The sequence below is a fragment of the Pecten maximus genome, chromosome 14 (assembly GCF_902652985.1).
Source record: "Pecten maximus chromosome 14, xPecMax1.1, whole genome shotgun sequence".
Lineage (NCBI taxonomy): Eukaryota > Metazoa > Mollusca > Bivalvia > Pectinida > Pectinidae > Pecten > Pecten maximus.
The window spans coordinates 3,679,355-3,730,022 of NC_047028.1; the positions used below are offsets into that span (position 1 = coordinate 3,679,355).

Sequence of the window (50,668 nt, forward strand, 5' to 3'; positions counted from 1 at the left end):
GGGAACTCGTGCCTACATACAATGTACCATGATCCAAACAAGTCACATTGGTTGCGTTATTCATGCAGAAACCTATACTACCAACCTTTTTTTTCAAAATATCTGTTGTACAGGTGATAGTGACAGACCTAACTTGTCTAAAGCTGAGGATTTTATTTGTGTGTAGAAAAAAGATCAATTAAAACAATATGTAATTATAGAAGGATAATTCTGACATCGATCCTGTTCATTCTTTATCAATGTAACAAGAATGACTGTTAATAATTAATCATGGCAGATAGGGATCTACAGAGAAACATTGATCCTACTTGGCTACAATGGACTCCCCCGTCTCTATACTCTAAAATAGATATTAACAATGGTCTAATGTTCTTTACTACAGCTCCCATTGGGTGTCATTTTATTGATCAGACTTGGTTGTTTAATTAGCAATTTCATTTATACTTATCATTGATGTTATTTAACCTGTTTGAAGTGCCTACTCTAGTATCCAGATCCCCAATACTCTGTTGAGTAGATATTGTACTTTATATTCTCTATAATATTTAACTATGAACATGTACTGTATATTTGAAAATAAAATCAAAATAAACCAATGAGCTGGAATAAATTACAAAACAACAAAACTCCATTAAAAGCCCGTCTCATAAGTTACTATACTCTGTACAATTATCCAACGCCCCTAAAATTGAAACGTCGATGGGGATATACAATTTCGCCGAATGAACGATGCCACTTTAGTATTTCATTAAGGATTTTAAAAATTGTAACATAATGTGTCTAACATCCGATCGAAACTTCGCAACAAATAGAATCGCACCCTTTCAGAGTATGTAAACATCATATTATTAGTAAATTTATACAATAGGATGATACAGATGTCTTCATTCTAAGTCACATTCAGCATCTCCTACAGACACACATACCCACGTACTCTATACCATAACATCCGCGTCTTACCGGTCAAAAGGACAGAAACATCATTTGCATAATCCGAGAGTTTAACAAATGTTGATGTTTGACAAATAATTGGACAATGGAACAAGAACTTGGTACTGTGTAGGAGATATATTAAGAGACGGTAATATTTGTACAGTATAATGAGTATTCGTCAGAATTACAGTCTCGTCTCTGGTGTCTCTAAATGTTTTATATTACAAAGACAACAAAAACTACTGGAAAGGGCTCACTTTACATTTAAAATGCAACATCTAAAAATCTGAGGTGTTACGTGTATTGTGACACTATGTTTTGTATATTATGTAGTGTATATTGATGAGTATGAATGAAGAACTGTAGACAAATTGTAGTTCCTTTAAATATGAATTTTGCAACAAATTCAGGAGATGCCTATTAAGAAATATAAATGTAAAATGGCATCATACAGCTGTTTTGTCCCTCCAGGACTCACCAGGGATGTTAGGGACATCACACAGCTGTTGCGTCCATCTTGGAGTTGTCAGCGATGTTAGGGACATCACACAGGTGTCGTGTCCTAGGACTCGCTAGTGATGTTAAGGATCAAATATGCTTGGAAGTTCTTCGGCAAAACTATAGTTTTAAAAATATCAAACGTTCTTTATTTTCTTTACGCTTTACTGGTCAATAGAAGATAAATCTATCAATAGTAGAAGTATGTACTGACGATTTCCTGTATGTTAGGATGTGTATTTATCAACAGAATTGAGACAGTAGAAACATGTAAGGAATTATAACCTTTTCACTGAAAATGAAAAATGTTAAGACTTTATGATAATGTTCAAGTAAATAATGAGAAACATTTTTTGGAACTGGGAATCCTGATACACAAACGAAGTCGTATTTCTTACTCATAAATCGGGAAGAATAAGACCAGGCGTTTCATAAGAGTAAGCGTCTTCATCGACGACGACCGCCATGTAAATCTACGTCAAATCCAGGTTTGGTCACATTCTCAAAATGAGACCCACTGTGGTGACAACGCAATCACTAGGTATATCAACTGACATAGCACATTTGATATAACGGAAATACTGCCCCATTTTCTTTATCATCCTCCTTAAATCTCTCGAGACCCTGTGTTGTTAGTTTTCCGTCAGGAGTTGACATCTAACGAGGAAATCTTATGATGAAAACAAGTTCTTCAACATAACTGTCTTAAATGAGAGAAAAAACAAGTGGGGAATTGAAATTATCACGCTTGATCTTAAACAGCTGGGTCCATTGTAAGTACACTATACATACCGGGGAAAGCTGCCGCTGTTAAAGAGTGGGAAGTGTGCTGTATCATTGATTTCCATGTCTTTAGTTTTTATCCAATGACCAATTAAGTTATTTTTTTCTTATTTATAGACAACACGTCGTCAATGTTGAAGGACTTTGCAAGGCAGAGTTAGATATTCCGATAATCTCTTCATAATAATCAACCTCGTTTGAAAACAAAAGTAAATTAGCCAAGAGATCGGTAAAGCTGGTTTCAGTGGGTATGGCAATAGTCTGGTAGACTGGCGGTGTCGAGCAGAAATTCACTTATTTTCTCTGGAGCTTGGTTGTATGTTTCATGGATTAGTACGCTTCAGCATATCGCACAACCATGTAGTTGAAGGACTGCTCCCCTCTCGGAAAAGATAACGAACTCATTCGTTGTTTGGAATGGGAAGGGTAGTGTAAGGACTTGTTTTCAAGCACCGGATGTTTAAATTGGTTAAAATGTTATTTCGAGTTATTCGTAAACGACATTCCACTTATTCTACTACTGAAGTATACAGAATAATATGATTGTCACTCCGACTTAATTGTCTAACAATAGTATCATGACGTTTGGATAAAGACTTAGTTGAGCCAGCAGAGATGTTTATAAGGATACTTTCGTCACAAGTGTAGGCATCCAATATAAAATAAGCTGCCTTCATTCTGATCAACCGGTATTTTTATGCATTCCAATACTGAAAAGTGATTTTATTTTTTAGCTATAAGTTACAGTATTATAGCCGATCTGTCCAGTGGTTCCGTGGTCATTGACCCGGCCCTCTCCTTAGAGATATTACCAAGATTTCACATCGATTTGCTAATTACGCGATAAAATTGATTATATTCGTTTATCATTGAAAAACTACTTTAATAGTAGATTTTGAATTGGTGTAACTAGATATTTAATCTCTAAGGATTATTGTCAATGGTCATATTGAAGCATCGGGAAGGTTTATTCGTGTACACTGTACTTGGGTGTCTGGATAATGATGTTCGGGAGTACTCGAGGTGTGTCAGTAGTCAGTCTTTATGTTCCCGTATTGATTTACAGGCATGAAATACAACAGAGAATATCGTCATAATCAATAACCTACCTGTAATACTCGAGACCGGAAACTGTAGACCTGCATTGATACCTTGAAAAAGTTTAAGGAGATGACCATGGGTAAGCGTCTTCCACTTTTTTCATTTCATTTTTTTTCTCAAAATACTGACTATCTTTTTACTTCAGCTAGCTAAAGGTCTCTGGCTAATTTGTGGTTCCGACGCCAACCGACGGCGCCTGTCATAGGTTTCTCGACGTGTTATCCTCTAAAATTGTATCTTATAAGCCTTCAAAACCGTTTACTGGCGTAAAGTCCCCGGTTATCAACTATTTGTCCCATGTTTATGACATGATATTCATCCATGGAGTGGTTTATAGTTCATCACTAACAATTTCGGGCTGAGTGGTTAAGGTGTCCCGACACTTTATCACTAGCCCTCCACCTCTGGGTTGCGAGTTCGAAACCTACGTGGGACAGTTGCCAGGTACTGACCGTAGGCCGGGTACTCCGACTTTCCTCCACCTCCAAAACATGGCACGTCCTTAAATGACGACGTTAAACAAAATAAACCAAACCAAACCAAACCCATCTTTCTATTTCTAAACAAACGTCCTTGTTTAGTATTCAACCTGTATATACTAATGTATTCAAGTATTGTTTCATTTGCCTGTGTATTGTGTCACCCACAGGGGCTTGGCACGATTTTCCAAATGATAGTCTATATATATATGTATACATATATATATAGACTATCATTTGGAAAATCGTGCCAAGCCCCTGTGGTGTCACCCATTAACTGTCATGCTGTTTTACTCAACAGACACAATATCACACTGCAAACAGGACGAACATAAATAAACAATATCATTGTCATTGTCTTTATTACAAAATAAAATCATGTTTTATATGCATATAAAAATCTGATCACACGCTTTAGGTCATCATTTCAACTACAGGTACTTCTAATGAAATTGCATTAGTCAAAGAAAATAATAATGAAAAAAAAATTAATCATACCTGATCCACAGAAATAAGCATACATCTGTTCATTGTTCTTGTTACAGGTAAATTACCGTTTGATGCAATTATAAAAGATTTGTAACTGTAGTCCCCATCAACGCTTTTCTTTACAAGATCAAGTCTTTTTGGGAATGGTATCAATAACCGTATCATAAACATCGGCATCAATTTTACACAGAAAGAATTGTAATGAACAGAGGAATTGTAGCAATACAGTGTGGAATACATGTACTACGACCAAGGAGGGACGGGAAAGACTGAGGAGCGTATTCATACAGCTACAATGTATTAAACTGTGGTGCATATTAGAAAGGGAAATAACTCTCATATCAGGATGTTACATGCATACAGGTCACACAACTAATTCAGTCATTCAGCTGGTGTTTCTCCTGAACCAAGTCCATGAAGAAAATGTGTTTCTTTGTTTGAAGCTATTTGATGAGCAACTAACACATGAAACGAGTATTTTCTATATACCAGAATAAAGAGTAGGGTCTTGAGATTTTGAAAATCACAAATATTAACTCCTGGTATAGTAAAAAGGCGGGAATTCCCCCGTTCACTGTAAATATCGGGGTTACTGTCTTCCAACACAGGCGTCTACTTTTGGTTAGTATTAATAGATCCTTATCATATTATATCTGTATAGTATGAGTAGGGCCTATTTTTTTCTTTTTTCTTTTTTCTATTAATACTAACCAGAAGTAGATGCCTGTGCTCCAAGTAATGGTGTGATCTCTGGTATGATTTAGTAATATACTTATTTTAATACGGGACCAACAAATACATAAAGATGTCGATTAGTTTAACAGTAGGAGATGTGCAAAACACATGTCACTTGAATTAATGGCTGTCCAAATGTGATATACAACTTTCATGATTATTGAATTTGCTCTATGTTATAAGTAAACTTTTACAGAATTATCTCCCCTCATTCACAAGTGTAGTGAACTAAAGGAGTTATACACAGCAGGCTACATACAAACTAATAGTAATGTTATGGTATGGGAATAAATAACCCTTCAAATGATATGTTAGAAATGGATTTTAACAAAAAAATCATATACCGGGGGAAATCCTGAAAAATGAAAGGAAAAAAAGACAAAATAAAAAGTTAATTATAATGATTCAATAACAAAATAAAATATGTTTAAATAATAAAAGTTAGCGAGCTGGCAAACAAAACCCCAGTAGCATAAATACCAATAGAATCCCAAACATCATATCTTACTTAGTACTAGTCCTTCTCATGTAAAGTTTACACAGCCACAATGTAAAAATCTTTCTCACTTGCTTCACAAAGATTATCTCCATTGTACATAATTAAGGACATGCTACATAATATAAATTGTAGAACAGATTTTTAAAAAGTTCTCAACTACTTAAGTACCACTATGACTTTACAAAAACCAAAATGAACAATTGGCTTCTGAATTTGTTACATGTACATATAAGGGCTATTCCAGTAAAATAAAGACATACATCCAACAAGACCAGTCCAGAATCAGCAGAAATTCTAACATGATAGCCGCTGGAGAAAGTGGAGTCTATATTATAAGACTGAGTTAAATCACTTTTACGGGTGGTCCTTACAGACAAACCTGGAGTCCTCCTGTGGGTACATATTTAACTGGAATAGTCGCGAATACAACTAATATGACCCTCACCCCATCTCGTGCTTTGACAGTTTACGGGGGAAAGTTTGCATTGTTTACACGGGTTATGTACCTCCTTTTAAAAAAGAGTTCTTGGTTGGACCGCTTACATCATCGCAAAAACATCTCAACTTTTCCTCAGCTGAGGATGACCTCAAGTTACTTGAGGAATTTTTATACAAGTCACATTTGAGGAAATCTCAGTTAAGGAAATCTCAAGTTGAGATTTCTTTATACAAGCGGGGCCTGGAGTCCTCCCATTGGTAGATATTTTACTGGAAAAGCCTTAGTTAGAATTTGGTAAATATGAGCCTTATTATACAATGTGCACCCAAATAAAGGGAAAATATATCACTGTGTGTTGTTATCTCATGCTACAGTGTACATAAATCTTCATTTTTAAATCCCAATATTTTCACTGTAACGTTTATCAGTCTTGAATACTAAAGAAGGACTACTTCTCGAGAGTAAAAAGATTTCATATACAGCATGTATATTTTAAATTTTAGAACTTATTCCTGAATTAAGATGTATAATTTCTAATTTAATGACACGTAAACTTCCACTGAAATATATTTGATATTAGATTTCTCCCTGAATATCAAATCTAATGAAAAAAAATCATTTTTGAGTCATCCTAAAATATACAACAGTTGTCTTTTCTTTATACACTAAGAGAGAAAGTGATGTGTAACCATAAGCAAGGCTTGATCTGTCTTGACACTTAATTAAACAAGAGATCCCAGAGGGATCTTGGCGCCCACCATTGAATGATCTTCATAGGTTCCATGTCAGATTGATCTTTTCTCTACTTTTCCCTTCATTTTACTAATCTGTGCAAATCGAGACATCCCTCCAGTACTTTTCAAACAAGGGAACCCTAGCTATATAAGAAAGTTGAGATTTAACGATAATGGCTGTTTGTTTGCCAGGTTGTTTTCAGGACAGACTGGTCCAAAAATGCAATACAAGGAACCAAGGGGAACCTACTTCTGAAATTTGAGAAAGATCCATTCAGTACTTTGAGAAATAGCGATAACAAACTTCAATTGTCAAAATCCAAGATGGCTGCCTGTCGGCCATGTTGTTTTCCGATTAGTCTCAAAACGCAATATGCATAACTAGGCACCAAGGGGAACCTACATATGAAATTTGAGAAAGATCCCTTAAATACTTTCTCAGAAATAGCGATAACAAACTTCAATTGTCAAAATCCAAGATGGCTGCCTGTCGGCCATGTTGTTTTCCGATTGGTCTCAAAATGCAATATGAATAACTAGGCACCAAGGGAAACCTACATATGAAATTTGAGAAAGATCCCTTCAGCACTTTCTCAGAAATAGCGATAACAAACTTCAATTGTCAAAATCCAAGATGGCTGCCTGTCGGCCATATTGTTTTCCGATTGGTCTCAAAAGGCAATATGCATAACTAGGCACCAAGGGGAACCTACATATGAAATTTGAGAATGATCCATTAAGGACTTTCTCAGAAATAGCGATAACAAACTTCAATTGTCAAAATCCAAGATGGCTGCCTGTCGGCCATGTTGTTTTCCGATTGGTCTCAAATCGCAATATGCATAACTAGGCACCAAGGGAAACCTTCATATGAAATTTGAGAAAGATCCCTTCAGTACTTTCTCAGAAATAGCGATAACAAACTTCAATTGTCAAAATCCAAGATGGCTGCCTGTTGGCCATGTTGTTTTCCGATTGGTCTCAAAACGCAATATGCATAACTAGGCACCAAGGGGAACCTACATATGAAATTTGAGAAAGATCCCTTCAGTACTTTCTCAGAAATAGCGATAACAAACTTCAATTGTCAAAATCCAAGATGGCTGCCTGTTGGCCATATTGTTTTCCGATTGGTCTCAAAACGCAATATGCATAACTAGGCACCAAGGGGAACCTACATATGAAATTTGAGAAAGATCCCTTCAGCACTTTCTCAGAAATAGCGATAACAAACTTCAATTGTCAAAATCCAAGATGGCTGCCTGTCGGCCATGTTGTTTTCCGATTGGTCTCAAAAGGCAATATGCATAACTAGGCACCAAGGGAAACCTTCATATGAAATTTGAGAAAGATCCCTTCAGTACTTTCTCAGAAAAAGCGATAACAAACTTCAATTGTCAAAATCCAAGATGGCTGCCTGTCGGCCATGTTGTTTTCCGATTGGTCACAAAATGCAATATGCATAACTAGGCACCAAGGGGAACCTACATATGAAATTTGAGAAAGATCCCTTCAGTACTTTCTCAGAAATAGCGATAACAAACTTCAATTGTCAAAATCCAAGATGGCTGCCTGTCGGCCATGTTGTTTTCCGATTGGTCTCAAAACGCAATATGCATAACTAGGCACCAAGGGGAACCTACATATGAAATTTGAGAAAGATCCCTTCAGTACTTTCTCAGAAATAGCGATAACAAGAATTGTTTACGGACGGAGGGACGGACGGACGGACGGACGGACGACGGACCACGGACGCAGGGCGATTTGAATAGCCCACCATCTGATGATGGTGGGCTAAAAAGTAGCTTTGAAATGGACACTACAAGAATTTAATATCAAACATACGTGCTCCTGCCATATGTTTTCTTCAGAGACCAAATCTGATGTAAATTATGCAAGGCTGTAAAATTCAACCAGGTTGATGCTGGGATGAATGAATTTCTGTGAGGCATAGTGAATTTTAATTTCTCTCTAAAATTATTATGGATTAATGCTAGAAGGGTTTGTAATCTTCACTTCCTGCCAGTCTGTACTAAAATATGAAATTGTTTACTCGCTGTAATTTTATTTTAACAACAAGAATAGCTTACACAATGTCATCATTGCAAGTAACTCACTCTCACTATATAGATATGACTCTTAAACAGAACAGGAAGCACCATTTACGACATATATGGCACTAACAATTCTCAGTCACACTAATAAACACTTCAGGGTCCAATTGTTCAAATTGTAATTAAGCTAATACCAATTTAACAAAAACTTTGAAATCCAGATAAAATCATTTCTGGTAAAACTAAATTGAGATAATTAGAGCACTCTTCATTGTATACATACCTGTCTATTATAAGGAATATACACATGAAGGTTTTAAAGTAAAATGAGATTTTCACTAATTAAGTGACTAATTATATATATATAAGCTAGATCACTGTTTGAACAACTGGGTCCAGGACTGTAACAATATATACAATGTATCACTTATAATATAACAATCAATGGAATTATCACTATTATATAATGCTAATTTGCATTCGGAATTGTTAATCCATTCTATCTTTAAAAATACATGTATCTTTGATTTAGTCTTAGCATTTTAACTATGTGCTATTTATTTCTTGATTATTATGAATTAAAACATCTTAAACAAACAACATTGTTTTTCTTTAATTTTTAATGTAATTTGAAAAGAATGAACCATAAACCAATAACTGAAATACACTCTTTTACAAAGATTGCGTCATCATTTTAAAATTTGAGAGCACTTCAGCATCTGTTCTATTCATTGATTGACCAACATATTGTTCCTTACTTATCACTATGACTGTCTTATATATTGATTAACCGGCAACATATATGGTATAAAGTGTTGTTTAAATATCTTGAGTAATTGAAATCAACCTGAATTTTATGTTATTGTGCTCGTGAATACATTTTTCTTTTTAATGTCTATCCAAATATGCTATTGAGTCTAAAATAACATTTGCTAGGAGATACGATGAGCAGCCTCCTTAAGGTCTTCTAAATTACGCAAGTTTTCCAAAGCATGAATAATTCTTTCCTTAGCTTTGACGCGACCTTCAGCAACTGTTGGATGTACACATTCATTGAGCAGATGTTCAAGGTCCCAATCATCTACTGCAAAGTTTGGCATGTCATGTAGCAGTCCATCTGGCATGCCTAAGTCCGCATCATTTGCATATTTTGATAAAAGGTTTCTGCACACTGCATAGTAGTTAAGATCAGAATCCATTCTAGAACATAAATCTTCTGTTGAAAAAGTCAGGCAGTTTTTCCCATCACATTCGTCAAAACTGTTCTCATGGAGTTTATTCCATAAAGGTTTCTTTACTGCAAAAACAATAGAGAAAAAACATTATTATGTAATGATATTAGATCACATTATAAATAATACATGTTTATGTTTATTGTTTTCTGATAAAAACATTGTTATTGACTAATGAAGCTAAAAGTTAATAATGTTTATTTTACTCCAAAAGTACTTAAAGTTAATTCAGTGATAACAACAGACTTTAACATGTAGGTTATGGATTACTTCAAACCAATATCAGCACTACTGGTGCATCAGTTGTGCCAAGTTTGATTTTATTATATCTGAAGCATAAGAATCGCAAAAAACACCTTGAATTTTGTATCCCTGTTGGCTTATTTTTTTTACAGATAACTCTTACATCTTTGAATGGCCGTCCGGTCGACCACTACAATATTCTCAAGGTCAATGAGTGTGACCTTCCCGCTCTCATCCACAACCAGGTTCTCATAGTTCAGGTCTGTCATGTAGAGGGCTAAGTCTTGACCACTGTTGGTCAATCGGTCTGCTATCTTCATAATCTGGTATGCAAGGTCAGCCTGTTAACAGAGACAGTTCTTGTAATACATAAAGTAACATCATCACATCAGCAGTGTACACGTAGTTATATAAATTTATCTTAACTTATGGATCCAAATGTGTTTTTTCCATCTAATGATACAACTCTTTGAGAATGTTTAGGTAATTTCTAACTTCCCACATGCGCATGTACTCTGTTGCTTGAAATAGTTTGAGTCTTATTAAAACCAGTTCTTTGATTCCTCTTCATTATCTACATTCCAGTATTCCTCTCCGTTACTCTACATTAGCATAGTATATTGCAAGATTGTATTGTATTATCATTTTCTTTGGAATTAAAGTATTTTCACATTCATGATAATGAAAGTAACCCCCCCCCCCCCCCCCCCCCCCCCCCATTATGTGATGGGTACACTTTCAAATTTGAACAGATGTCAAATTTAAAGCTCTGTTTCTTAATTCTTAAAATGTCATTTTCAGTCTATGTTATACAATGATATTAACACATCATGTGATTCTGTGAAAATGTAAATCACTAAAACCATGACTAGTGGTGAAATGAAAGATTCACTCTACCCTTTTTGGCCATGGAGCATTATAGTATTTGTATAGGGGCTCTCCTTCATAACTGACAGCAATGAATCTTCCACAAGCTCCATAATATGTCGGGAAAGGCCAACCATTTGATGAAGGGAACATCTGAAACCAAATTATATAAATTACAGTAATTTCATGTTTAGCCCAACTCTTGAAAATACTTCAACTATCTGAGGTTCTATACCAATAATGAACATCACATGTACACTGTACATCAGGTTTTGCTAAAGGTATACCTGAAGCATCAAAGGCTCTGGGTTGGTGATGGCGGTCACGTAAAGTTGTAACTTGTCTGTCGTCATAACTTCTGGATTGTCAGGTTTCAACTTTTCTTTGTAGTTTTCCATCACTTTGTCAATCAGATTATATGTAGGACATGAAAACATGGATGCTGTTCCTTTCAGATGTTTTGGTAAAAGTCCAAGACGTCGAATCTCATCTCCAGTGTTGGTTCTCATCAGGACCCTGGCCACATCACAACCTACTGGACGCACAGCATCTTGACATAATTTCTCGTCAATATCATCAAGTTCTTTGTCATGAGCCAACTTTTTAAGAACAATGGTATGACCAAGTCCTGCATGTTCAGCAAAATGTACATTTTTTATATTAACGAAGTCCAGAAGTCGAACCTGTGACCATCCTTTCAGTTTGATCTGACTGTCTTTGAAGGCCCAACAAAGACTGTGGCCATAGCAGGCTGGGCATTTGTCTGTTTGGAGAAAGTTATCATCTGCTAAATGATTCCGAGTAAGGGACAAGATCAGACTGCCATAGATGTACATTGATAAACACAAAGTTGAGAGTAAGAAACATTTTGTCCGCCATGATAGCCTGCGTATGGTTGCTGCAGCGTCAGACACTACTACACGGACATTCCTCATTGGACGACTTTGGTTTGAACCACTGCGTCGATTTCTAACGTGGTCTGGGATCATTGTTTTAGCTGAGAATTCACATCAACAACACCTATGGAAAGAAAGTCATACATTTAAGCATTCAACAGTGCCTATAATTTAAATTATTATAAAAAAATTACCTATAATTTAAACAATTATAAAAAAGTACATCATGAGAATATCCGTCCAACATGTGTTTGTTTACTTGGTTTATCTCCCCTTGAATACCCTGGGTCATTTTGAGGCAGGGTCTCCTTGGAGTAGTTGTAGACTACCTCAATGAACAACATACAGGATGCCCTCGCATGCAATCCAGAGCAATAAGGGTAAAGTGTCTTGCCCAAGGAGACAAACACGCCTGCGTAGACTTGCCCTTTCTCGGCTTCCCGAGAAACACGAATCGACACAGATAAGGAGCATCGAAACACACCTAGAATTTTCATTCCAGGTGCTCTAATAATATTAGAGGTTTACACGACAGTAAATTTTTGACAAACTGTCATGTCCACCAATGTAATCAGGTGGAATAAGACCTCATATAACGTATAGGAGTACACCCCAGGTACTTTGGCGACGCTCTAAAAACCGACTGAGATATCAGGGCCTCTTAGTGAAACATATCAAGTGAATAATCGTATAATATCTCTTGTGAACAATCGCGAAAGTATATTATTTTGATAGTTTGCTTGAATATGTAGATATCTAAAGTGAACAGTGTCCCGGCCAGTGATAGCCAGAGTTTCCTCTGGACATGGTGTCAGAGGAAACTCGGACTAGGACAGTGAATGCGAAATTATCGTGTTTTGATTACATTCGACAGAACTCCACTGCTATTGTTTTCGCCTGTCTCTTATATTTTAGATGAAAATACATCATACCTGAGTTCTTCCGACATAATGCAATATATAGTTTGTAGAGTAAAATTTGAAGAAATACACAAAAATAACGACAGAAAAGTCAATTAGACTACAACTTTCGTACAGTTTCCGCGTCGGTCAACGTTAACATCAAGCTTTTCATTATGGTACTCGGCCCCCTACTCAAGCAAACGTCGGTGCGATCCATGTCAACGGACTATAAAATATAAACCAAAAGCGATGATTATTATACCCGGACGAGATATGGAAGGGAGAGAAAGACACTAAAGACAAGACAAGACTGCTATTTGACATGAAGATATAATATTGGCGGCCCAATAGCGGCAGCATACAGTAGTTTCAGATTGACCAAATTTATGTAAATATTTTAAAGAATCATATTTTTTTTTTCTGAAAAGGTGAAGGGGGTTGGCGGATTTCAAAGCAAATATGAGATCGTTTGTGTGCTTAGGTAACTTTTTGGAGTCTAAGATGGAAAAGTTTCCAATCTGATTAAAATCAAAATCTGATTGGAAAAGTTCCATATATGCCAACCATGTAAGAATAAAAGGATACGAAGCCATTTCTTTGCGAAAAAATTGTAAAAGATAGGTGGATTTTGAGGGAAATAAAATCATTAATTTTATTCTACAAGAAGAAACTAATCTAATATAAAAATTGAATAGCAGTAATATTATAGATGTTTTGATTTCCTTTTCTGGATCATCATATTTGATCAAATGTGTGTTAATTACAATCGATATTTACGAGAATGACGAACATCTACACATAGAGGAGGGGTTTCCAAATTGGACTCAAAAGTAAATGTGATATCGTTTCTGTGCTTAAGCCGGCTTTTTGGATTCTGAGTTGGAAAATATCTACTAAATTCCAATCATATGTACGTGCAGAATCACTGCGGTGAAAACTATGTAAAATAAATGAATAAGTAAAGAAAAATAAGATAAAAAACGTAAGTTTTGAGACGAAAATTCTCATTTTATTCCCCAAGGAAAAATAATACCAAATTCATACATATTGATAGAAACACATTGGATATTGTACATATACGTCATGCTGGGAGATTTGGTTTTGAGTATATTTAGAGTAAGATATAAAAACATGATGGCATTTGGATAAAAAAAATCGAACCGATCATCTAGTGTGAAGATGGTCTGAAAGCTAAAAATAATGCTTCCGATATTACAGTCTATTCAGAAACATGATGCCACAGAAATATGTCCGAACAGTGTACAATCCACGGCCAAAAGATAGTACATAGTTATGAATTTTCAGCAAAGGAATTAAAACTGCTAGAGACTGAAATGGTGAGCTTTTCATGAATGGTAGGCTTTATAAAAACACTTGTTTGTCTCATTGATTTCAAAAGAAAAAAATATCCAGCTAAGCGAACAAAAAGACTCCAAGATATATGACACTAACTGATTACTGTAGAGTTTAGAGGTCTATAGAATGTGCCATATATAGAGGATATCTAACCATGTCTTCAGGAATACCAAATATATTTCACGAGTGGGGCTAATATTTTGATATTTTTCACGAGTGCGCAGCACGAGTGAAAAATATCAAAATATTAGCCACACGAGTGAAATATATTTGGTATTACTGAAGACACTGTTAGATATTCTGTTTATTACATTTTTTATCAACGAAAACCCTACCCCGTATGCTAACTAGGACTACAGCGATAATTTGTAAACAAAAAAAGTAGTTTCCCCAGTCCAGGTGCTGACATATATGTCGGGCTTTCTGATTGGTCAATTATTTTGGTATTTTCTAATCATTTAGCAAAAGTGATATTTGTCACTAGTGAAAAATATCACTTTTATAGAATGAATAATTTTTGATATTTCACTGGTAAAAATGTAATAAAAATATTTCTCTCCGCCAAGAACTAATTCCAGCCAAACGCTTCTTATTGTAGTTGCTCTAAATCGCCGTCGTTTGATAATCCCATGGGATATGTATGGTACTTTCAGTTTCAGTGTTGTATAGAGTACGACAAGGAAACATGACTACACATGGCTTTAGAAGCAAAGAGTTTGTTATTCAAATATGGCGGTGAACACTTTATACTTAAGTTTTCCTACTTCGACTTCTGTTTTTTTGTGCTCTGATAATTTTCCCTTTTCCTTTTTAGATTCTAATTGGACTAAATTGATACCATCCTGTTCCTCATGTGTTTTTAAATAGCTTTCTTTAGATTGTCTTCTTTTCATTTTTGTTGTTTCTTGACATGGGCCAAGTAAGAAATAGCTTCACCTCTTATTTGTAAGTAAGGTCTCGAGAAAAATGGCATCTTCAATATTAAACGGTAGGTCTGCATCGGGGATGTCGGATAAATCACCAAGTTTATATTCTGGGAGACAAATTAGACTTTTAAATTTCATGGTACACTCGTTCGCTAGATTCAAATATTTTATAAACAAAATTTAATCGGCTGCTGTAAAATTTCCAAATACCTTTCTCTGAAACGAGACAAAGACTTTCAATGCCTGTTTTCAACATCTGCATATCTGTCAAGTATATGTATGAAAAGATTCACTTTAAAAAGACGAACCTTTTATTCTCAGAAAGATTACAGCACTCTAAGTCGAATTTACGATTCAGCATTTTCTACATCAAAATGAAAATACAATTTCCGGAAACAATGCATTTATTATCATAACATAAACATATACAAAAAGAAAACTAATAATAACCGACGATATATGTCCCCAAAAGAGTGCGTTGACGGAAATTATCAATACATAAACCACGTAATTGCTATAGCGTCTGTTTGTTGGGGACCGATTGTAAATATGATACAGGCAAGCTACGATTATACTTATCTATAAGTAAAAAACATTTATGATGTCTGGTATAGCACGTGCTGTATTGTTACACAGAGTAATGGCGTATTGTTATATGGTAACGTGATCCCTACAGTCAGAGATTGCCAGCGTCCTGGTAAACTTTAGGTCCTGTGGTCGCGTTTAGTTTTCTTAGGTAGTATGGACTCAGATTGAATCTCAAAAGTCCACTATACTTATATGTACAATTTATAGACCTGAAAATGATGTAAACCCTTTTTGGCCTAACTTGCATTCTTCAATTGAAAGAGCACTTGAAGTATCACCACTTTTAGTTATTAATGGAGATTTGAATGTTGACATGTTCACTATTTCGCCACAACACGTTCTGTCCGATATAATATCGACTTTTGGTCTTATTAATGTCATTGATGAACCTACTAGAACTGGTCATACCAGATCTAGTCTGCTTGATCCGATCTTTTTGACGGATTCAATCAAATATATTGACTCATCAGTTATTACTATTGAAAGATCATTTAGTGACCACGATTGTAGTCTAGTATCTATTGAAATTCCTTCTTCAATTGTAACTTCTTATAAACGTAAGGTATGGGTATACAAGCATGCTGATTTTAATAAATTCAATTATTTAATTTCAAATTTTGAGTGGGAGAATATGATAACGAGGTGCGGGTCAGTTGATATTGCGTGTGAAAACTTTAGCAAAATTTATTTAGATTTTGCTCATATATGTATTCCATTCAAAGAGATTACGATTAGACCTAAAGATAAACCGTGGATGACATCGGAACTAAGGAAAAACATAAGGATTCGTGACAGATTACATAAGAAATCTCGTTCTTCTTCTCTTCAGCATGATATAAACAAATTTAAGGCTCAGCGAAATAAAGTCAACAATATGAAGAAACATGCTCGTCAAAATTGTTATGAAAATGTTAACGGACTAATTGATCAGTATTCTTCCTCAGATCCTAAAACATATTGGAGATTAATTACGAAACTCATGAAATCTTCGGGTAACTCCCAATCTATTCCTACTCTTATAGATCCAGCTTTAGGAAATATAGTTACGAACGACGGTGACAAAGCAAATATTTTAAATAAATATTTTTGCTCTATAACTGATGTTGATGATAGTAATTCAGACATTCCTATTTTAGAACAAAAAAACTGATAAAACACTTAGCTCGTTAAGGGTAGACACATCAGAAATTATGGATATATTGAAAGTTTTAAAATTAGGCAAAGCCTCTGGTCATGATGGGATAAGCCACCATATGTTGAAACATACTGCACAGTCAGTCGCAAAGCCGCTTGAAATTCTTTTTAACTTATCACTTTCCTCTGGTATCTATCCAAATATGTGGAAAATGGCCACCGTTATGCCATTGTTCAAAAAAGGTGATAGGCACTCTACGTCTAATTACAGACCAATATCTTTATTATCAACCGTAGGTAAAGTTTTCGAGCGTGTTATTTATAAACATATCCACAATTACTTTATTGAAAATTCTCTCTTCTACAAGTATCAATCAGGTTTTATGCCCGGTCACTCCACTGTTCATCAACTAATTGAAATATATCATAATATCTGTTTAGCCCTTGAGGAGAAAAAACACGTCTGCTTAGTATTTTGTGACATATCAAAAGCATTTGATCGTGTATGGCATAAGGGTTTGTTAATTAAATTAAAATCCTACGGTATATCTGGTAAATTGTTGACATGGTTAAGTAACTATCTTACAAACAGAAAACAAAGAGTATTCATATCCAATTCTTTCTCTGATACTGGTAATATTAAGGCAGGTGTACCTCAGGGCTCTATCCTTGGTCCCCTACTATTCTTGATTTATATAAATGATATTGCTGAAGTTCTGCTTTCTGCTTCACGTCTTTTTGCTGATGATACTTCACTTATGAGTACATCTGCCTCTTGTAATGAAATTGAAATAAATATTAACCAGGACTTGGAATCATTAAGTTCTTGGGCAAAGAGATGGTTGGTAGATTTTAATCCACGTAAAACAGAAGTAATTTTTATTTCGAACTCTAACAACTTAGAAGAAGTCATTGAATTGGAATTTGAAAATGAGTTCTTAAACTTTAGTAATAACCATAGACATTTGGGCGTCACTTTCAATTCGAAAGGTAAATGGAGCGACCATATTGAAAATACTTATACGTCTGTTCTTAAAAAGCTCAATGCTCTGAGAAAATTGAAATACATGCTTAAACGTGATACATTAATAAGAATATATAAAACATTTATCTTACCGGTTTTGGAATATGCGTGTGAATTATGGGATGGGTGTAATGTGTTAGAATCAAATTTATTAGAAAGGGCCCAACGTGAAGCGGCACGTATTATAACTGGTTTACCTTCATATGCTAGTAGCAATTCTTTATACATTGAAACGGGTCTAGAGACACTTTCGGATAGACGTAATAGAAGAAAACTACAATTACTGTATGAGATGAAAAATAATATAACTCCAGATTTTTAAAATGTTCTAGTGCCCCAATCTGTTGGTCAAAACACCCCTTATGCATTGAGAAATAGAAATAATTTTGTTATTCCTAACTATAGGCTTTCCAATACAAATTCATCCTTTTTACCTTCAACTCTTCGTCTATGGAACGAACTAGATCATAATATTAGATCTTCTCCTAGCTTGAGCATTTTCAAAAATGCTATTACACCAGATATAAATACATTAAAACCTCCCAGTTATTATGGTTTTGGTGATAGGAAAATTAATGTAATTCATACCAAATTAAGGTATCAAAACAGTTCTCTCAAATATGACTTATTTCGTTTTAACCTGGTAGTAAATGCTGAATGTATTTGTGGTAACCCCTGTTAAAATGCCTTTCATTTTTTCTTTGAGTGTCCAAATTATGATATACAGAGGCAATGACTTTTTCTTAGTCTTCGAAATGTAGATATCGATGCAGCTATAAAGTTACAGTTACTCCTATGTGGAAATGTTCATCTGCCTGTAGACACTAATTTAATCATATTCAGAAATGTGCACAAGTTTATAAAAACAAGTAATAGATTTTAAAATGCATGATATTTGTTCTGTACTTCATGCCTTTTGACAAATCGGAGAGCAATGTTACAAAGATATTACAAAAATATTGAATTGGTGACCTTTAGTCTTTATTTTGTCAAATATTGTAATTTTGTATTTGTTTTGGGAAAGGGCGTTGATAAGTTGCAAAAACTTGTGTCCAATCCTTTTGTACATTTTGACAATAAAATATGTTTGAATCAACATGATTGTTGTTTATATTGACCTCTCGCACGTGTGTCCCAATGGTAGCAAAGAACATAAAGTCTGAAAACCAAAGCGATTCCCTGATAGGGTGAGAAAAGGTAAGGGGGTTATTGGCAGGTATGCTTCCCCGGATACTCTGATTTTCTCCGGACGTGTGGGGTTTCTCCGGACAATCTGATTCTCTCTGGACGTGTGGGGTTTCTCCGGATACTCTGATTCTCTCTGGACGTGTGGAGTTTCTCCGGACAATCTGATTCTCTCCGGACGTGTGGGGTTTCTCCGGAAACTCTGATTTTCTCCGGCCTTGTAGGTTTCTCGGAATAGATAAACTTTAATTCTATTGGCTATACACATTTTTGTCCGGATAAAAGGCAAATATCTGTATTAATCCTTTGGTTGGGTGGCACAGTGGTAACACAATTGCCTTTCATATAGGCGGCCGGAGTCCATTTCCGTGAAGAAGGTATGGGTCACCTGCCCGACCACGTGGAGTTTCTTCTGGACCATTGGTACGCTTCCACTCTGGTCAATAAGAGCGTTTAATATAAGCTGATCAAAGTCTCCTGGACGACCTCAAATACTCTTGTGCACCGCTGGTTTTCGGGAAACATGCCAGAAACGACAGGAAAATGTGAAGAAATAAAAATGATGATGATAAGAAGAAACCGAGCAAAAGCATTCCCCCAAAGTACGAATCTTAATGTAGAATTATGAAATATTTGCGGATAAGGTATCACACATACTGAGAGTAGAACGGAGTGTAATGTGATGCTACTTATGACTGCGGGGACTCAACACTGATTACATAGATTATCTATTACGATTACTGTATATTGTTTAATATCTTGCATACCTATCGGGCGTCATTTTACTTTGCATTACATTTAAAAATCGAAGGCTACAGGAGACGAATGTACGGCAATTTATTTTATAACAGTGCCTTATTGTTTAGCAGTGTGTCTTGAGAAGAAGTTTTTTTCTCACCCTATATACCCTAAAGGCGTCGTTAGCTTCATTTTTATACTAAAGGTGAGTTCCAGACCTCCATCGTGTCCAAGACATATAAGTTAACTCACATTTATGTACTGAGAGATAATTCAATAGGGTATAAGGAGGTGTTCTCCACTTGCCCACTTTTTAAAGTTCAAAGAAAAGTGTTGATATAGGAGAACAAAGGGAAACCAATTATAAATGGAGATACAGCCGGTATAAGTAATTAATATAGAACTTCACCGTACAGCTGTTCCGTTATAGGACTCGTCAGTTATGCAAGGGCCCAAAAATATGGAAATCCAAATGGTAAGTCGGGAAAGTGAAGTGTGCCTAAACAGATGTTAGAATATCGAAATGTCTTACTTTATAAATTGCGTGATTGCTGAGTTTTAAATAATTACAGAAAGAACACGAGATACATCTGTATGTTCTGAACCTGTGATAATAATCATAAAAAAATTAACGTGTTATCCATCCAGTTTTAACAGCAATCCCCGAATACCAGTCCACCTACATAGCCTACCACACAGCAATCCCCGAGGTACAGTCCACCTACATAGCCTACCACACAGCAATCCCCGAAGTAGTCCACCTACATAGCCTACCACACAGCAATCCCCGAGGTACAGTCCACCTACATAGCCTACCACACAGCAATCCCCGAGGTACAGTCCACCTACATAGCCTACCACACAGCAATCGCCGAGGTACAGTCCACCTACATAGCCTACCACACAGCAATCCCCGAGGTACAGTCCACCTACATAGCCTACCACACAGCAATCGCCGAGGTACAGTCCACCTACATAGCCTACCACACAGCAATCCCCGAGGTACAGTCCACCTACATAGCCTACCACACAGCAATCCCCGAGGTACAGTCCACCTACATAGCCTACCACACAGCAATCCCCGAAGTACAGTCCACCTACATAGCCTACCACACAGCAATCGCCGAGGTACAGTCCATCTACATAGCCTACCACACAGCAATCCCCGAAGTAGTCCACCTACATAGCCTACCACACAGCAATCCCCGAAGTACAGTCCACCTACATAGCCTACCACACAGCAATCGCCGAGGTACAGTCCATCTACATAGCCTACCACACAGCAATCCCCGAGGTACAGTCCACCTACATAGCCTACCACACAGCAATCCCCGAGGTACAGTCCACCTACATAGCCTACCACACAGCAATCCCCGAGGTACAGTCCACCTACATAGCCTACCACACAGCAATCGCCGAGGTACAGTCCACCTACATAGCCTACCACACAGCAATCCCCGAAGTAGTCCACCTACATAGCCTACCACACAGCAATCCCCGAGGTACAGTCCACCTACATAGCCTACCACACAGCAATCCCCGAGGTACAGTCCACCTACATAGCCTACCACACAGCAATCCCCGAGGTACAGTCCACCTACATAGCCTACCACACAGCAATCCCCGAGGTACAGTCCACCTACATAGCCTACCACACAGCAATCGCAAAGGGCTGTGTAGAAGATGCACTAGTGAATAGCACTTTTAAATAAGTACATAACATCAATTGAAACATAAAAATCCCACCAGTAATCTCTTTGTGTTACTTTATACATGCTTATTATGTCATAAAATAACATCAGGTTCAAACTCGTAACGAATCGAAAGATAAAACAAATAAAAAATCATATTTTTAATTTTAAAAAGTTACTTCGAACAGGAAGAAAGTTAAAAAATACGAATTGACAGTACATACTTATATTACTTTTACAGAATACATAAACTACATGTGAATACCATCTTTAGATATAGAGAATAACGAAAATGAATACAAATAGCTGTCAATTGAAAGACTGTTCCTCAGCCACCTTGGAAAAGTGCACTGAGATTATGCTGGTGCATGAAAAATAGCAGAAATGCTACTGGGAAAAAACAAGCAATAAATGACTTATACGTGTACGTAAAAATACATGGACGAATCAGCAAACCGTGTTATGATGAAATCTAATAATATGACTGCGCACTGCACTGAAGCCAAACTAGTGATCTATATAATTTGGCCAAATATATAAAAACTGCTAATAGAAGACGTGATATTGCATTAAATTAAGCTAACGTCTTGAGAGTTTATTAATCACAAAATAGTTATTATTATATGCAGTGCTAGATATCTCTCTACACTTCTAGGCGTACTGTAGGTGTGATAGTGGTGCGTGTGTGTTGTTGTTTATATGTTAAATGTTATATTGCACTGTATATATGCACAACTGATGAGCGGTATAGCTCAAAGTAATAAATGAACTTGAACCAGCGACACAGCGATACCACGGGAACACACGGTACCGACTGAAGACAGCTGTACAGCGTATACCATAGCGACATGGGATATCGGGGGTAACTGAGACATGTATAGACAACTGTAAGTATAAATTGTACGCGGATTGTTCCAACATCAACACAGACTTGTGTTATTGTTACTGTGACACAGCATGTCCCTTTTTCCGTGATTGCTGCACAAACACAAGCGAGTCTAATACTGGAAGCATTGATGTCGATGCCCAAAACATTTTGCCATGCAGAAGCATCAGTCAAACTAGCTGTAAATTTGTAAATACGTGTTACAGGGAGTGGGAAGATGACGCAATTAAAGAAAGGTGCGAAAATGTCGACGAAGACGTTACTTTAACGAATGTAAACTTGCTGCCAGTTGTTGGGTATTCGTTGGCAATGCCTCTGATGTATAGGAACAAGTTCTGTGCCCATTGTAACTATAACAACGAGTATGTTATGGTACTTCCGGGACTGCTGCCGAGAAGCTGTAACGTGTTTACAATACTTGACAAATTACCCGTCACCAAAGAAGACATAGGTTCAGCCCTGACCTATCTGACTGACGAGTTGAGGTGTGACCTGGTCCTGGAAGCTTCCGTCTGGTTTAAACACTGTCGTAGGTGTGACTGTATCAACCTTTGGAGTGCGACAAATAGTGGCTTTATCGAAGTTACATATACCATGGACAAACTCTATGAATGCCGTGTCAATGTAAGTTCCAAAAACAATGTAAGTCGTTGGTTCATTTTCAAGATTTGTGAAAGTATTTTATAATGTTAGATGTGTTATTTTAAGACAAAGAACAAGCATATACTCACTGCATTAAACTCATCCACTGACCATTATCTCGTATGCACTGACCATTATCTCGTATCCATTGACCAGTATCTCGTATGCATTGACCATTATCTCGTATCTATTGACCATTATCTAATATCTTTTGACCATTATCTCGTATCTATTGACCATTATCTCGTATCCATTGACAATTGTATCCATTGACCATTATCTCGTATCCATTGACCATTATCTCGTATCCATTGACCATTATCTCGTATCTTTTGACCATTATCTCGTATCCATTGATCATTATCTCGTATCCATTGACCATTATCTCGTATCCATTGACCATTATTTTGTATCCATTGACCATTATCTCGTATCCATTGGCCATTATCTCGTATCCATTGACCATTATCTTGTTTCCATGGACCATTTTCTCGTATCCATTGACCATTATCTCGTATTCATTGACCATTATCTCGTATCCATTGACCATTATCTTGTTTCCATTGACCATTATCTCGTATCCATTGACCATTATCTCGTATCCATTGACCATTATCTTGTTTCCATTGACCATTATCTCGTATTCATTGACCAGCATCTCGTATCCATTGACCATTATCTCGTATCCATTGACCATTATTTTGTATCCATTGACCATTATCTCGTATCCATTGACCATTATCTTGTATCCATTGACCATTATCTCGTATTCATTGACCATTATCTCGTATCCATTGACCAATATCTCGTATCCATTGACCATTATCTTATATCCATTGATCATTATCTCGTATCCATTGACCATTGTCTTGTATCCATTGACTATTATCTCGTATCCATTGACCATTATCTCGTATCGTTTGACCATTATATCGTATCCATTGACCTTTATCTCGTTTCTATTGACCATTATCTCGTATCCATTGACCAGTATATTGTATCCATTGACCAGTATCTCGTATCCATTTTGCTAAGTTATTATATAGAATTAAGGACGATATGATAACAGAGTAACAATCATCTTTCGAACCAGCTCTTAATTAATACTATTAAAACATGTCATATTTCAATATTCACAGAGCCACAATACCTTTCTACATCAGATGTTTGTTTATACAATATTGTCAACCCAAACATTATATAGACACATGTATAGATATACAATATTGTTAACACAAACATTATATAGATATACAATATTGTCAACACAAACATTATATAGATATACAATATTGTCAACACAAATATTATATAGATATACAATATTGTCAATTCAAATATTATATAGATATACAATATTGTCAACCCAAATATTATATAGATACACAATATTGTCAACCCAAACATTATATAGATACACAATATTGACAACACAAACATTATATAGATACACAATATTGTCAACACAAACATTATATAGATACACAATATTGTCAACACAAAAATTATATAGATACACAATATTGACAACACAAACATTATATAGATACACAATATTGACAACACAAACATTATATAGATACACAATATTGTCAACACAAACATTATATAGATACACAATATTGTCAACACAAACATTATATAGATACACAATATTGACAACACAAACATTATATAGATACACAATTTTGTCAACACAAACATTATATAGATACACAATATTGTCAACACAAACATTATATAGATACACAATATTGTCAACACAAACATTATATAGATACACAATATTGACAACACAAACATTATATAGATATACAATATTGTCAGTTCAAATATTATATAGATATACAATATTGTCAGTTCAAATATTATATAGATATACATGTACAATATTGTCAACACAAACATTATATAGATACACAATTTTGTCAACACAAACATTATATAGATACACAATATTGTCAACACAAACATTATATAGATACACAATATTGACAACACAAACATTATATAGATATACAATATTGTCAGTTCAAATATTATATAGATATACAATATTGTCAACCCAAACATTATATAGATACACAATATTGTCAACACAAACATTATATAGATATACAATATTGTCAGTTCAAATATTATATAGATATACAATATTGTCAACCCAAACATTATATAGATACACAATATTGTCAACACAAACATTATATAGATACACAATATTGTCAACACAAACATTATATAGATACACAATATTGTCAACACAAACATTATATAGATACACAATATTGTCAACACAAACATTATATAGATACACAATATTGTCAACACAAAAATTATATAGATACACAATATTGTCAACACAAACATTATATAGATACACAATATTGACAACACAAACATTATATAGATACACAATATTGTCAACACAAACATTATATAGATACACAATATTGTCAGTTCAAATATTATATAGATACACAATATTGTCAGTTCAAATATTATATAGATATACAATATTGTCAATTCAAATATTATATAGATATACAATATTGTCAATTCAAATATTATATAGATATACAATATTGTCAATTCAAATATTATTTAGATATACATGTACAATTTTGTCAACCCAAACATTATAAAAATATACAATATTGTCAACACAAACATTATATACAGATATACAATATTGTCAGTTCAAATATTATATAGATATACAATATTGTCAATTCAAATATTATATAGATATACAATATTGTCAATTCAAATATTATTTAGATATACATGTACAATTTTGTCAACCCAAACATTATATAGATATACAATATTGTCAACACAAACATTATATACAGATATACAATATTGTCAGTTCAAATATTATATAGATATACAATATTGTCAATTCAAATATTATATAGATATACAATATTGTCAATTCAAATATTATTTAGATATACATGTACAATTTTGTCAACCCAAACATTATATAGATATACAATATTGTCAACCCAAACATAATATAGATATACAATATTGTCAACCCAAACATTATACATGTATAGATATACAATATTGTCAAGCCAAACATTATATAGATATACAATATTACCAACACATAACAAAACATACAATATTATCATAAAATGATATTTTTCACACTTTCTGACGTGACAGTGTCACTTGGTTCTCGATAGATAAGCAAATTGATCGACCATGCAAAAAGCTGATAAAATGCTGCATAACTGGGCGTTCGTAAAAACAATGTGACCACTTCTCCTAGGTGTTGTTCAGCACTGTCAAATATCTTGTATGCTATTAAATAATTAAAGAATTGGTGTAATGGTGCATTTTAATTAATTAGTGTACTTACTTATATATATCTATAAATACTTAGCAAAGTAGTCTCGTTCATTACATGTACAAGTATTTTTGCTCCCATTAACAATCAATTTCATTGGCTGAACATTTATTTTATCAAACCATAACGTAAAAGATGACGTCACCGTTTGGAACGTCGTGTTTGATTGGTTGATACAGCTGCGTAATAATTCTAAGAAAAACAAGTCCATCAATAAAAGTGGATTTTCACTGGGATTTTGTAGAGTAAACTTAATTATAGGGATAAACCTGAATATATATATTTTCATGTTACGGAGATTTAACACAAAGAACCTATGTGTACTCCAAATAAACAACTTGCTTCGCCTTTTTCTTGTTTTTTTGTTATATCTCCATACCATAAAGAATATATCCAAGTTAATCCTTAAATAGATATATGATATTTCCAAGTCAAAATTTGAAATGTTTAATTTGTTTACCTAAATTTATAAAATATCAAATATGATCCGACTTTTCGCAATTCTAATAGGATGAAACATGGTCAAGTGGAAATCGATAGTTTGAAATATTAACCTGATGTTTTTTATTTTAGAAACACCGAGTTAACATGGCGTTTATGACGCAATATTATCTTTGTGACGTCATTATGTCCCAATGTAAATTTGGTGTTATAAAGATAAACATAATACAATTTCACAATCTCATATCTGATATAAAAATACATGCAAGAATTTTGAATTTTGAACCTGGTAGAAATCTAAAATATTAACCTCGGGTTTCACTCTCGGTTAATATTTCATTCTACTAGGTCGATATGACACTATATAGACCTCACTAAATGTATTTCCAAACATACAGAATAACAAATCTGACTAAAATTATATGGCAACTCGATGCTACAAACGAACACCAATAATTTACCGCAGTCATCTCGACATGCCAAAACAGAAAACAATATCACTGGCAATAAAACAAATATTCCTTCCGTAGTGTAGCACATTTTTAAAAGAAAACTTTATCATATACATGCTTATCATTATTTAAGACTGTTTTCAAGTGATTTGTCATTTTGACAGGGTAACCTGGCTGCTGATGTTTCTGACGGTGTTTGCAATATTGGAGAACGATACATCGATGATTATTGTGTGCGAGTATTCCTTATCATCAAACCTACCCAGGCATGGAGATTTCTATACTCAGTTATTGGCCAGGAGGTAAAATCATTGGAGACCGCAGAAAGATTTGTAGAGGCCGCCAAACGTTCTGTGTCCATGCAGTTAGGGATGGGACCAGACTGGCTACTGTACTGGAATGTGAGGGAGATTCCGGGGGTACGAAACACGTCTTCTCAAGCATGTATTGTCATACAACTCGATGTCGTCACGGAAAACATGATTGGGGACCCGGATGACATGTTTTTGTCAAGAAACATGTACGAATTATGTGAGGAGTGTCAACAGTTGGGTACATTTGTACCCGAAAGCCTGTTTTTATTTGATGAAGTTGCCTGTCACATTCCCCGGTGCACCTTTCCTAGATTTGGCCTGTTGGCAGGTGATCAAACTGAACAGCACACTACGGAAAATACATCTACAACAGACACAACAAACCCCGTGACACTCACCCCGGAAAACATGTCGAATGGGGCACCAAAGCGTGACAAGATCGGATCTGGGGGGACATGTTGGACATCCTGGTCATCCTCATTCTCCCTAATATTAACATTGTTAATACCTCTGATTGTCCCTCCACTTTCATAACACTGTCGCGAAGATTCAGTGGTTGGGTCTGAATTTGTTTTAATGACAAAATACGAATAGAAATATATGTCGACTGTCATACATAACCCAAGCTATGTAGATGTATAAAACATTTGTAATAATACTTCTGAATAAAGATATCCTTAAATGATTGTGTATTTGTTTGCATTTTACCACACAAAACTTAAAGCTAGCAGTTAACTTACCTGTACAAAATATCTTATTGACCTGTCAAGGACTGCTATAAACAATGTACCTGTATAAAATCATCTTGCACAATTTACCTGTACAATACTGTATCTTACACAATTTACCTGTACAGTTCCATCTTACACAATTTACCTGTACCTTGCTATCTTACACAATTTACCTGGAATGTTCTGTCTTGCACCTTTACCTGTACAATATTATCTTACACAATTTATACTTTCATGTATCCTAAACAACAGACCTGTACAAAAACACGTTATACAATTTAATCGTGCAATATCCTTTTTCACAATTTTACCAATAATTAATGCTTATAAAACTATTTTTTACAATTTTATCATGTCCAAAACAAAATTTCACAAATTACCTGTACAAACTTGTCTTACACAAGTAAAATTATTAATGTCGTATCTTACAAACTTTTATCGCATGAAACTATCTTTAACACCTAAAAGCTATATGTAAAGCCGTGCAATACTATCTTGCACAATTTACCTACCACGACTATCTTACACAATTTACTTGCTCAAGACGATTTTACAAATTTTACCTATCAAACACTATCTTACGCAATTTACCTTCAACGACTCTCTGAAATATTTTACTCACCGAAGACCATCTTACTTAATTTACTGTACAAAACGATATTTTACCATCCACCCGCAATAAACGATGATTTACATCTCATCTTTGTATAATTATCATTAACAATCTACATGTACATATTTTGTTACTTCATTTACATTCTTTTATATAACTTACCTGTACGATATTCTCTTGCATGATTTACCTTTACAATACTCTTTTACAAAACTTTAACAATTTCAAAACTATCATATACAACTTATATAATATGTAAAAAAAATATATCTGAACTTTTATGCCATATTACGTCTGATGTGCAGACAACGACGATCCCAGGTATTGAAGTAATTAAAACAGATCAGTCTCTTAAATGTTTGCAAAGTAAGATAGACGTCACCAGAATATGTTTTTTTTTAATCCGTTAAATTTGACACATGATAATAAAAACAAAACGCGACGTTGTCCTAATTTACGTGTCAAGAATATGTTTTTTTAATCCGTTAAATTTGACACATGATAATAAAAACAAAACGCGACGTTGTCCTAATTTACGTGTCAAATAAATCATTTTTATTCCAAACATAAAACAACACATATAAAAGTAACTCAACATGGCCTATGCCGAATTCTCTCCGTGTATTTGGGTTTCATACTTGATCTTTACCATATTTGCACATAATGTTCCTTTCTTCTAAATTGAATTCTCGCGTTTAATACTGACTCGTTAAATTCATTACCGTGGCGCCATAAGTACAGACTAAATATCTACCGTATGCGGTGTTAATGGTTTAATAAGAAGTGAGTTGACGATATTGGTTTATGAGTAAGAAGTGAGGTTACGATATTGGTTTATGAGTAAGAAGTGAGGTTACGATATTGGTTTATGACCAAGAAGTGATGTGAGGATATTGGTTTATGAGTAAGAAGTGAGGTTACGATATTGGTTTATGACCAAGAAGTGAGGTGACGATATAGAGTCGTGGTAATTACAAAGGAACCACAAGACCTACTATGAGCAATTGAAGAAAGTTGCACAAACACATGAAACATTATCTCTTTTCTATCCCGATTTTATTTATCAACGAGCTATTTACTTTTAATCTCTTTTCTCTTTGGAATGTCCAATTTTGAATAACCAAAAAAAAAAACACACACTCGTTTGCTTCTCTTAATAATTATGGCAACAATACTCGCATATATATGGTAAGCCTACAAACAGGCGAATAAGTGAGGGCGTGCATTGTTTTAATTTGACATGAAATAAATGAATAAAAAAAACCCAGGACGTATCAACCACATTATACTACTTGTTAAAGACGTTTGACGTGAGTCTTCCAATATCTCTATGAGGATGCAATGCTGCAATTAATGTGTGTATAAGTGGATGTGGCGCGGAAGATGTTGTCTTTTTGAGTTTCTTTCCATTAGTCTTGTGTTATTTGTCTTAAATTTTCCTTTCAAATTCGTGTAAAAAATATTCTTGCATTCTAGTATTGTCAGTTGACTTTGATAATTTGACGGAGGTAATTTATATAGGCGATGTTATTTTATCAAAAGATGGTATAAAAATGGTAAGAATAGAAATAGGAAATCAAATGGTCCTAATGGTACCATGGTAATAACCATAAATCGTTGCTATTGTCTACACACACATTACTATCAGAGAAAAGTCGCAAATAAAAAAAAAGCTAGAAAGAAGTCGGAGATTTTTTATGACATCATTATTAACATTGATATTACCTGTGATTGCTATTTAGAGATAATGTCATTTTCAATGAATGGAAAGCGTTCTAACATTATGATATATTTGATAAACACTAGCGACAGGAACAATATGTCGTCAAAATATTGACAACAAATCGCAGACTGAAACATCCGATCGTTTCAGAAATAACAGGATATTATCTTCGAGGGATTGGTCAAACATACGGAAATCACTACTTGACTCTAAAATAAATCGCTATAGTTTGAATCGTAATGGGATCTTGAAGTATCGATGTAAATATTTGTGTGAAATTATTTTCATATTATTACTATAGAATAGGATTGCATTGTACGTATAACATATCTCAACCAGTAAGCTGGGGTGAATCCCGACGCCGACACCCAATATTATGAGCAGCACTCCGACAGACCAATTAGAACTGAGATAATATGGTCACGTGGATTTTAATTCATTGAACATAGACTGAAATAAACGGATGAATATTACTTATAAGTAAAGGGAACGTTGCTAAGTCTGGACGATATAAAACCGCGAATATAAGGCTAGAGTACCCTGAACGATTTTGTATTACATTTAATTCGTTAGTTGGGACTGTTTTTTTTTTTTTTTTTTTTGTAACCGTGGAGATACAATATGCAGTTTATACTTATCGTGTTGTACGGGATTTACCCTATATTAGGGTATAAGACACTAAATAATACTTCTCTCTGTCCAGTTGACTGCAGCGGCATGATGACAACAGACACATGTTTCCAGAACGCTAACAATAAGTCCTACTGCCTGTGTAGAACTGATGACGTTTGCAGAGGTTTCACAAAGTGTGAAAATATAACAGACGAGGCATTAAGTGTTCCACAAACAGATACTTTATCCGGAAGTAAGATCTTGTCTAACATAGCATCCATCTGCTTCATCCGCAATACATGTCCTGATGACTTTAACGATAACATCACTCGAACACTCTGTGAAAGCAACAACTGCGACGTTAGTTTCTTATGACATGTTTCCAGTTCAAGTTAAGGAAAATGGATTTCCTAACATGAACTTTAAGAATAAGTACTGCGCAATATGTAATGGTAAGCTAAACTATACCAGCTGGAATATTGGTGTTGATCTTCATACATGTGACATTTTGAACATACACCTGCCGCCTAACGTTGATCCGTTAATGTCTCTCGCTTTGATACCTGGGTGTCAGGTATTCCCTGTGGAACTGGATCCAATCTGTACCATCTGTGAATATCCGGATTCTCTAATCTTCTTTAAAGGATTCCCTGTTTTGTCAGCACTTTTTAAATTCAGTCCAAGAAAGGAGCAGATACTCAAGGATAAGTCAATGGGAGCCAGTTGTGGCAAGAATAAGGTAATCACATTCAATTATTACGTTTAATGTTTGAGAGCGTCATTTTTTTTAATTATTATCAATTTTATCAATATCTCAAAAACTTACCAAAACCTCAAACAGTTAAAACGTGTCGTTATCTTGAACAGACATATTCATATATCATCCCCACTGTGTATTACTGTACAGCGCAGTGCGTATGTCATCCTCACTGTGTATTACTGTACAGCGCAGTGCGTATGTCATCCTCACTGTGTATTACTGTACAGCGCAGTGAGTATGTCATCCTCACTGTGTATTACTGTACAGCGCAGTGCGTATGTCATCCTCACTGTGTATTACTGTACAGCGCAGTGCGTATGTCATCCCCACTGTGTATTACTGTACAGCGCAGTGCGTATGTCATCCCCACTGTGTATTACTGTACAGCGCATGCGTATGAACATACTAGTTCCAAGAAGAATCGGCGCACCCTCAATTTTTGTCGTATATCCTAACGTCATACCGACCCATAAAAGAACAACCTTAATTTATATACTTATGTCGTGTTCAGTTTTACTTGTGCTGGCTCAATACGGTAATTTTGTGGTATAATGTATCGTTCTGAAGTCCTATAATGAATGTCCTGTCATTGATACACTTACAAAAAATGTACATATGTACTATAAAGTTTTGTTTTGTTTTTAATTTCCAGATGCCCAGTAAATCTCAAGAGGCAACTGGTATGTGTGGTTCCGGTGAGACATTTGTTGCTGGAGTTTGTCAAAAGATTTTTATTTACACACAGGGAACTTATGAATTTCGATTCTACAAACAGATCTTACGAAATGTAACCAAAAACGAGGCGCTTGACCTAACGACAAAATACATTACATTCTTACAAGAAACAGCTATCCATCGACTGGGTTCAGAAACGACATTGGTTAAAAAGTGGGACGTTAAAGTCTACCATGGCCAGTCTGTTACTGATGACGAATGTGTTGAGTTGCAGCTTTCTATTATTCTCGAAGTAGGCGGCAAGGACGTTGATGAATCGACTCTACGTGATGCGCTTATCCCTTGCTCAAAAGGTTCCTCTTCTCGCATTTGTTTCGTTCCAGCAGATAGTCCTCAGCGAGATTCATTTTGTCAGATATCACAATGTAATGAAATAAAGACGCATGGACAATATAAAAGCTTGGAATGGAATGTTCAATCACTCATAACATTTGCCTCATTATCGTTGTCAATATTTGCCCTTCTCGTATCGATATGTATTTTTCTCATATGTCCACTTTTTCACAATTTACCAGGCAGAATTAACCTATGTTTGATGGTATCTCTGCTCTTTTCTCAACTACTCTACTTGTCTTCAGTGTTGTTTTACAATCTACCTCTTGCCTGTCACGTGGTAGGGGTAATAACTCACTATTCTTGGTTATGTTCTTTTGCATGGATGTCCGTTTGTGCGTTTCATACTTGGTTCACGTTCGGCCGTACAGATATACCACGCAGCATCCAAGCTTCTGAAAATAGATTTTATCTTAAACGGTACTGTTTTTCTGCCATGTTGTTCCCGTTGTTAGTGGTTCTTCCCTGTGTTATCATTGACCTCCTCTCCCCTGGCTTCACAATGGGATATGGAAAGAGTATATGTTTTATCACTGATCCTATAGGAATAACTGTAGGTTTCGCCAGTCCAGTAGCTTTGTCGTTGTTGATAAATCTGATTTTGTTTGTCGCAACCATTGTCAATATTCAAAGGGGACCAAAAATAGTGAACGACATTCGATCAAGTGGTGCCTTTTTCTTTATTTACACCAAGCTTAGTTCTCTTATGGGGTTTACGTGGATATGTGCCTACATTGCTGAACTGGTTGGTGTTAGTTGGCTAGACACCTTTTCAACCATTGTCAATGGTCTACAAGGTGTATTTGTTTGTGTATCTTTCATGTGTAACAAACGTGTGTACAACTGGATTCAAAGGTTTGCCTGCGGTCAATGTAATATCACAAAATGACAGTTTTTCTATTAAAAAAACATAAATATATCTATTAATAGCATTTTTGCCAGTGAAATATAGAAATTTATCAAACTAATGAAAAGTTTTATTTTCACTGTAGCGATGAGCAGTGAAAATATAAGCTTTTGCAGTGAAAATATAAGTTTTCCGTTTTTTACCAATCAGAGCGAACTTTTGTATTCACCTCATTGGAACTTGCTGATTTTTCCAGTCGAAGAGAAGATGAATAAATTGCTTATTTTGCTGTATTTCTGAAATATTCAGGCTAGCTTTTGGCAAAATACTCACTTGACGATAGCTATTCATGTACAGATTCTCCGATAACAGCAGAAAACGCTTCAATTGCGCTGATCACACTTTTTAAATGGCACTGTCTAATTGACGTGGAGTAACGTCATAAAGAGATGATTACTGATTCCCGCACTTTTTGACATTATTAATTTTCGATATTTTTTTTATTTTTTTAAGTAGGTTTTATATAAAATGTAATAAAAAGAAAATTGAATGGTTTCCCGTTTGATATAAAATATATTTCACTCGTATGACAGAATATTTCGATATTTTTCACTCGTGCTTTGTACTCGTAAAAATATCGATATTCTGTCATACGCGTGAAATATATATTATGTTAAACGGGAAACCAGTCAATATCCTCTCTCTATATATATATGTATCTTACATGGATTTGAAAACATTATTTACATGAATTTCAATACACATTATTTCATATTAATGTTTCTTACATATTGGGTTGATTCCTCCGAGACTATAACGATAGTTGTATTAATTATACATACATGTATATGTATATACAGGATTAACACCTCATAGACTATAACGATAGTTGTCAATAAATGTGTTAATTTGGGAATGAGCAGTGATTTTATCACAGTAATTTTACCTCATACACATATTTACAAGCATTCCAAAACCTGACGATAAATTTTTGAAAAAATTGGAGAATATTTGCTTTAAATTTGTATGGAATTCTAGAGATAAAGTTGCCAGGAGTCAAACTGTACAGGACTACAAAGATGGTGGCTGCAGAATGACACATATTTCTTCATTTATAAAATCCTTGAAATTAAGATGGATACGTAGAATTGTCAACTCGGATGCCAGATGGAAAACATTGCTGTTAGATGTATGTGGCACAAATATCAACTATTGTTAGTGTTGGGAGACAAATATTATATAAACCTTTCGCAAAAATACAAAAATCCATTCTGGAAAGAAGTATTTTCAACCTATGTGGAGTATATTAGAAGCATTGAGGTTAAGCCACATGGGCTAATGAAAATGCCAATCTGGTATAATACCAGTATCAAAGGGAATGATACCCCAGTTTTTTTTATCAAGCTTGGTTTGATAAAGGAGTAAGATATCTGTTGGACTTGATGTATAAAAATAATAACTGTTTATATTCTTATGAAGAGTTTTGCAGAATATATGATTTTCCCCCACCTCATACACTCTTTACGGGCTGAGACAAGCTATTAGAATATATGGTCCGAGTTTAGTCAAAACCACACCATAGTCGACTTTGCACATCCTTTTATTCCAATTTAACTGGAAGCTATTATAAAAAAAAGGCTGTAGAGATACATTGTATGTACGAAATTTTTATTTCTAGACTCAAGTTTAATACAAAGTACAATATATCTATAAACAGCGTGTTAAAGGGGAACCACTCATGTTTGAAAATGTAAAGAGAATACTTGTGAGCTATTACAATATGGGGAAATATACATCAACCATAAATGGTAGGTACACTTTATTCACTCACAAATAGAGGCCTTTTCGTAATCCTTTTGATCAATAGACAGAAAAAATAGTTTCATGCATTTTGTCATCACTTCTGTCATATTATTCTATACTGATTATGCTGCCTTCTATGAAAGGTTTTTTCATGTATTATTCACATATTAGTTATAGCTAAGCTACATATACTCTGTGCTCAAGTTATATATATATATAGTTTGTGTATGTAAGTGTGTGTGAAAGTTGTCTTTGCTTCCTTCTGTATCATGTGATTACTTAATGTGGAATTATAGTTGTCGTATTAATTATAAATATATGCATATACAGGATTTACCCCTCATAGACTATCACGGTAGTTGTCATATTAAGTATACATATTTGTACACACGGGATTTATTCCTCCTAGACTATAACGACAGTTAACATACTAATGACTACATACATACAGAATTTATTCCTCTTAGACAATAACGATAGTTGTTGTATTAATTATAAATATATGTACATACATGATTAATTCCTTCTAGACTATAACGATAGTTGTCATATTAATTATAAATATATGTACATACATGATTAATTTCTTCTAGACTATAACGATAGTTGTCATATTTATTATACATACATGTATATGTACATACAGGATTTATTCCTTCTAGACTATAACGATAGTTGTCATATTAATTATACATATATGTACATACATAATTAATTCCTTCTAGACTATTACGATAGTTGTGGTATTAATTATCCATATATGTACATACATGATTAATTCCTTCCAGATTATAACGCTAGTTGTCAAACATATGTATTTACTCCTCTGAACTCCTCTTTGTCTTTTTTATGTTCTCGTTATCGCTAGTATAGAGTGACCTTGGTATATATGACATCACTGTGTTAACAGGATGTAATCGTTCATCCAACCCGTGACCTTGGCATATGTGACATTTGTGTAATGTACATGTAATCGTTCAGACATTAAATGTGAAGTGTAGCTTGTTGTCAGTTGTTATCCGTCCGGCTTCATGCTCTTACCGGTGTACATAAGTGAATACTTAAGTGTTGTGGTAGATTGAACTGGTATAAAATGTCTTTTAACTTCCCTTCCAATCATATTTTATTTGTTTCTTGTTTCTGCGTTTTTGCTTTGCTTTATTGCAGTTTGGTTACTTCATCATGGTTTCACGCTGAAATTTGAGAAGTGGAGTTGGCAGAGTTTCACTTGACCAACAGTAAAACCTACACGTATATTAAAATCTTATATGTGTGTTGAAACCGGAACCATTCTTTACCAATATTAAAGACGATTAAAACATCCTTAATTATATGTATGTCTTTTGGTCTTTGATATTGCGTCGTTATTTCATAGTATGATCTTTACGTAATGCCACTATCTATGGTGTTGGCCTAGATCTACAGTGTCGTCCTTAATGAAAGTGCTGTATCAAAAGCCGTTAAAAATTAAAAAAAAATACACCATGTAACCGATTAGATACCACAATTATATGTAATTTTTTTTATCCTGGTCAGGTGAATTTTACCACCAAATCATCAGCTTCTGTGCTGACTTCAATCTGCATCATCTTCCGATCACCAACAGTAACATTCAGTATCTGTCAATATGGCTGCCGTATTCTATGTTATCAGTTATCCAAACAGTCTGATGTTTAAAAATGGTGAAATTCTTCCAAAACTGTGTAAAAATATCTTACTTTTGCGACTCGGAAAAGAGTTGTATTCTGTTTGTATCCATTCGTAATAAACAATGTTTTGAGATCTATTATTTATTTATTTATTTTATGTACCCAGTTGTAAAGTATCACGACACTATACCTACACTATAGTATTACTGATTACCGAAGTATACGGTAATCAAATTTATTGAAGCCATTATGGAAGTTTAATATGTGTTAGTATAAGGCCGGAGGAGTTGTTCCCCTTAGTAGTTTTAAGCTAGACCTCTGTATCTTAGAGTTATCCCGCTTGATAAAGCATTGTATAGCATTTCCCAGTAGGCAAAGTTAACTTCCGGTCATTCTCATTTTGAACAAGCACGAGTGTGCAGGAATTTTAATTTTGTCAATTTGGACGGTCACGATGCCGAGAGGAAAAGGTACCAGGCGAAAAGGATCAAGGGTGGCCTTGTCGCCGCCCCCTGCGAAGAAAAGAGGGGGAAGGCGAGCTGTTACAGATGCTGGGAGGTCTGAGGCCGCCGTCGGAGAGAATTCTTGCAATTCACGTGCACGTGGTCCGCAATCAGAATCGTCCTTGGTGGAGATCCACGTGGAGGAGGGTGTGACAGGTTGTATAAGTACGGAGCCCGTGCCAGACTCTAGTAGGGTGCAGGCTCCGGTTACTGATTCTGATAATGCATGTGGCAGTGTATTTTCGCCTGAAATTGAGATTATCCCGCTAGAATCCGACTCCATAGGTAACCATGTGCCCAGGGCTTTGAAACAAAAAATTTGGGGCCATGAATATATTAATTTGGCCCTTCTGTTAAAGGGATATTCTGAATTAAATGAATTTTGTACGAGCGCACCGATGGTTGTCGGATCTAGTGGGGTGATTGAGACCCGTCCGGCTATTTGTAAAGAAAAAATTACTAATATAGAGAAATGGACGGATGCCTTCCACATCTTTATGTCCATTTATTTGGAGAGGTTTCCCCACAAGACCCAGGAGCTTTTGCAGTATATTAGCACGATACGGGGGGCAGCTTCTCAGGGGGTGTCTGGGGGTTGGCAGATTTATGACGAGCAATTTAGGGCACGTCTTAGTCAATCTCCTGGTTCACCTTGGAATCAAATTAATTCCAACCTTTGGTTCAGGGTAATGACCCCTCAAGCTGGAGGGATGGGTAAGAACAACCAGGCAAAGGATTACACTAAAGATTCACAAGTAGGAAATTATAAACCCTCAGGAGCTTGCCATGCCTTCAATAAGGGTAACTGTAAATGGGACAATTGTAGGTTTGCTCATGTTTGCAGTATTTGTGCAGACAGTCATAGTGCCACACAATGCAAGTCTTTTCGAGCCTCAGCTGAAAATTCCAGACAGGGAAAAGGTCTCACTGCTAATGTCCAATCTGGGAAAAACTCCAATAAATAGTGAGAAATTACAACAGGAGTTGTTGGATTACCCAAACCATGAGGTTACACAGGAGCTTGTTAACGGTTTTTCTAATGGTTTTTCTTTGCACTATCAGGGGGTTAGGGAAATCACAGATTGTGTTAATTTAAGTTCAGTTAGACAGTGTGTTGACCTAGCCCTTCAGAAAGTTCAAAAGGAGGCGGATTGTGGAAGGGTGGCTGGTCCATTTAAGGAAAGACCTTTACCAAATTTGAGAATTTCTCCTTTAGGACTCGTTCCCAAGAGTACCCCTGGGGAATATCGTTTGATTCACCATTTATCTCATCCTAAAGGTAATTATGTTAATTCTGGTATTGACCCAGATTTGTGTTCAGTTGAGTATACAAAATTTGATTCAGCTATTGAATTAGTACACAATTTAGGTCAAGGGGCATTATTAGCAAAATCTGATATTAAATCAGCTTTTAGGTTATTACCAATATCGCCACAAGATTTTGAATTATTGGGATTTAAGCTTCAAGGTTTTTATTACTTTGATAAATGTTTACCAATGGGCTGTTCAATATCGTGTAGCTTATTTGAGAAATTTTCGAGTGCTTTAGAATGGATAGTGCAGAAGAAGTTGGGGAAACAATCTGTATTGCATTATCTTGATGATTTCTTATTTGGAGGTAAAGCTGGTTCCACCCAATGTAAGACTTACTAGATTGTTTTTTAGCTACTTGTGAATACTTGGGGGTTCCCATTGCTGAGGAAAAGACTCTGGGACCTTGCATTGTGTTGTGCTTTCTAGGTTTAGAAATTGATACTGTAAACCTTACGATAAAGATTCCTTCGGCTAAAGTAACTGAGATTTGTGAAAAGCTGAAAAAAGTCTCCACTAAAAAGAAAGTGACTTTGAGAGATATGCAGTCTTTAATTGGGGCATTGCAATTTGCCTGTAGGGCAGTAAGACCTGGGCGCACCTTTTGTCGACGCCTTATTAATTCAATTAAGGGTTTGACACAGCCTCATCACCACATTAGGGTTACTGGGGAGATCATGCAAGATATTGAGGCTTGGTTGTATTTCTTTGAGAATTTTAATGGAGTCTCATTTTTTCTGAAGAAGGAATGGGAGAGTTCTCATGCTTTGTGCTTGTACACTGACAGCGCGGGGGGTCCAGGAATGGGCTTTGGGGCCTTTTTCAATGGTAAGTGGTGTTTTGGAGTATGGCAAGTCCAATGGCATATTCAGGGCTTAACCAAAAGTATTACATTGCTTGAGTTTTTTCCCAATTTTAGTAGCTGTTGTTGTTTGGGGAGATTTACTGGCAAATAGGAAGATACTATTTAGGTCGGACAATACAGGAGTTGTCAGTATCATTAATTCCCTAACATCTAAGTTGGATCTGGTTAGGAAACTTGTTCGTGTATTTGTGTTGACCTGTTTAAAATTCAACATCTTGTGCAAATGTGTACATATTTCTGGTACTGATAACACTGTTGCTGATTCAATTTCACGTTTGCAGTGGGACAGATTTTTCCAGCTAGTTCCAAGTGCAGAGCGGGAGCCATACATGGTGCCAAGCCATCTTTGGGAAATCTTCAATTAGAGATTGAGTTATTGGTACAAAGTAGTTTAAGGTGGCAAGCCATTATCACGTTACCAATTTTCAGTTGTGTTGATGAACGCATTAGAGTTAGCTAATATCCCAGCAGCCAATTTTAAGACTCATAGTTCTAATAAATAGGAAAGGTAGGGAAGTTGAGGGCCTTTGGGGGTAGAATTATACATCATACGGAAATATCCTTTGATTGTCCTGGTCTGTTTCGTAGGGACGGCACTCATTTGTCTGATATTGGTAATGATATATTTATCACAGATTTTCAATTTGCACTTGAGGCATTTGTGACTCAAAATGCGACAGTATTTTAGTTCTAGTTCCAAATGAGTGAACAGGATTTGTTGCCAGATTGGGGCAGTAAGCTTTGCTTTCTGTGTGGCGGAATTCTGGCAAGTTGGCGGCAGCATGTGTCAAAAAGCAAATTCCCCCTTTCATTTTAAAGTGGTATGGGTATCCAGGGTAGGTCTGCTTGGTTTCCCAAGGGACATAACTCAGGAGGAAAAGGGATAAGGGGAGATAACTCTGCAAGAGATGGATGATAGATCCAAGGTTATGTGTTGGCCATGGGGCCATCATATTGGTTTATAGGCAACTGCTTGGAGCACGGCGTGCTTAGCACAAGGGTTGTGTTCGCCTGGTTTCCCAGGGAACGGTCCTATCTGGTTGCTGTTTGTCCGGTCACCATGCTGGTGGGCATTCAGCTGGAGATATCAGTCTCTTTGTGAGTTTCAGGTTTATATGCTTATTGACTCATGCTGCTGTCATCTGGTTCATAAATCTGTGGCCTTCTCCCAGCTTGGTGTTTGAGTTGTTTGTATGTATGGAATAAGGGTCTTGAAATAATACTGATTACCGAAGTATACGGTAATCAAATTTATTGAAGCCATTATGGAAGTTTAATATGTGTTAGTATAAGGCCGGAGGAGTTGTTCCCCTTAGTAGTTTTAAGCTAGACCTCTGTATCTTAGAGTTATCCCGCTTGATAAAGCATTGTATAGCATTTCCCAGTAGGCAAAGTTAACTTCCGGTCATTCTCATTTTGAACAAGCACGAGTGTGCAGGAATTTTAATTCCCACCCTCCCCTCCCTAATTTAATGAATACCTTCATTGTTTTCACTTTATATATCTACACAGGTTATATGCCCGAAGTAATTATTAGCCAAATTTTGCTGTTAGATTTCTTTATTTCAGTTATCTCCAAAGTCATCAGGACATTTGGAAACATATACTTGGCAAGGACTCTGAACGGTGTGGTACATGGGTTGCTATACTTGGGAAATCATTCTGGAAATATGTATTCTTTGCTTGCTATTGGACTGTAAGTATGGTCTTCAATCATCTCATGGATTCAAGTGTGAGTTTTTCTGGCTTGGACTGTTTATGCCAGTGTGCTCATCATAAGATCGCGTGCGTAGTTTATAACGGACTGCACGACTAAAAGAGTTTATTGAAATGTGCCATTGTTATATCTAAGGACTTTCATACTGAAATTCCAGTGGATTTATAGTGATATTATTCCAATTATGTGCCATTGTGTTGGACAGTGATAGTGATACTAAATTGTGAAATAGTATTGACAGTTCATAATAACTCATCAATGTTTTATTTGTTTATCTTGTCGCAGATTTGCTGTTTTGAATAAATTTGGCGGAATTCTGGCAAGTTGGCGGCAGCATGTGTCAAAAAGCAAATTCCCCCTTTCATTTTAAAGTGGTATGGGTATCCAGGGTAGGTCTGCTTGGTTTCCCAAGGGACATAACTCAGGAGGAAAAGGGATAAGGGGAGATAACTCTGCAAGAGATGGATGATAGATCCAAGGTTATGTGTTGGCCATGGGGCCATCATATTGGTTTATAGGCAACTGCTTGGAGCACGGCGTGCTTAGCACAAGGGTTGTGTTCGCCTGGTTTCCCAGGGAACGGTCCTATCTGGTTGCTGTTTGTCCGGTCACCATGCTGGTGGGCATTCAGCTGGAGATATCAGTCTCTTTGTGAGTTTCAGGTTTATATGCTTATTGACTCATGCTGCTGTCATCTGGTTCATAAATCTGTGGCCTTCTCCCAGCTTGGTGTTTGAGTTGTTTGTATGTATGGAATAAGGGTCTTGAAATAATTAACTATTTTAAGCATTTTATCAATGAATAAACGTTTTGAACGTCAGGTGACTGGAATGCCTATCTCTCACCTGGCGTGTGTGTAACAATACCTGTCCCTACATACAGGTGTGGCTATTTATTACTACGTTACTATAAATATCCAACGTGTATTTATAGACATGTTTTCCCGACCGTTTATAAACAGGAAACACATCATTAAACAGAGATAACTGCTGAACAAGTTATTAATATGATCCCATTATTGCGAGCTTCGTGTCTAATATTTTTAGTTATCTTGTAATAAATCAAATAATTTGCAATTGTTTTGATGAATTAGTCGTATGTACGGTTTTGATGAATTAGTCGTATGTACGTATGACAATCCTGATTTATTATCTATGGTAGGTACATGTATGGTACAGATAAAGCCGACAGCTACTCCCACACTGATTTCAGTGGGATATTTTGATATGATATTCCTGTGTGGAAATATTACCAAGTTTTGCTTAATTAAAATATACCAATGATGGAACCTTTCGTTTTAAATAAAGTAAGGCGGCATGATCCAATCGAACAAAGCTAAAACGAAATGAAAATACATGTATTTTGATAATCTGCTAAGTGGTGATATATATATCTTTGGCTTGACACTGCGTCCTTTTTTAATTGGTATACCAAACAAAACTAGAGAACGGAGACCATTGAAAAAGTACAAGGAAAATAAAATCTGGCTCCTTAGTGACCCTTGTTACTTATGAATCTAAATAAATATACTGTTGAATTGAATTTTACACGGAACGAAGGTTAAAATGTTTTATTTTAAATCAACGTGATGACTTTATAGAACAACAAAATATAACTGATCATTTCACCCACCGAGACTTGGCACGATTTCCTAAACAACGGTCAATATATATATGGACCGCGGGTTGGGAATTCGTGCCGTATCCTTGTGACTTTACCTAAATATCTCGATGGAACACATGCACTTAACTCGTCTGTCAGTACAATTAATATACAACCAGAGTGCCTGTGGCAAGAGTATCAACTATCCAGCCCCCAACCCCTCAACCCCTTCCCTCTTCCCCATTCCCAAATACCCAAATACTATCACTTATTGTATAACTTACAATATTCGTGGTGTGTAAATTGCAGCGGTTTTCAAGGTTGATAAAAACATATCGAATCTACTTTAAATACTAGACTATTGCTTGTTATTATGAGGATATCACAGACGTTTTTACCACTAAACTGTCTGAGCAGATGGAATTACGAAAGAAATCATCCACGAATAGTTTATATCTTACAGTGTCGGGTATCGATTTGGCAGAGGAATTTGCATCTTTGAGGGTAAATTACATAATAAACGAAAGTGTTTGTTATTACATTTTATTTATTTTTTTAATTTTTGATATAGGTTCTGTTTTTGAGTATACAATATCTCTATAACGACACGAAATCTTGCTGGCAATGGTTCAGCATAAATGCAATGTACATAATGCAATAAAAACTTCTCTTTCTCCAATTCTATCTATATACAGACACATGATACCTCCGTGTAGGAAATATATGTAGCGTAGAGACACTTCACTTTATTACAAATTATCACATTACCTCCATCTATTTTTCTATATTATTACAATCTTCGCTCGATGCGCTTATTAAAATTTCTCATTCCTTCAATTCACATCATTTTACTGTACTCTATTACTCGCTCATAATATTCCTGTAATCAACATCATTATCATCTGTATATTACTCTCACATTACATTCCTGTAATTCTCATAATTATTATTTATCGATTTCTCTCACATCACATTTCACATTGCTGTAATTAGGGATTTCCATTTCGGATGGAAATCCCTATTGTTATTGTTATGTTTTTTCTTCTTCTTATTATTATTACAAGCCAACCGGTTATAAGTATTTATATATTAAAGTATTTAAAATGCTGAAGTATCCACCACGTAAATATGGTATATCATATACACGTCTCTTCCAGAAGGTAGAAAGTTGTAGTTATCCAAACGAATCAGTCGTGGATACATTTATTATGAAGTGTTTACAAAGGGATACGATAGTAACGTGACCCTGGGGTCAGGGTCTGTTAAGAGTAGCCAGATCACACCTGCAGACCAGTCAATTTAAAAAAAAATATGCACCTTGTACATGAGAAGTACAAATATACTTGATAGAACTATCCCGTGAAGTAATTCGACTATGGTTGAGAAGATGAATTATTTATATGACCATATCCGTAAACTGTAAAACGAAAGTAACGGTTAGATCTTGCCCAACTACATATAGATTACGATACGATAGCTATGTATTAAATCAGTGTTACTTTCCATTGTAATTTAGCACAATGGTGTCTCAAAAATTGTGAAAATAATCCGGTAATAATAAATGGTCTTCTGTTTTTATTATCGTCGTGTTTTCTGGATCACGTTCTAATAACCGACGCCACGAAATGTCATACAGCTAATGGACCGAAGTGTTATCCACTCCAAACCTCCACTTATCGACTATAGATGCCTGATTCTATAGCATGTGGCCTTCCTACGTCATCAAATTCATTTCCCGCGAAATTACTGGGAAATCTAAAACAATTCTTTATATGAAATGAAGCGAAAGAAATAGAAAACGTCTAAATAAAAGCATCGTGATCAGTATTGAGTACAACGTTAAAGTTCATTGTAAATAATTGCTAATATTTGCTAACCTAAAGCATAAGTAATTTAAATCAAATTATTTTAAAATCCATATTTCGTTTCTATTATAATATCAAAATTTGTATCACAAGATCACTTAGAAGCTTTGCAGTACTTACTCTTCCAAACGCACAGATGTTTTGATTTTAACAAAGATGGCGACCTGAAGCTGCGAGGCGGTTTGGATTGGAATTAAATTGCGTATATTTCGGCAATTAAACATCGTACAATGTTCCCGTATGATCAGATCATCTAATTTTGTCATTATGTATTCAGAACAGTTGTTGTTTAGTCGCTACGGTCATTCACATAAAAATTCGGATTATTATATAAATACTTATTTAATTATTATTCTTAACACTTCTTGATAACACTTTCGTTCGAAAACGGAAACGGACAAAACGTTCATATTTTAGTACATGATAGAGAACTACGAGCCGCACATTACACTAACATTTCAGTGATCGTACTTTCAAAGTTCAAGGTCACAGATCTAAAAATAGATTTTTTAAAAACGATTTTAGAATGACCATAACTTCATGCAAAATTGTTCGATTTCATACGCACCCAGTTCGTATTGTAGATCATGGTCGGGGCTAACTTTTATCCATGCCATCTTATGAGAGAATATGTCAAGGTCACGATCTCGCTATGGGGTAAACAAAATGTCGGAAAAAATTTCTGAAACTAAATATTTTTTTCATCTCGCTTGAAAGAGCATGAACCACTGAGACGGAGTGTGGAAATCTTTTAATAATCAGATAAAAAATGACGGAGATATGGCAGTTTAAAAATTTCAAAGTTTTTCCCGCCAAAATTCAAAAATAAGGCAAAAATGCACTTAAAATGCTTCTTCTCCGTCATCTATACACCTACAGACTTGATTTTTGGTACAACAATAATATATACGAGTGGCTACAAAACTAATTACTTTTCATTGAACTTGACCTTCATCCAAGGTCAAATAGTCCCAAAAACTAAAATTAAAAAAAAAAAATCTTTTAACTGTAGCTCTTTGTAAGTTCGTTATTTTCCTTTCACAATCGGTTCATCTTGTAGGTTATGGTCAGGGCTAACTTTTCTCCGTAACAGGTTATCAGAAAATATGTCAAGGTCAAGGTCTAAGCATGAGGTCAAATCAAGGTAAAAAATTCAAAATTCAAAATGAGTTAAGTTTTTAAGTTCATGTTAAAGTGCATGATTAATTAAGACGAACTGTGTTTTATGGTCGTGCGATAAAAAATGGCGTAGAAATGGCACTTTGAAAAATGTTCATTTTCCCGCCAAAATTCAAATTTGTCCCAAAAATGCACTTAATTACCCTCTGCTCCAATATCTTTACATGCACAGATATGATATTTGGCACAGAGATAGCATGTACGAATGCCTACAAATTCTTTTACTTTTCATTGACTTTGACCTTCGTTCAAGGTCACCGAGGTCAAATGACAAAAATTCAAAAATTTCAAATTCTTTTAAAATCTGTTTATTTTGATCATCTATAGAAGAAAATGAGATATTTACAACGTTTCAAGGTCAAATCTTCAAAAAAAACAACAAAAAAACCCCAATAAAAACCAAACAAAAACCCCGAAGATAACGGTATGGTATACACGATACACGGTACAGGATTCACGATATTTTTACGGGATACACGACATACGATACAGTAAACACTATGCATGGTGTGGGCTATACTATATACGGTACAGACACGAAACACGGAACGGTATACACAATACTTGGTACGAGATACAAGGTACTTGGTACGAGATACACGGTACGGTATGCATGATACATGGTACTAGATATATGATACACTGTACTTTATACACGATACTTGATACGAGATACACGGTACTTGGTACGAGATACATGGTACAGTATACACAATACACGTTACGGGATTCACGATACGTTGTACGGGATACACGATATACGGTTCAGTAAACACGATACAAGGTACGAGATACAGGGTAGAGTAAACACGATATAAGATACCAGATACGGTATACACGCTATGGAATACACGATATGGGAAAGACGATACATGTGACTGGATACATGATACTATACGGGATACACGATACATGTACAAGATACGGGATACATGTACAAGGTAGGATATACACAAATCACAGTACGGTAAATACGATACAAGGTACGGGATACACGATTCACAGTACAGTTAACACGACACAAGGTAAGAGATACACGATTCACAGTACAGTTAACACGATACAAGGTACGAGATACACAATTCACAGTACAGTTAACACTATACAAAGTACGAGATACACGATTCACTGTTCAGTAAACACGATATAAGGTACAATGTACGGTATACACATTACAGGATACACGGTACGGGATAGACGATACATGTTACTTGATACATAATACAATACGGGATACATGATACATGGAACGGGATCCACAATACAGTAAACACGAAACAAGGTACGAGATACACGATTCACAGTACAGTAAACACGATACAAGGTTTGATATACAGGTACAGTAAACACGATACAAGGTTTGATATACAGGTACAGTAAACACGATACAAGGTACGAGATATGCGATTCACGACGGTCAAATGATACAAAATCGAAAAATTCAAATTCTTTTAAAACGGTTTATTTTCATCGTATGTGAAAGAAAACGTTATTTTAAAGATTGGTTAAAGAAGGGAAGCGAAGAGAAAACGAAGAGAAATCGTAGGTAAAACGTACAAAAGCGTTCGTCAGAACGAGAACATGTCAGCGATCATTTTCTTGTTGGAAATCCCGTGTTTTGATCTTGATCAAATCTAGTTCACATTATTATTATTTATCTATTGCTTTCACAATACATTTATTTATTATGAAGTGTTAATCACATAGCTGATACATTAATACTTTAAAAGGAAACAAAATCATAACCCTGCCCCCCCCCCCCCCCCCCCCCCCCCCCCCAAAAAAAAAACAACAACATTTTAATTAAAAAAAAAAATAAACAAACAACAAAAACAAAGGTAAAATACCACCACCACATTTGAAATGAATTTGTTAATAAGGATTTAATAATACTGGGTTATCGTATATTATGAGCCATAAGTGAGGCGAGATATTGGTTTATAACCCAAAAGTGAGGTGACAATATTGGTTTATGAGCCATTAGTGAGGTGAGGTTATTGGATTATGAGCCAAAAGTGAGGTGAGGATATTTGTTTATAAGCCAGAAGTGAGGTGCGGATATTGGTTTATGAGTAAGAAGTGAGGTTACGATATTGGTTTATGAGTAAGAAGTGAGTTGACGATATTGGTTTATGAGTAAGAAGTGAGGTTACGATATTGGTTTATGAGTAAGAAGTGAGGTTACGATATTGGTTTATGACCAAGAAGTGATGTGAGGATATTGGTTTATGAGTAAGAAGTGAGGTTACGATATTGGTTTATGACCAAGAAGTGAGGTGACGATATAGAGTCGTGGTAATTACAAAGGAACCACAAGACCTACTATGAACAATTGAAGAAAGTTGCACAAACACATGAAACATTATCTCTTTTCTATCCCGATTTTATTTATCAACGAGCTATTTACTTTTAATCTCTTTTCTCTTTGGAATGTCCAATTTTGAATAACCAAAAAAAACAACACACACTCGTTTGCTTCTCTTAATAATTATGGCAACAATACTCGCATATATATGGTAAGCCTACAAACAGGCGAATAAGTGAGGGCGTGCATTGTTTTAATTTGACATGAAATAAATGAATAAAAAAACCCAGGACGTATCAACCACATTATACTACTTGTTAAAGACGTTTGACGTGAGTCTTCCAATATCTCTATGAGGATGCATATGCTGCAATTAATGTGTGTATAAGTGGATGTGGCGCGGAAGATGTTGTCTTTTTGAGTTTCTTTCCATTAGTCTTGTGTTATTTGTCTTAAATTTTCCTTTCAAATTCGTGTAAAAAATATTCTTGCATTCTAGTATTGTCAGTTGACTTTGATAATTTGACGGAGGTAATTTATATAGGCGATGTTATTTTATCAAAAGATGGTATAAAAATGGTAAGAATAGAAATAGGAAATCAAATGGTCCTAATGGTACCATGGTAATAACCATAAATCGTTGCTATTGTCTACACACACATTACTATCAGAGAAAAGTCGCAAATAAAAAAAAGCTAGAAAGAAGTCGGAGATTTTTTATGACATCATCATTAACATTGATATTACCTGTGATTGCTATTTAGAGATAATATCATTTCCAATGAATGGAAAGCGTTCTAACATTATGATATATTTGATAAACACTAGCGAGAGGAACAATATGTCGTCAAAATATTGACAACAAATCGCAGACTGAAACATCCGATCGTTTCAGTAATAACAGGATATTATCTTCGAGGAATTGGTCAAACATACGGAAATCACTACCTGACTCTAAAATAAATCGCTATAGTTTGAATCGTAATGGGATCTTGAAGCATCGATGTAAATATTTGTGTGAAATTATTTTCATATTATTACTATAGAATAGGATTGCATTGTACGTATCACATATATCAACCAGTAAGCTGGGGTGAATCCCGACGCCGACACCCAATATTATGAGCAGCACTCCGACAGACCAATTAGAACTGAGATAATATGGTCACGTGGATTTTAATTCATTGAACATAGACTTAAATAAACGGATGAATATTACTTATAAGTAAAGGGAACGTTGCTAAGTCTGGACGATATAAAACCGCGAATATAAGGCTAGAGTACCCTGAACGATTTTGTATTACATTTAATTCGTTAGTTGGGACTGTTTTTTTGGGTTTTTTTTTTGTAACCGTGGAGATACAATATGCAGTTTATACTTATCGTATTGTACGGGATTTACCCTATATTAGGGTATAAGACACTAAATAATACTTCTCTCTGTCCAGTTGACTGCAGCGGCATGATGACAACAGACACATGTTTCCAGAACGCTAACAATAAGTCCTACTGCCTGTGTAGAACTGATGACGTTTGCAGAGGTTTCACAAAGTGTGAAAATATAACAGACGAGGCATTAATTGATCCACAAACAGATACTTTATCCGGAAGTAAGATCTTGTCTAACATAGCATCCATCTGCTTCATCCGCAATACATGTCCTGATGACTTTAACGATAACATCACTCGAACACTCTGTGAAGCAACAACTGCGACCTTAGTTTCCTATGACATGTTTCCAGTTCAAGTTAAGGAAAATGGATTTCCTAACATGAACTTTAAGAATAAGTACTGCGCAATATGTAATGGTAAGCTAAACTATACCAGCTGGAATATTGGTGTTGATCTTCATACATGTGACATTTTGAACATACACCTGTCGACCCTTGATCG

At 35.4% G+C, this 50,668-nt stretch overlaps 3 protein-coding genes across 3 annotated transcripts; 2 read left to right on the top strand and 1 right to left on the bottom strand.

The window, feature by feature from the left end:
• Positions 1–8,492: 8,492 nt before the first annotated feature.
• On the bottom strand, positions 8,493–13,049 carry LOC117342284 (divergent protein kinase domain 2A-like). Its single transcript, XM_033904378.1, has 5 exons — positions 12,915–13,049; positions 11,374–12,106; positions 11,117–11,239; positions 10,383–10,560; positions 8,493–10,041 (listed from the first exon to the last, which is right to left on the bottom strand). The coding sequence occupies exons 2-5, from the start codon at positions 12,073–12,075 to the stop codon at positions 9,677–9,679; spliced, it is 1,368 nt and encodes a 455-aa protein (XP_033760269.1). The 5' UTR covers positions 12,076–12,106; positions 12,915–13,049; the 3' UTR covers positions 8,493–9,676.
• A 9,409-nt stretch (positions 13,050–22,458) lies between these two features.
• Positions 22,459–28,267, top strand: LOC117342815. The gene is made up of 2 exons (XM_033905074.1): positions 22,459–23,036; positions 27,473–28,267. Exons 1-2 carry the CDS (start codon positions 22,722–22,724, stop codon positions 28,154–28,156), a joined length of 999 nt encoding a protein of 332 aa, XP_033760965.1. The 5' UTR covers positions 22,459–22,721; the 3' UTR covers positions 28,157–28,267.
• A 9,371-nt stretch (positions 28,268–37,638) lies between these two features.
• On the top strand, positions 37,639–42,548 carry LOC117342417. Its single transcript, XM_033904573.1, has one exon. It carries the CDS (start codon positions 37,883–37,885, stop codon positions 38,894–38,896), a length of 1,014 nt encoding a protein of 337 aa, XP_033760464.1. The 5' UTR covers positions 37,639–37,882; the 3' UTR covers positions 38,897–42,548.
• The last annotated feature ends 8,120 nt before the right edge of the window (positions 42,549–50,668 follow it).

Bases quoted from the DNA above. Each gene is read 5' to 3' on its own strand.
- LOC117342815 (XM_033905074.1), top strand. From the start codon at position 22,722: ATGCCTCTGATGTATAGGAACAAGTTCTGTGCCCATTGTAACTATAAC. The intron at 23,037-27,472 runs GTAAGTTCCAAA...TCATTTTGACAG, and splicing joins TCTATGAATGCCGTGTCAAT to GGTAACCTGGCTGCTGATGT.
- LOC117342417 (XM_033904573.1), top strand. From the start codon at position 37,883: ATGCCGAGAGGAAAAGGTACCAGGCGAAAAGGATCAAGGGTGGCCTTG.
- LOC117342284 (XM_033904378.1), bottom strand. From the start codon at position 12,075: ATGATCCCAGACCACGTTAGAAATCGACGCAGTGGTTCAAACCAAAGT. The intron at 11,240-11,373 runs GTATACCTTTAG...ATTTGGTTTCAG, and splicing joins CAGAGCCTTTGATGCTTCAG to ATGTTCCCTTCATCAAATGG. The intron at 10,561-11,116 runs GTAGAGTGAATC...CTCTGTTAACAG, and splicing joins ATGCTCCATGGCCAAAAAGG to GCTGACCTTGCATACCAGAT.